This window comes from Lacerta agilis, chromosome 8 (assembly GCF_009819535.1).
Source record: "Lacerta agilis isolate rLacAgi1 chromosome 8, rLacAgi1.pri, whole genome shotgun sequence".
NCBI classification, from domain to species: Eukaryota; Metazoa; Chordata; class Lepidosauria; order Squamata; family Lacertidae; genus Lacerta; species Lacerta agilis.
The window spans coordinates 11,299,117-11,368,461 of NC_046319.1; the positions used below are offsets into that span (position 1 = coordinate 11,299,117).

At 48.2% G+C, this 69,345-nt stretch overlaps 2 protein-coding genes and 1 non-coding gene across 3 annotated transcripts; 1 reads left to right on the top strand and 2 right to left on the bottom strand.

Annotated features, from left to right (window-relative positions):
- Window positions 1-14,810: 14,810 nt before the first annotated feature.
- LOC117052114 (60S ribosomal protein L32-like) lies at window positions 14,811-15,251 on the bottom strand. Its single transcript, XM_033158833.1, has one exon. The coding sequence runs from the start codon at window positions 15,247-15,249 to the stop codon at window positions 14,863-14,865; it is 387 nt and encodes a 128-aa protein (XP_033014724.1). The 5' UTR covers window positions 15,250-15,251; the 3' UTR covers window positions 14,811-14,862.
- A 6,016-nt stretch (window positions 15,252-21,267) lies between these two features.
- Window positions 21,268-21,341, top strand: TRNAI-GAU. Its single transcript has one exon. It is a non-coding gene; the product is annotated as a tRNA-Ile (tRNA).
- Window positions 21,342-43,198: 21,857 nt separating this feature from the next.
- On the bottom strand, window positions 43,199-46,005 carry KLHDC7A (kelch domain containing 7A). The gene has a single exon (XM_033156884.1). It carries the CDS (start codon window positions 45,867-45,869, stop codon window positions 43,275-43,277), a length of 2,595 nt encoding a protein of 864 aa, XP_033012775.1. The 5' UTR covers window positions 45,870-46,005; the 3' UTR covers window positions 43,199-43,274.
- Window positions 46,006-69,345: the final 23,340 nt, after the last annotated feature.

A 69,345-nucleotide genomic window follows, 5' to 3' on the forward strand; every position in this document is an offset into this window, starting at 1 on the left:
GTATGCGTTGGGTACACATGCCATTGGCTCTGGCTCAGCCAGTCATGGCCTCTGGCGCCACCTACTGTCAGGCTCCCCGCCTCCCACCCCACCAGTCCAAAAGGGCACCAGCCGCCACTGTTGTCATTTAAATAAAAGCAGCCCGTTCTTTCCCTAAAATGGAAATTTCAAGAAATGGAGTGGGATTGCTTTCTCTTTTTCAGTTTGAGGGGAGAAAGACAACAAAGAAAAATGAAAGTGTAAAGGCTTAAGAAAACAGCCCCAAGAGTCCATTAAGTCTATAACACTGTGGATGCTGGTTCTTGGGGAACTCACCTTTCTAGCTGCCTCTGGCCTGGAACCGTTGACGAGCAAATCCCAAAATGTTTCCATCATTTTAACCATCTTCTCTGCAAAATAGTGACAGGCGCCACCAATCGGTCCGCTTGCAGCCATCTTCAGCCTGCCTCAGAAAGACAGACTGTTGTCTGAGCGTGCAAAGCTGTTGGCTCCGTTGACAGGGAGAGAGAAAGTGATGGATCTCTTGACTGCTGGGCCTATTTTATTCTTTATTTTTTGCCAGAGTGCAGGAAGGCAAAACATTTCCGCCAGTGCCAGTGACGGAGGCCTCCATGCTAACTTTGGCGGCAGTGTGGGGAGAGCCAGGAGCTCTGAATGCTGTCGCGGTAAGTTGAAGGAAAGTGTATCCTAACCGCTGAACAGGGACAGGCAAATGGGAGTTTCCTGGCCCTCATTGCTGGGAAAGGACTCAAACACAGATCCCTGCTTCTGTCAAACTCTTTAATTAATATTTATTTACTTACATTTATTTCCCACCATTTTCCTCCAAGGAGCCTGATATGGCCTGCACAGTTCTCTTCCTCCCTATTTTACCCTCACAACAATCCTGTGAGGTAGGTTACGCCGAGAGCAGCAAGTGGTCCCCAAAGTTCACACCCTGTGAGCTTCATGGCTGAGTGGGGAGATTTCAAAACCGGTCTCTGCCAGATCCTAGGCCGACACTCTCACCACTATGTCATTATGCCATTATGGTATGGTTTGAAATTAGATTTGCCCCCCCACATGCTGAGATTCCTGCATTGCAGGGGGTTGGACTAGATGACTCTCGGGATCCCTTCCCATTCTACAATTCTATGATTCTATGATTCTCCCTCTCTCACATCGCTATAACCTGTGGGCATCCAAAGACACTGAGTGTTGGATGATTTAGGATAGATAACAGAAAGTCCTTCTTCACGCAGCAGAGTTAAACTGCCGAACTCCCTCCCACAGGAGACCATGATGGCCACCAACCTAGATGACTTTAAAAGAGGCTGAGACCAATTCATGGAGGAAGAGAAGGCCGCTAGCCACAATGGCAATGTTCTTCTGCGTAGCCATCATGACTAGTAGGCACTGAGAGCTGTCTCTTCCTCTTGTGCTTGGGTCCTGCTTGTGGGCTTCCCCTTGGGGCATCTGGTTGGCCATGGTGAGAAGAAAATGCTGGACTAGATGTGGCCCCTTTGACCCGATTCAACAGGCTCTTAGATTCTTAATGTGGCAAACGACAGGAGTTTGTTAGGGCGCCAACAAGTTGGCGTGCTGTAGCGCAGCAGTCAGTCAGATAAGCCAAGGTCGAACAGTCCGGGTCAGAAGCCAGCCGAAGTCAGGTATCAGTATGGGGTCAGGAGAAGCCGAAGTCAGTACAGTCCAAGTCAGGAACCAGCCAAGTCAGTCAGGGAAAAGCCAGGAACCAGGAACAAGCCAAGGGTCAGGAACAAACCGAGGGTCAGGAACAAGCCAGGAGTCAGGAACAGAACGAGCAAGAGCAACCACGCACTCAGCATGTCAGTTGCAGGTGCTAGCAAAGGGAGGAGCTAGCCTTTGTTAAGTAGCTGGCCTGCAACCACGTCTCTTACGAGATGCAGCTGCCTCTAATTGTTCCCTGCGTCTCTCAGCTCTACGCTCTACAGCTGAGAAGGGAGGAGGGGAAGGGCTGTTTCTCTCCTCACAAGGGCCTGATTGTGGCTCGACTTCCTCCTCCTCCTGTTCTGGTCTTTCCCCCTCTCCATCTGACTCTCCCTCTTCCGAGGAGTGCCGCCACCAGTCTTCTCCAGGTATGAACTCCTCCACTTCCCCAGGTTCTTCCGTGGGTGCAGCCTCACCAGGGGGGGCTTGCCACCACTCCTCCTCATCTGGCTCAACCCTGACAGCGTTCCTGCTATGGACAAGCAGAACGTGGGCTGGACCTCTGAGGTTTGTGTGTGCTGGCATCCCTGTGTTCCTGGCAATGGAGGTACTGCCCCTGTATCTGACCTACTCTCAAGCTCCTCCCCAAAAGGAGGCTCCCTAGTGATATAGGTGGCCAATTTTTACCCCTGTGGAAAATAGGCATGTTTTCAAATTCCTCCTGAAAGTTGAAAATGATGGAGGCAGGCACACCTCACCGGGAGAACAGTTTCACAATTGGGGAGCCACTACTGAAAAGGCCCTGTCATGGGGTCTGCGCCAGCCGGGCAGCCCCCAGAGGGGGCACCAGCAACAGTTCAGTGTTCTGGATGATACTAAAGTCCAGGGCGTTGATAGGGCAGGGAAACCAATGAATTATGCGATAGTGGGGGGGAAATGATTTCTATTTTTTGTGTGCAGCAGAACCTAGATCATCAGGAATCCAGGTTCTAATCCTATTTTTTGTGTGCAGCAGAACCTAGATCATCAAGAATCCAGGTTCCAATCCTATTTTTTGTGTGCAGCAGAACCTAGATCATCAGGAATCCAGGTTCTAATCCTATTTTTTGTGTGCAGCAGAACCTAGATCATCAGGAATCCAGGTTCTAATCCTATTTTTTGTGTGCAGCAGAACCTAGATCATCAGGAATCCAGGTTCTAATCCCGGCTGCTATTGCCAGTTTCTTGGCTGAGCTATGAATATGCAGCTGCTGGTTGCATTGTGTATGCTTTGGAACAGAGTGCCTGCCACACTGGACCAGAGCAAATATCCGTCCAGCCGATCAGGTCATGGCAGGGATAGATGTGGAGCAACCAATAGCCCTCAAGCTGTCAAGAGGGTAAGAGGCAGGTCTTGGGGGAAAGCCAATCAGGGTCTGATGGTGGCTCAGGAGAATGTTTCTATTGCCCCCATGAATTTAAGTGAACAACTGCAGAGAGGAGACCAAATCCTCGCCTCTCTGGTGTAGTCTAGAGAAAGTCCACTAATGTATTCCAGGACACATAAGAATTTATTCATGACTGGGCAGGATGCAGAGGGAGGACAGCCAGGCCTTGTTGCCTCGGTGACAGACAAGGGGTGTTTGGCACAGCAGAACGGCAACAGCACTATGGGCCAAGCCAGGATGAAAGAGAGAGGGGGGGACATGCACAAAAAGGAGAGGGGGGTAATATAGGAAGGTGCTGCTTAAGACTGAATGAGACCCATACGTCCATCCAACTCAGCATTGCCTACACTGACTGGCAGCAGCTTCTCCAGGTTTCCAGGCAGGGGATATTCCCAGCCCTACCTGCAGATGCTAGCGGTTGAACCCACAACCTTCTTCATGCAAAGCAGGTGCTCTAACACCAAGTTACAACCCTTTGCTATTCTGAAGCTGGCCACTGCTCCATCTAGCTCAGTACTGTCTACCCTGACCAGCAGTGGCTCTCCAGGATTTTAGGCTGCCGTCCTTCCCAGCCATGCCTGGAGTTGGTGGAGACTGAACCTGGGACATCTGCATGCAAAGCAGGTGCTCTGTCACTGAGCAGCAGCCCTTTCCTTACGACACAGGAGCACAGCAAGCTACCTTCTACTGAATCAGACCATTGGTCCATCTACCCCAGTGTTGTTTACACTGACTGGCAGCAGCTCTTTAGGTTTTCAAGAAGGGGATATTTCCGGTCTTACCTGGGACAAATCTATACTGGTGAGTTATAATGTTATAAATGCATTATAAAAATGTGACACCAGGGGGTGCTGTAAAGCAGTCAATGGAAAATTGCATTGAGAGAAACACAACGTTCTTCCCTTAGTGTTTTTAAAGATCTGTGTAGATCCAGCCCTAGAGATGCTGCCAGGGATTGAATCTGGGACTTTCTGCGTGCAGGGCAGAAGATCCAAACCTGAGCTGTGTCCCTTTCCCCTATAAGTAGTTAAGTTCTCATTGCTCTGAGTAAAGTGTTCATAGAATCATGGAATTGTAGAGTTGGAGGGGATCCTGATGGTCATCTCGCCCAACCACCAACAATGCAGGAAACTTTTGCCCAATGTGGGGCTTGAACCCTCGACCATGAGGTTCAGAGTCTCATGCTGTACTGACTGAGCTATCCCAGAAATCTGAAACACAGGAAGCTGCCTTAGATAGGAACATAGGAAGGGAGCATTGTCTACACAGACTGGCAGCAGCTCTCCAGGTTTTGGACAGGGGGCATTTGTGGTCCTATCTGGAGGTGCTGATGAGGATTGAACCTTGGTCCTTCTGCATGCAATTTTTTTTTAAAAAAAAATACAGAGCAGGTGCTCTACCACTTAACTAAAGTGCTGGTATATGGCCCCTAGAAGGTGACAAAAGCAGAAAGTGACCCATGGGCTTGAAAAAGATCCCAATCACTGCTCTGGTTTTTTTTAAAGCCTTTCCCCAGTGTCTGTGGATTTTGTTTGGGGCAGAAAAAAGGACCGCCGCTTAACACAGCTTCTGAAGTCTGTGCCTGACTCCACAGTTCATCTGCTGCAGGAGTTCCATTCTGCTTACACAAAAAAATTGCAGGGGAGGAAATCCCTCCTGCTTCACCATCATGTTTTCCTCCCCCCTCCCCCCATGTCAATAAAGCAAAAAACAAGGAACATCTTGTAAGGCCGGATGACAAGAGTGCTGAGGCAGCTTTGATTATGCGTTGATGGAGTTTGCTGGGAAAGCTCTAAGTGGAATGGAAGAAGTCGCTAATGGATGTGGACAGAGGGTGCCGAGATGACCTTTCCCGCGCCTTAAAGGATCTTCCAACGAAGCCAGCTGCCAGGTTTTGGACGGCCCTGTCAAAATCCTCGTTATGTGTCCCAGTGGTCTTGAGTCCCTTGGTCTGGCTGCTATCCTGTTCTTAGGGCCTGCAGGGAAAGTGGTGGTGAATATCAGAAGCTCTTCCAGTCCTAGGCAAAGCGAATCAGGACCCAGGCCAGCTCCCAATAGAAAGGCAAGGGAAATCAGCACCTTGGCTAGCTCCCAGTAGCAAGGCAACACCAATCAGGACCAGTGGGACCTGTTAGTTGAGCTTGAAAAAATGTTGTCACAGCAATCGCTCCAGAGTCACCCAAAGCCTTAAAAAGCCTGGCATGGGTTGATCTTCCAGTGGCTCTCCCCTCTCCCCTGAATATTTCATGGGCCCCATGTCTATTCTGCAGATGTATGCAGGACATGGTTGTCCTGGTGGGCACTCAGTACCAAGGTAAGTGAACCACATGTCAGACTGGCCCTGGAGATGTTGTCAATCCCAATGCTGCCCTCCTAATCCTCCTCCTGATTGTTGGAGACACGAGTCATGTTCCTCCAGGGTCCTAGCCTTCTCTGTGTTGGAGGGCTGTGTGATCTATTCTTCCGTGTGTGCCTGGTATTCCATGCTTCTTGTTCTCCCATTGGCCCTTCATTCTCCAGCCTCTCTTGCACCTCTTCATGTTCCATGGGGGTGTTGAGGTCTCCTGAACTGAATCCCAAGAACCTTCAGTAGCCGCTGCTGCCCTCCTCCAGGTCGTCCACATCCTGTCAGCCATGGCACACCTGCCACTCCATGACAATGGTGGTGGAGCAAGCTGTAGTGGAATAATAATAATAATAATAATAATAATAATAATAATAATAATAATTTATCATTTGTACCCCGCCCATCTGGCCAGGTCTCCCCAGCCACTCTGGGCGGCTTCCAACAAATATTAAAATACATTAAAATATCACAGATTAAAAACTGCCCTAAACAGGGCTGCCTTCAGGTATTTTCTAAATGTCAGGTAGTTGTTTATCTCTTTGACCTCTGAAGGGAGGGCGTTCCACAGGGCAGGTGCCACTACCAAGAAGGCCCTCTGCCTGGTTCCCTGTAGCTTTGCTTCTCGCAGTGAGGGAACCGCCAGAAGGCCCTCGGTGCTGGATCTCAGTGTCTGGGCTGAACGATGGGGGTGGAGACGCTCCTTCAGGTATACAGGACCGAGGCCATTTAGGGCTTTAAAAGTCAGTACCAACACTTTGAATTGTGCTCGGAAACGTGCTTCAAAGGTAGCCCTATGTAGAGCATTGCAGTAGTCCAAGCGGGACATAACCAGAGCATGCACCACTCTGGCAAGACAGTCTGTGGGCAGGTAGGGTGTCAGCCTGCGTACCAGATGGAGCTGGTAGACAGCAGCCCTGGACACAGAATTAACCTGTGCCTCCACTGACAGCTGTGAGTCCAAAATGACTCCCAGGCTGCGCACCTGGTCCTTCAGGGACACAGTTACCCCATTCAGGACCAGGGAGTCCCCCACACCCACCCACCCCCTGTCCCCCCAAAACAGTACTTCTGTCTTGTCAGGATTCAACCTCAATCTGTTAGGCACCATCCATCCTCCAACCGCCTCCAGGCACTCACACAGGACCTTCACCGCCTTCACTGGTTCTGATTTGAAAGAGAGGTAGAGCTGGGTATCATCCGCATACTGATGAACACCCAGCCCAAACCCCCTGATGATCTCTCAGAGTGGCTTCATATAGATATTAAAAAGCATGGGGGAGAGGACGGAACCCCGAGGCACCCCACAAGTGAGAGCCCAGGGGTCTGAACACTCACCCCCACCACTTTCTGAACATGGCCCAGGAGGAAGGAGCAGAACCACTGTATAACAGTGCCCCCAGCTCCCAACCATCAAATTCTATTACTGGAAGGGGTTCAGGGGTCATCAAGACTTCCAGTGCAGGAATCACAACTAGAGAATCCCTGAGGGCCATCTAATCTCTGTTTAAAATCATCCAAAAAAGAGTCCTCCATCTTCCAAGGGAATGTATGCAGTCAAAACCTCCTTTCTTATAATTTGAACCCATTGGTTAGGGTCCTACCCTCTGGAGGAGCAGAAAACAAGCTTGTTCCATCTTCCAGGTGACAGCCCTTCCAATATTTGAAGGTGGCTATCCTATAACCTCTCTGTCTTCTCTGCTCCAGGCTAAGCATAACCACCTCCCTCAGCTGCCTGTAATAGGGGTGGCATGGCTAGTGTTCTGAAAGCCAAATAAAGAGGCCTTTATTTGAATTATGTGATGCCAATTGTTGTGTTCTCCTGGGGCCACCTCAACCCAGGCAGGGCAACAGCAACTGAGTTTTCTGCATGCTATGAAGACCCCTCCCAGAATTCCCCGAAGCATCACAGAGCATTATGGAACAGCCTCTCAGCTGTCAGGAACATCCCCCCCCCCAAGTGCAGGGGAAGAGTTAGATTCAGAAACCGAACTAAGTGAACGAGGGACTGACTCTGCAGATGAGAGCTGTTTGATAGAGTCGAGAAAGGGCAGTTTGAACCCCCTTCCTGGGGAAGACTTTGTTAGCTCTCAAGGAGAGGAAGAGTTGAAGGGCAGCCAGAGTTTTGCTAGGCAATCAGCAGATAAGCTGAGGTCTGAGTCTGTGTTCAGTGGCTGTGGGGAGGGAGCAGGCTAACCCCTCAGTCCCCCTTCTAGGTGTCTGGATAAGATCAGATGGCAACGGAAGGACAAGAGGGGAAAGGTGGGAGTTTGGCGTCCTTCCTGCTGTGGGATGGGCAAAAATTCGGACTGACCAAATATCGTAAATGCGAGCAGGTGAGAAGCTGTGCTCTGGATGTGTCTTTTTCTAAATAAAGTAAAGGTAAAGGGGCCCCTGACCATTAGGTCCAGTCGTGTCCGACTCTGGGGTTGCGGCACTCATCTCGCGTTACTGCCCGAGGGAGCCGGCGTACAGCTTCCGGGTCATGTGGCCAGCATGACCAAGCCTCTTCTGGCGAACCAGAGCAGCACATGGAAACGCCGTTTACCTTCCCGCCAGAGCGGTACCTATTTATCTACTTGCACTTTGACATGCTTTCGAACTGCTAGGTTGGCAGGAGCTGGGATCGAGCAACGGGAGCTCTCCCCGTCGCAGGGATTTGAACCGCTGACCTTCTGATCAGCAAGCCCTAGGGTCTGTGGTTTAACCCACAGCGCCACCTGGGTCCCTTATTTTTTAAATAAGCATCCATAAAACTGCCGGAGAGTAATTACTTCTTATCGGGGATTGCTTGTCTGCCAGAGATATTTACATCAGCCTTAACTTCGCTGCTGCATTCAGCAAACCACCTGTCCCTCTCTCTGATTGCCCTACACAGCCACCTTGTTGCTCGGCAGCCCTGTCTCTTCCTTGCCCTCCATGGTGCAAAATCGACTACAGAAGAAGCTTCTGCTTCTGGAGCCCATCTATAGCACCAAAGATCCAGACACACTGAAAATGGAGCCTGTGGGGCACTTTCTTTCCAGTGCATTTGTCAATGGGGGGGGGGGAGAGCTTTTAATCCAATCAGTGAAAAGGTTAACGGAAAGACCATTGACCCGTAGCCTCAAATGATGTCTTTTGAAGCTGCAAAGCCCTCAGTGGCTGCGTGTGTCAAAGTTCTTTCGCTTCTTGTTACAGCTGGAGGGAGGGGATCGGTATTCTTTCATTTTCGCCATAGCTGTGCGCGCGTAGCTCGCAGGTGAGACTTTCCAACAGAAAATGGGTGGGGTGGGGTGGCGGAAATCGGCAGACAGGAACAGGAGAAAAAGCTGGAAAACCTCTCTGTGAATACCAGAGGCGTGCAGTGAAATTTTTCATAGGGGAACAATCAGGGCCAAAGGCAGCAGCTTGCGGGGGCAAGAACGTGACATCGTGCTTCCATCCCTAAGCAGGGCAAAAGCTTCCCATACCCAGGCTTTCATACTTTAATACTCTAATTTACTGGGAACATTTAGGGGGCTGGCCTAGTCTTCCTAGTCCACTGACCTAGTGCCACTGAAATATAGACACAGGATGGTGTGTACCTTCCCAGAAAAGTCAGCTCCTCAGAAACCCCAATTTTCATATGTATTTTGTGTGTGTGTGTGTGTGTGTGTGTGTATGATTTTATCTCTCTCTCTCTCTCTGTGTGTGTATGTATAATTTTTATTAAATGTTCTGTTTTACAATGTAAAATATTCATTTAAACAATCTTAAAATATCAATGACTTCCCTTCTTCTATTTCCATAGTTCATTATGCATAACATAAGTCACTGCGTATTTTATATAAACTAAACCATTCAGTATTCCATTATTACATCAATCAAAACTTATTTACACTGTTGAGTTTATCTTAACGCTGCCAACATTTTCAAATATACACCCCCCATATATTCAATAAACGTTTTCCAATCTTCTTTAAACACATGTTTTTCTTGTTCTCTTATTCTACAAGTTAGGTCCGCACGCTGCGCATATTCCAGTTGCCATTCTTCTATGGTTGGGACCTTGCTCATTTTCCATTTTTGGTCTAATGAAACATGGGCCGCAGTAGTGGCATGCATAACTCCCTAGATGCAATCAAAAAACAATGGGAGGATGGCATAGGATATGAAATCAACCCCACCCAATGGACCAGAATGTGGTCTAAACCCCCTTTAAATCCATATCAACAAAAAGAAGAGAACTCACCCTAAAACTAACCTACAGGTGGTATCTAACGCCAAGAAAATTAGTGCTAATATGCCCAGGAACCTAACCAAAATGCTGGAGTGGGTGCACCTCCACAGACACATAACTCCACATGTGGTGGGAGTGCCCCAAAATCCAACTATTCTGGACAACAACCATACGAGAAATAGGTAAGATAACCAAGCAAGTGCTAGAAATCACCCCAGAATTGGTCTTACTAAACATCTTCCAAGACAATAATGCCCACTTACAACACAAAGAACTCATAACCCACCTACTTTCAGCAGCCAGAAACATCATAACCAGACACTGGAAAGACCTGTCAGGAGTAAGCATGGACCAATGGTACCAAACAGTATGGGAAACAGCCTTACTAGAAAAACTAACCAGTAAGCTGAAACTGACACGGGGACAAACAGAAGAAGACACCTTCACTCCGGTATGGTTCCACTTCATCACACACACAGCCCAACAAGACAATGACAAAAATCTACCGACAGCATGCAAATCAATATGGCTAACCTGACCAAAAACACTCACCCACCCCACTCACACATGAAAACAAAGACCACCGCAGCCAACCACAAATGAACAATCACATCCTACACCAACCCCAACCTCTCTCACCACCAAAGGAACACAAGTGAACAACAGAGAACCTGCACAAACAACGCTGACACCAAACCCCACATATATTAAGTAAAATAGAAACATCGTCACTCCACCCCACCCATCTCCCCACCCCACCCACCTCTTCCCCCCTTTTCTTCCTAATGTCTCAACAAATGAAATTGACTTGTAAAAATGTTACGTGGAAAAAATACGAGTGAGACATTGCACTACCTTTGTAAATCAAGAAAATCTTTAATAAAAAATACTTTTAAAAAGTAGTGGCATACACAAATAACCTTTCTTGACACCTGGGAATTTCAGTCTGAATTATTCCCAACAGAATTTCAGTCTGAATTATTCCCAACAGAAAGGACTCTGGGTTTTTTTTGTTTTTGTTTTTTGTTTTTTGGAAAAGTGCTTTAAAACTCCCCCCCCCAAATCATTATAAATTAGTTCCCAATACTCTTTTGCCCTTTTACAGGTCCACCCACCAGTGGCGGAGGAACTCTCTCTGGCACCCGGGGCAGCCCGCCCCCTTGGCCCCCCATCATACACCCCTGCCACCCACTCATTTCTGGAGTGCAAATTCAGAGTAGAAGGGTTTTGGTTTAGCCATAGGACACCTGCTCTGCCTGCTGAAGGTCCCAGGCTCAATCCCTGACATCTCCAGGTAGGGTTGGGAGAGACTCCAGCCTGAAATTGCCAGGAGGAGGCCGAGCGCTGAGCCCGGTGCAGTGCGACTTCGTCTCTCATGCTCAGGAGGAGCCAGTCACTGAACCGCACCATGCTTGGCCTTCTCTGCCCACTCAAATATTGAGGGGGCTGAAGACCCCTCGATCCCTGAGAGCTGGCACTCCTGGACAGGTGGAAAGTCAGAAACGGATATTCCACATCTGCTTCATGACTTGCTTTCCTTGCAGTGCAAGTCTTTCACTAGCAGCGAAGCCCTGGGCATTGCAAGGACCCAGCAAGACCTTTGAGTTACTTGTACTGATTGGTGAGGATCAAATAGAAGCTGGAGCCTCAGCCTTCGCTCAGGCAGTGGAGAAAGACCCTCCCTGGAAACCCTGTTGCAGACGCCAGCTCTTCCCTCCTAGCACAGTTCCTCGGGCTCCTTCTCTCCCAACCCTCTCGCTTCCCTGTCTTGTTTAATTAGAAAAATAAGCTCCTTGGGTTGGGGGGTATCTTTCACGAGGTGTTTTCACATCGGGCCGCAGCAGGCTTGTCATTAAACAGGAGCCCCAGGTGATTTTTCTTGTTAAATAGGGCTTGTTGACACAGAGTCATGTGCCCCTTCCGAGAAAGTTGAGGCTGGCAGGTGTTGGGGAGCAGGGCAGGGAGAAAAAGACGCCTTCATCCTGCTCTCACGGTGGCCAATCAGATGCCCCAGAGGGAAACCTGCAAGGAGGATCTGTGCACAAAATTTCCCTTCTGGTGGCTTCTAGCAACTGGTCTTTGTGGGGTGTGAAACACAGAGCAGTCAAATACAACATTCCTAGAGTGGACATGTTTAGATGGCTTTAAAAGAGAATTAGGCAAATTCATGGAGGAGAGGGCTATGAACGGCTACTAGCCATGATGCCTGTCCTCTGCCTCTACAGTTGCAGGAGGTAAATACTTCTGAACAGCAGTTGCTAGAAACAGTGGTGTAGCATAGGAGAGGCCACAGGGGTGGTTGCCCCCGGCCACAAAATTGTTAGGGGGTGCAAAATTTCAACACCCGGTGCTGCCTCAATACAGCTGTGCACTTCCATCACTGGGCTACGTTGAAAACGGCTACCAGGAAGTGACCTCTCCAGAGAACTGAATGACTCTTCTTTTCTTATCTCTGCAGCCATGACACCATTAGGCAGTTGAATGTGCATGCGTACTCTGTCCATTTCCATCCCCAACTCTGCGTGACCCTGGGCACTTGCAACCCACGCTATGCCACTGGCTGGAAACCCTGAGAGGGTAGAGAGCTCTGGTGCTCAGGTCCTGTTTGTGGACTAGATGGGCCATTGGCCTGATCCAGCAGGTCTCTTCTTATGCTCTTATGGTGCATCTTTCAAGAGCTGGATTCTGCTGCCAGCCCGCTCCTGATGTATTATTATCCCTCCTACAACCCAAACAACCGGCCATTTCTAAACCCAGATCTGTTTATTGTCCTTGGCATTCCTAGCATCACATTCTTTCATGGTAACTGAGCCAAATGCTGATGCTGCGTCAAAAGGGAAGGTGCCAATTAGCAGGTTTTCGAGCACAGGTGTGAAATCCTTCCACTAAGCTTGCAGGACCGCCAAAGGGGCAGCTGGTGCGATGCCCCTTGCCTGCCTCCCCTCCTCCCACCCTCCAGCAGGCATGATGGATGCAGGGATGGAATTTGGCCTGTCCCACTTGTGACGGCTCTGGCTGTTCACTGGAAACAACTGCCTTTGCTAATTGCTCCGTTCAAAGGAGACCGAGGTGTGCAGCTGGCGTTCCATAAATCAAAACAGCACAAAAACTTAAAATTGCTTGCTGAGGGAAATGTGGGGAATGTGTGCATGAGGAGTGGGGAAGGAGAGGGGGAAGAAAGAGGTGTCCTGCTTAGAAAGTGAAGCTACTCAAGCTGGGATTCGTGGCTGGCACCACTGATCCTGGGCACCAGGTCTCGCCTGCAATTTGTCTCCTTCTCGGAAGACTTTTTGTAGAGGAGATGTTTTCCATGGGTGCATTGGCTGAAGATAAACCTGGAAAGTTTGAAGATTCAGGACAGGTAAAAGAAAGCCCTTTGTCCTGCAGCGCATAGTTAAACTATGGAAATTGCTTCTGCAGGAGGCAGTGGTGGTCATCAATTTGGAAGGCTTTAAAAGAAAACCGGTCAAATTCATGGGGAGGACTATTGATGGATACTAGCCGTGATGGCTATGATCTGCCTCCACCATTGTGTTGTTGTTGTTCAGTCGTTCAGTCGTGTCCGACTCTTCGTGACCCCATGGACCAGAGCACGCCAGGCACGCCTATCCTTCACTGCCTCTCGCAGTTTGGCCAAACTCATGTTAGTAGCTTCGAGAACACTGTCCAACCATCTCATCCTCTGTCGTCCCCTTCTCCTTGTGCCCTCCATCTTTCCCAACATCAGGGTCTTTTCTAGGGAGTCTTCTCTTCTCATGAGGTGGCCAAAGTACTGGAGCCTCAACTTCAGGATCTGTCCTTCTAGTGAGCACTCAGGGCTGATTTCTTTGAGAATGGATAGGTTTGATCTTCTTGCAGTCCATGGGACTCTCAAGAGTCTCCTCCAGCACCATAATTCAAAAGCATCAATTCTTCGGCGATCAGCCTTCTTTATGGTCCAGCTCTCACTTTCGTACATTACTACTGGGAAAACCAGTTTTTCTGAATACCAGTTGCTGGAAGCCACAGGAGGGGAAGGTGTTCTTCTGCCTGAATCCTGCTTGCATGTTTCCCACCGGCCACTGTGAGAACAGGATGCCAGCAGGCTATTCTTAGTTTCCTATAATGGGACCATCCTGGTAGAATCTACTGATGACTCAGGTGCAGGTCAGATATTAATTCACAGCTAAAAGGGGGAGTGGTGGATTTGTAATAAATGTTAAAGGCACTATCATTTAATTGCCTTTGTGGAGATATCTGGGCCTTGAGATTCTCTAACAAGCCATCCAATGGGGACCTCATTTGCGGAGAACAAGCTCTCCTGAATGTTGCTGAGGAAGGCTGACTTCTTTTGGGCTTCTCTGGAGGGAAAAAGGCAGGGTGAGAGACTGGGGTGCCATTTTGATGATCCCAGCAGATAGGAGACCTCGAGACTGCAATAATGCAGCGTGAGCAAGATGAAGGGGATATATCATCTCCTTTCCCTCCCCGGGTCCTGCTATAGAAGAAAGATAATGTGTGATATTTTTAGAATGTTTTAATGCACTTCTTACAGCTGCGGTGGTAGGGAAGGATTAAATGATGGTGTGGGGAGCATCAGCCAGGAGATTGGATTGACTTTGGCCATACTCCTAGAGGAGCAGGAAGTGGTGAGGCCCCTAAGTGTAGCCAAACTTCTACAGAAGCATAGGCATCTAGCTGGGCTCTTTGTCTTTGTGCGATGTGTTCTTAATCAGGAAGTGATGAGAAACTTCCCTCCCCCCCAACACTGTTTTGTTGTTGTTGTTTAGTTGTTTAGTCATGTCTGACTCTTCGTGACCCCATGGACCAGAGCACGCCAGGTACTCCTGTCTTCCACTGCCTCCCACAGTTTGGTCAGACTCATGTTGGTAGCTTCGAGAACACTGTCCAACCATCTCTGTCGTCCCCTTCTCCTTGTGCCCTCCATCTTTCCCAACATCTGGGTCTTTTCCAGGGAGTCTTCTCTTCTCATGAGGTGGCCAAAGTATTGGAGCCTCAGCTTCAGGATCTGTCCTTCCAGTGAGTACTCAGGGCTGATTTCCTTCAGAATGGATAGGTTTGATCTTCTTGCAGTCCATGGGACTCTCAAGAGTCTCCTCTAACACCATAATTGAAAAGCATCAATTCTTCGGTGATCAGCCTTCTTTATGGTCCAGCTCTCACAGCTCTGTTTACTTTTTATTTAATACAGTTGTACAAGAGCAACTATTTATTCATTTTCCTCACTGCACAGTCTGGCATTTGGATTGGTGACTTTGATAGCAAGCTGAGCTGCTCCTTTGCACAATTATCTTCCTATTCTTGGATGAAACGTTGTGAGCAATCTCTGCACAATAGGACTTGATCAGCACCTCCAGCTCTTTGGCATTGTGGACAAGGAACTTTCTGAATCCTGAAGGCAACGTGTGCTTTGTCTTCTTACTGCTACCATACCCAATGGTGGGCATCAAGGTTTGGCCTTCAAACCTTCTGCGGACTTTGCTGTCAATACCTCTGGGCTTCCACCAGTAACACTTAATTTTGACACAGCAATCAGATTGATGGCGGATGAACTTCTTGGTCCTCTTCTTGATGATCTTAGGCTTGATGAGGGGTCTGAGGGCCGGCATAATGTCAGAGAGAAAGCACAGAGAGAAAGTTGAGCTCCAGGAATTTTTTGCCTGGTGCCTAAAGATATGTAATAAAGGTGCCAGGCAGGCCTCACCAGGGAGAGCATTCCACAAGCAGGGAGCCCCCACAGAAAAAAAAAAAACCCGTTCTTGTGTTGCTTGCCACCCTCTGGACCTCTCATGGAAATGGCACACGAAGAAGGGCTTCCGTTGGTGATCACGGATCTGTTCATATGGGGAGAGGTGACACTTGTGGTTCTGAACTGCTTAAGGCTTTATAGGTCAAAACCAGTACTTGGAATTAGGCCCAGAAACTAATTGGCAGCCAGTGCAGTCAGACCAGGATTGGTGTAATGTTCTCAAACAGTCTTGCCCTGTGAGCAACCTGGCCACTGAATTCTGCACCAGCTGAAGTTTCCAAAACGTCTTCAGAGGAAGTCCCACATATAACCTGCCGCAATAATCTAGCTTAGAGGTTAGATTACCCCAATGAGATTACGGCGCTTGCTTTAATTATGTCTAATAATTTCAGTGCACCTACTCTAAGTAGGACTAATATTAGATGCAACCCGTGGTTTCCATCCTTTTTTTAAAAAAAATGGTTATGTGATTATCTCCCTTCATCTTAACATTGTTATTTTAGCTCTGACATAACCGCAGAGTCGTATATTTTGCCCTCCCAGCTCACAACAGCAGGAATTGTTGGCATAGCAAATTCTAGCCGTTACTATTCTATACTCCAGGGGCGAGCAGACTCCAGACTTGACAGATCGACTTTGTTTTATTTGCTAGAACCTCAAGACCCACCAAACCGGAGGACTGGAATTTATTTTTGGAACCAGAACTGACCTCCTTTCGCATATAACCCCACTCCGAGTTTCCCATCCACCCCTCCCAGCCTCCTTCAGTTCAGCAACATAACTCAGAAGCAGAAAAATTCATTTTTCTTTGCCCTTGTTGAACCAGAGATGGGGAACTTCTTTTCCCCCAGGGGACCGGATTCAAATGCCGCCAACCTTCCAGAGTGTGCAAAGGCAGAAGTGGGTGGGTTCAAATTGGGTGTGATCAAAGACAAAGCTAAGTGAAAAAAATGGAAAGCTTATTCACATTTACCTCCCCCACCCTGTTCTTTAGTGCTCAATCAGAGCAAATGGAAATCTGGATTCTCCACAGGCTGCTGTTTGCTCCAATTCAGCTTTAAGAAGCGGCTTTTCTTGGAGAAAGGGTGATCTTGTGCCTGGAAAGAGAAGAGCAACGGATAAATGCGGATAAGCCCTATGTTTCTATTTAAACCATCCTTTTAATCACAACCATGAGGACTAGCATCTTACTCCACCCTTAAATGGACCATATCCCACTGGCAAGGCACCTTCTGTCAGTGTAAAAGGCACCAATTTCAACCCCTGGCATCTCCAGGTATGGCTGGGAATGACCAAGGAATGGTCTAACTCAGGACAGTGCAACTTTCTGTGTTCTCTGTTGTTCCTTCAAAACCCTGTGGAAGTTTTGCCCGTGGAGGGAATGCAAATTGGCTTCCTGTTTTGTTTCAATCTCCCCCAAGGACCTTCATTCAAAGAGTGTAAATGAGAGGCAGTGGTCTGTAGTGGTTAGAGCACTGGGCTGGGACCTTGGCGATCAGGGTTCAAAACCCCTACTCAGCCACAAAGCTCACTGGGTGTGACCTTGGGCCAGTCGCCCACTCTCCACCTCACCTACCTCGCAGGGTCATGGTTGAGGACAAAATGGTGAGGGGGAGAACTGATGAGAGCCGTTGTGGTGCAATGGTGGACTAGGATGGTCCACAAATATTCTACCTGCCATTTGGGTTGGTCGGAAGAGGAGAAAGGGAAGAGGGAAGTAGGAGAAGAAAGAAAGAAAGAAAGAACACATTTAATTGACAAGCCAGGTAATGATTAAAAGTAGCCCAAAGGTGGATGATGGGAGTCGAGTCACACGATCGCCCATCTAATGTGGAATTTGTCTGCTCTGATGGTCAAAGGCTCTCCATGATTTGCAACGAAGACCCCTGATCAGAGACACAATCGGAGAGGTTTTCTCTGTCACACACAGCCTCCTGCTTTGACAGAACAAAGAGTTATTCTTTTCTGCCAAACCGTGCAACGAAGCCATTCATTTAACAGGGCGACAATGAAAAAGAAGGTTTTTTCTCTCTCCACCCCCTCCAGGGGAGGAAACAGGAAAGCAATTATATCACATCCTTTTGACAAGCGAGCACAATGGCGGGTTTAGCGGAAGGCCGCCTGCCACCCAGCTTTCGGCCGCCACTCTTCCCGCGTTTCATTCTTCGTAGCGTGGCAGATGTGCCCTTCTGTGATCTCGGCGACACCTGCGCCGGCAGCCTTAGTCTTTCAACGTGGGATGGCTTGTGATGTGTGCCGGCTGCAGGCCATTAAGCAGGAAGGTCAACCCAGAGTCCCTGGCTGCATTGCAATCCATCCTGGCAAGCCTGTGGTTCCCCAAGCCACAATACCAATATTTTCAATCCATGTAGCAGGAAATGATCCATTTTTTTTGTTGGGTTCTCTTTCCTCCATCTCTTTAGGGGATGAATACAGGGGCTTCTTAGCCGGCCCTTAGGAATCTCCCCATGCCCCATTTTTCCCTGGCCTGCTCTGCACCTGCCTCACATGCTTTCTCCTGACTGGATTGCATCTGGAATATGGAAGAAAGAAAACATGGTTTTCCATTCTTCCCAGTATCCATGGAATAATAAAATTGCATTGCAGGAATCACAGCTACAGAATCCCTGACAAATGGCTATACAATATCCTCTAGGACTGGGCGATCTCTGGTTTTCAGCATTGTGATATATCACCGGCTAAACATCGCAATACACCGATATATCACGATGTCCGAAATAAGGATGGAGCTGCATTGGCTGGCTTCACGGTTTTCCCCACCTTGTCATTTTTGACGCATGATATATTGCCAGGTCAAAAATTATGAAAGCAATATCACAATATGGACTTTGAACTGGTTTTGGACATGATATCAATGTATCGCCCGGCCCCAACATCCACTTAAAAGCCTCCAAGGAAAGGAGAGTACACCGCCTTCCGAGGAAGTCTGTTCGACTGCTGAACAGCTCTTACCACCAGAAAGTTCTTCCTGAGGTTTAATCGGAATCTCCTTTCTTGTGATTTGAATCCATTGCTTTGGGTCCCCTCTCTGGTACAGTGCTGTCAAGTATCCAGTTTTCCTCGGGAATCTCCCTTATTTCAAGCAGTTTCCCGCTGCTATCCCTTATTTTTTATATCCCTTTAATTTCCCGTTATTTCAAAGGAAGCAGCTCCTCTCCCTCCCCCTGCTGGCCAGGGACTGGGAAGACCTCGCCTCCTTGCAGCCTCAAAGCAAGCAGGAGCCATTTCCCATGCATACAGGTGTCGTAGCCCATGGGCAGCGTTTCCAAAATACAGTAAGCCTACTGCGCACGTTCACACCAGTGCCGCCCACTTTTGCTTCTGGCTCCGCCCACCACTGCCATGTGACTGTCCCTGGGATAGGTGAGGCTGCTGATCCCTTATTTTCAAATCTGAAACTTGACAGCTATGTCTCTGGAGCAGGAGAAAACAAGCTTGCCCCGTCTTCCATGGGACAGCCCTTCAGATGTGTGGAGATGTCATCTCTTAGCCGTCTCATCTCCATGCTAAACATCCGTAAACATCTCCCTCATAAGGCTTTGGGTTTCCAGACCCTGTTCCATGTCAGTTGCCCTCCTCACAACACAGCTCCCGATCCATTGCAGGCAGCACCATTTACCGGTAATTCTGTCAAAAACAGCATTTTTTTAGTCTCGCTGTCCATTGTGCTGAAATTACACCGCTTGCATAATATATACAATCACTGCATTACCACAATGCACTCTATGTGGGGGTTCCCTTGTGCTTGATCCGGAAGCTGCAATTAGTGCAAATTTCTGACAGGAGGGAGATCTTGCCAGCGTAAATCACACCTCTGCTCAAGTGACCTGCACTGGTTGCCAATTTGCTACTGGGCTAAGTTCAAGGTGCTAATACAAAACCCTTCGGGACTTGGAACCAGTTTACCTGTGAGATCACCTTACCCAACATGTGCCAGCTCAACTGCTTCTATCTGTAGAACTGGCATTGTTACAGGTGTTAATTCCTCTTTCCACATTTGTAAGAATTCAGTTTTTGTGTGTGTTTTTTTTAGTGTAGCAGCACCTGTACTTTGGAACTCCCTGCCCATTGACATCAGACAGATGCCTTCACTGTACTCTTTTCTGGTGCCTGCTAAAAATGTTTTTGCTTAGACAAATCTGTGAAGGTGTTTAGAATATTGATGCATGTTTCGTTTTTAGTTCATCCCTGATATTGATTTTTTTTGTTCATCCCTGATATTGATTTTTTGGGGGGGAATGTTTCAAATAGTTCATAGAATCATAGAGTTGGAAGGGACCCTGAGGATCATCTAGTCCAACATACTCTCTTTGCAAACTGCTTTGAGGTTGTTGTTTTTTAACAACAGTGCATAAGTTTTATAAATAAAATAAAACAAACGAGTACCTAAATTACGTTATCATTCTGCTATTTGACCGCATTGATTTCAGTGCAAAGGGAACACAACGCAGATGGGGGGGGATGTAATCAATTATGTATCGTTTGTGGTCTGATAGCAACAGCAGCAGCAAATATTGATCACATTTGCTGGATTGATTTCCATTCTGGACGAATAAGCAAACATCATCAATTGGAATTCTCTGGTGTACTTGGCCCTGGAATTGTGATAATGCTGCTCTTGCCTGGAAGGCGAGAGGTGTCTCTGTGTGGAAGCCATCTAGTTTTTGTGTAGCTGGAACACAGTATGCCGTTCCCAGGTAAGAGACACACCCATTGTTCTGCATACATTTGTCTCTGGTCCCATACATTATTGGCATGTTTCCTTTATGCATATAACAGAAGGTCAAACTCAATATATAGCTCAGTTGGCTACAGCGTGGTGCTGATAATGCCAAGGTTGCTGGTTCAATCCCCGTATGGGACAGCTGCATATTCCTGCATTGCAGGGGGTTGGACAAGATGATTCTCAGGGTCTCTTGAAACTCTGCAATTCTATGGTTCTATTTTTAATGAGATCATAAACCACTGAGCTTAAGGCTTGCTGATCGGAAGGTCGGCGGTTCGAATCCCTGCAATGGGGTGAGCTCCCATTGCTTGGTCCCAGCTCCTGCCCACCTAGCAGTTCAAAAGTACATCAAACTGCAAGTAGATAAATTGGTACCGCTCCAGCAGGAAGGTAAACGTCATTTCCGTGCGCTGCTCTGGTTTGCCAGAAGTGGCTTAGTCATGCTGGCCACAAGACCCGGAAGCTGTACGCTGGCTCCCTCAGCCAGTAAAGTGAGATGAGCACCGCAACCCCAGAGTCGTCCGCGACTGGACCTAATGGTCAGGGGTCCCTTTACCTTTTAACTATCAAAAGCATGAAATAAAGCAACTGTCAGGATAATGTCAGACAAAACCCACCGTTTTGTACACAAGGCTTCAGTTTGCATCTATTATCCTTCTTCCTCCCGTCTCTCTTTTATCGAAAATGCTCAAGATGGTAAGTCGGTTGGTTGTCCCATTCCCGGCCAGGAACAGAAGGTGGAACAGCAATCTTGTGCATTGCTCAGCTCAGGGCTCCCTGCCATTGCAACCTGGAGCCAAATCTTTGGCAGTTTCCAGTCACCATTCCTCCCCTCACCCCCCACCCCCCATGTAGTATATGTTCTCATTTACCTCTTCAATGAGCCCCTGCATCTTTCTTGACTGCCTGAGCATGAGGGAGACAACCTGAGTAGTGATGAAGTGCCAAGATGCTAACGCAAACGAATGCTCAAGCTTCTCCAGTGTTTGATCTCACTGCAATGGTTGCAGCACACACTCACACATGCCAAACATTCCATAGGTATTTTTGGTGCCCCCCTGCAGGGGCCAATTTCGCCAACCCCTAGGTATGCCTCTGAGAGTTAATCCCTCCCCTCTGGCAGCCCTAGAAGCCTGGATAGCTCAGTTGGTTAGAGTGTGGTGCTGATAACGCCAAGGTTGCAGGTTCGATCCCTGTGTGGGGCAGCTGTGCATTCCTGCAGGGGGTTGGACTAGATCAGTGGTTCCCGATTAGGGGTCCATGGTCCCATCCCTTGCCTCCCCCCACCTATTTTTTTAAAACCATTTTCGCAAATTTTAGCGCTGTGCGATTTTTCAATATATTGACCAAAACCAGTTTTGAAATCACACCTCGATAATGATTTTGACCTGGCAATATGCAGCAATGTATCGCTCTTTGCACGAGGGAGAGCAGGGCAGCTGATTTCAAGGCACCACCGATATTGCACAATGATCTCAGCCAATAACGCTGCTGATCTGAGCTGCCTCCCCTCACGCTGAGGGAGAACAGGACAGCCGATTGCGAGGCGCTGCGTTCCTCTCATGCTGACAGAGAACAGGGCAGCTGATCGCCCTCACTTGAAGGCACCGTGGCACTCCCTTCCCATGGCACTGAGGTGGAGCAGCTTTTTCAGTCATCAGGAAAGCAGCCACCGCCACAGTGGACATTGATCTTTGCTGGCTGCCAATGCTGGGTGCCCCACTGACTTAGGCTTGATGCACCCCCCATCCCCTCCCACTCAAACCATGTGGTGGTGGTGACTCCACTTCCTCTCCTTCCCCCACCCTTCCAATCTCTGTGACTACTCCTTCCTATGCACTGGATTATGGAGAAAGCTAGAGAGTTCCAGAAAAACACCTACTTCTGCTTCACTGACTACCAGTGCTGTCAAGTATCCCGTTTTCCCCGGGATTCTCCCTTATTTTAAGCAGTTTCCCGCTGCCCTCCCTTATTTTTTTTATTTCCCTTGAATTCCCCGTTTTTAATGGAAGCAGCTCCTCCCCTGCTGGCCAGGGACTGGGTGGGAAGACCTCGCCTATTTGGAGAGAAAAGCCTCAGCCCTCAAAGCAAGTGGGAGCCGTTTCCCGTGCTTACAAGGGGGTGTATTACAGGGAGGTGTATTCCTCCCCCTGCATCAGCCCCTTTCCGTTGCCTCCGATAGGGTTAGCTGGCGGGCGGAGCAGCTGCTGCTTCCTGTCCTGTTTGGATGGGATCAGACAAGAAGACGATGGGGCTCCATGGCGCGGAGCACATGGCTGCCCTCCTCTTTGCTCCACTCCGAGCCCGAGCCCGCTTGGAGTTTACATTGCTGCTCCGCCCACTTTTGCTTCTGGCTCCGCCCACCACTGACATGTGACTGTCCCTGGGATAGGTGAGACTGCTGATCCCTTATTTTCAAATCCGAAACTTGACAGCTATGCTGACTACGCAACAGCATTTGACTGTGTTGACCACATCAAACTATGGCAAGTCTTAAAGAAATGGGAGTGCCTGATCACCTCATCTGTCTCCTGGGAAATCTCTACAAGAAGCTACGATTAGAACTGGATATGGAACAACTGATTGGTTCAAAATTGGGAAAGGAGTACGGCAAGGCTGTATGTTGTCTCCCTGCTTATTTAACTTATATGCAGAATTCATCATGCGAAAGGCTGGACTGGATGAATCCCAAGCCGGAATTAAGATTGCCGGAAGAAATATCAACAACCTCAGATATGCTGATGACACAACCTTAACGGCAGAAAGTGAGGAGGAATTGAACAACCTTTTAATGAGGGTGAAAGAGGAGAGCGCAAAATATGGTCTGAAGCTCAACATCAAAAAAACTAAGATCATGGCCACTGGTCCCATCACCTCCTGGCAAATAGAAGGGGAAGAAATGGAGGCAGTGAAAAACCCTAAATTACATTTGTTATATTTTACACAGTATCCTATTAATATATTATTTTCTTAAATCTTTTTGATAATGAAAAAGAAAAAGGAAAAAGAAAAATTTAATAAAAACATTAAATTTACATATACAATGCAAGACTTATTCAAGATCTGCCAGGAGGTTTTTGCTGTCACAGTAGTTTTTCAGGTACTCCTTGAATATAATCCATTCTTGGATTATACTTGGAATACCCTCTTACCCTCCCCATCATTTTTGCCATTTGTAGATATTCTAACAGTTTAACTTGCCATTCTGATTTTGTAGGTGTAATTTCATTTTTCCAATACGTTGCAATTAAAATTCTGGCTGCTGCTGTCGCATACATAAAGAGTGGTCTTACTTCTCTTTTAGTTTCAGTTGACATTATCCCTAATAAGAAGGCTTCTGGTCGTTTTCTGAATGGGATTTTTAACATCTTTTTGAAATTGTTATATATAACATCCCAAAACTTTATGGTCTTTCCACATTCCCACCACATATGCATAAACGAGTCTGTTTTTTTTTTTTTTTTAAAGTACACCTAAAATCCTTTGTGAAATATATTCGGAGTCAAGTGTGAATTTCATGCTCTTTATTCAGCTCATAGTAGTGAGGAATGCAGTTCCCCCAAAACGTTTGCTTTATATACACTATTTACACAATGAGCCCCACGTGATTGGCTAATTCCGGGATACTCCTGTATGCCAATCGGAGTGCGGATTCACTTCCACCTGGAGCTGGATTGGGTGGCTCCTGCGGACCAATCGGACTGCTGCAATCTCAATCCTATTGTTCTGGGACCAATCAGACTGCTGCAATCTCAATCCTATTGTTCTAGGACCAAACAGACTGCTGCATTTTGGATCCTATTCAACTCAGTACATAACACGTTGCTTACTAGGGGCTACCCCACTCTTTGTTGAAAAAATTGCTTTGTAGAGGTAACTACAATTGAGTTATCTGTGGTAGGGGGTCTGTGGCTTGGCTTTTGAAAAATCTGGGTCCTAAATTATTAGCTAATTGGGAACCACTGGACTAGTTGATCCTTAGGGTTCCTTCCAACTCTACGATTTTATGATTCTATCCAAGAAAGGCTAGTGTGCTGCTGTTCTCTGTTTGCTGGCTGAGAGTCCAGACACAAAGACTGGCACAATCTCTCTGCAGCCTGTCTTCCTTGGGGCCATCAGCCAACGCTGCTGGGCGGGTAATGACTTGTCTGTCCTCTGGAGGTCTACAGGAGTGCCACAGGCTGAGGATGCTGCCAATTCTCTTTCAAGCCACTGGTGCTGATTATCAGTGGATTTGTTTGACCCTCTGGCATGAGGCCGGGGTTTCGAACTGGGGCAGATTCAGCCCCCGCCCCCACCTCCTGGCATCCTTTGCTCAGTTGCTCTGGCTCGTAGCACCGTCTCTAAACCCGTTATCAGCAGCGGCCAGTCTGAGTGCTTTTCTGAACTCTTCCTCTGGCTGGAAGATTTGGCTGCCTTCTCTGTTTTGCTTTCTGATTCCATTGGCTTCCCCCTCCCACCCGCCTTCTCCTGCAGATCATGCAAAAAGGGAATTTAGGGTTTCTCCCCTCTGCATTTCCTCTATATAAGTCCCAGTTTAGTTGGTAGGTGCTGGATGTTGCGGTGTGGCTCAGAAGAAGGGAATCTGCTTTGCATGAAGAAGGTCCCAGGTTCGATCCCTGACGACATCTTCAAGTACTAGGGTTGAGAATGTCCCCCTCCCCACACAATCTAAATTCCAGAAGAGCTTTTGCCAGTCAGTGAGACACTATTCAGCTAAGTGGCCCAGCTGTCAGACTCAGTATGAGGCAGTTTCTTACGTTCCTGAAGATGACCTGGAAACAGCAGAGGCTGGACGTTTTAGTGCCTCCCTATCTCTCAACCCTCCCTCCTAGTTCTAGTGAGGACTAGAACCTTGATCTTTGGTTTTGGAGTGTGCTGCCCTGGACAAATGGATCACCTCCAGTGTTGGCTCCTGGTTTTGGGGGGTCCTTAAGACAAGACAGCTCCTATAGGCCTCCATCCTTCGGTGATGCTGTTCTTCTTTCCCATCTTCACCATCATCTTCCTCACTGCTCCCACCTGCTTGCTTGTGGCGCAGAGAACCCTTGAACAAACAGCAGTGATGGCCGCCATCCAATTGGGGACTAGTGGGGTGGTAGGCAGGCAGCCACTCAGTAGATGACGCCAGAGCCATGAGAGCTCATTCTAGTTTTGTTCTCAGCCTCTTGAGTTCCACAAGGGGTGGCACTGGGACTACAGTAGAGTTGGCCACAGGGCTGTCTTAAGCATATGCGGTGTTGGGGTGCATAGATCCGCCCGGCGCCTCCCCCCAAGTTGCCCAGTCCCAGGCATGCAGGAGGGCGGAGCCAGCCAGCCGCCTCAGCATCTTGCTGGCTCGGTCGCCCCTGAACTCGTGGCGCAGAGCCGCCCGCAGCAGAAGAGCCCGCCACAGCGCTCCAACCGATGGCCGTGCTCCTCCCCGGACTTAACTCTCGGGCCCCGGACTCTTGGCCTGCTGCCCCTGAGAGCCAGGTGCCTGGGTGCCCCGCACCCCTAGCACCTAAGGGTAAGATGACCCTGGTTGGCCAGCCGGGCTACAAACCTGGACTGGTTGTAAAGCAGTCGGGTGGCTGAAGTCATAGAACATAGAACACAGAATTGCAGTGTTGGAATCATATAGTCCAACCCCCTGCAATGCAGGGATATCTCACCCAGCGCAGGGCTCGAACCCATGACCCCGAGATTAACAGCCTCATGCTTTACTGACTGAGCCTATCCCTCAGCTTGCAAGTCAGATTGTGGCTGGTGGGGCAGCTCCTCTATAATCAAGAAAGCTCTGCTGCTGAAGAGGCTAGCTTAGGGGTTGATGGTCAAACCTTCGCGTGGCAGGAACTGCTTTGTCCTCCACAATCTCATTACCAATTTAATAAAACAAGCAAACAAATAAATAAATAGTACCGCTCCCCAGCATTTGCCACCTGAAGCAGCTTCCTCAGTCTGCCTAATGAGAGGGCCAGCTTGGTAATTTGCGTGATACATCAAATGGGGGAAACATCTCCCCGTGTGGGAATCGGACAATGTGTGCGGGGGGAGGAAGCTGGCAGCCACTGCCACAAATTTGGATGTGGTTGTAAGTTTAAGAAGGCAGGCAGGATTCTGCAGAGATGGAAAAGGTTCAGAAAAGGGCCACCAAGGGAGGGAATGGAGTGACTCCACTGTGAGGAAAGGTTACACTGTTTGGGACTTTTTAGTTTAGACCTGGTTTTCCCAAACCTGGGTCTCCAGCTGTTTTTGGACTACAGTTCCCATCATCCCTGAACACTGGTCCTGCTAGCCAGGGATGGTGGGAGTTGTAGTCCAAAAATAGCTGAAGACCCAAGTTTGGGAAACCCTGGTTTAGAGGAAAGGTGAGCAAAAGGAGAGACATGATAGAAGTTCACATAGATATGCATGGCATGGAGAAAGGTTTTTCTCTCGTAACATTTGACCTCAGGGGAGTCCGATGAAACTGCATGTTGACAGATTCACGACAGAGAACCTCATCCAGTGCTGTTAAACCAAGGAACTCAGTCCCACAGAAAGCAGTGATGGCCACCAACTTGGAGGGCTTCAACAGATGAATGGACAGATTAATGGAGGAGAAGTCTATTGATGGCTACTAGCCCCAATGACTGCACTCTGCCTCCATGGTTGGAGGCAGAAATGCTTCTGAATAACACTTGATGGAAAGCACAGGAGGGGAGAGTTCTCTTGTGTGCAAATCCTCCTTGCAGGTTTCCCACAGAAATCTGGCTGAACAAGGTGAGACCATCATGCTGGACTAGTATGCGACTGGAGCTGTGGTCTAAACCACTGAGCCTCTTGGGCTTGCCGATCAGAAGGTCTGTGGTTCGAATCCCCGTGTGAGCTCCCATTGCCCTGTCCCAGCTCCTGCCAACTTAGCAGTTTGAAAGCACACCAGTGCAAGTAGATAAATAGGTACCTCTGTGGCGGTAAGGTAAACAGTGTTTCTGTGCGCTCCGGCACTCGTCACGATGTTTCCATTGTGCCAGAAGCGGTTTAGTCATGCTGGCCACATGACCTGGAAAGCTGTCTGTGGACAAATGCCGGCTCCCTCGGCCTGAAAGCGAGATGAGCGCCGCAACCCCATAGTCGCCTTTGACTGGACTTAACCGCCCGGGGGGTCCTTTACCTTTTACATTTACCCGAGATCATCTTCTGAGGCTCTCCTTCGTGTGCCTCCTCCTCGAGAGGTCTGGAGGGTGGCAACACGAGAATGGGGCCTTCTCTGCAGTGGCTCTCCATCTGTGGAATGCTCTTCCCAGGGAAGTTTGCCTGGCGACTTCATTATACTCCTTCAGGGGCCAGGCAAAAACGTTCCTTTTTAACCAGGCCTTTGATCTTATTGACATACAACAACTTTTTAGTATGTGGCATTTTTTGGGGGGGGGGCAGTTATTGGGTTACTGCTTTTGGTTTGATTTTGTATGTTAGGTCTTGTGAACCGCCCTGAGACCTCCGGGTATAGGGCGGTGTATAAGTTGAATAAATAAATAAATTTATAATAATTATAATAATAATACTAGATGGGCCATGGGCTGGATCCAGCAGGCTCTTCTCACATTCTCAGGTGGAGGGCAAGCCAATGGAGGTGCTGCAATGCTCACTTGCCCTGTTGAACCAGCCTTTGCTGTCCAGTGGGCAATGTGGAATCCATATTCCCAACACCACCACTGCCTGGGGCAAGAGCGAGAGGCGGGTGAAGGAGGAGGTGACCACGATGCTGAAAAAGAAGAGCATGGGGCCCTTGCCAGTGGTCCCCCAGCACGTGTCCATGCAAGCTGAGCCTTGGTGCTGCCCCCCCCCCCAACCATCACTTTCCCTGTCGCTTCAAAAGCCCTGGGGCTCACCGAAAGCTGTAGCAAAGATTCATGTCTGCGGAAAGGGAGGTAATCACCCGTGAAGCTGCTTGGCCTGGCGCGGGGTCTGCCACTCAGGTAAATGTCCACCCAGAGGCCAGTTCCTGGAAGCCTTGCCCTTTTGGCAAGGCGGCTAATGAGCTTGTAATGGAAAATAACAACCCCCGAGCTCTCGAGGTGATGCCTTTAATCTTCCACGGCCCGGTTTCCAGCCTGACTCAGACTGAGCACTGGAGGTTGACAGCGTCGTCGGCTGGGCCTGGAGAAATATTCAGGGGCTGTCAAGCACACTCTCCCTCCCACTCATAGAGGCTCTTTCAGGTCTTTCTCAGAACGATTCAGCTACAAGAGCCCCAGCTGATGAAGTGTTCTAGAATTGTAGTGCTTGAAGGGTCACCAGTGGTCATCTAGTCCAGCCCCCTGCAATGTCAAGGTGCAAAGCAGAGTTAGACAGGAGAAGGCTTCCACCAGCTCATGGAAGGTCTACAAGTGTTTTTTTTTGCGGGGGGAGGGGGTTGTATCTGGACAACCCCCTCCCAGATAGAAAAGGTTCCTTGGGGCAAATGTCTGGGTCCTTGAGAAAATCAGAGAGGTGTTGGATGAGGCCAGTGGCTCTCCTAGTCCAACATCCTGTTCTCAGAGTGGCTAAGCAGTGGCTTGTGGAAAACCCACAAGCAGGGCCCAAGCACAACAGCCTTCTCCCCACCTCCAGCAACTGGTGTTCAGAAACTTTGTTGCTTCTGAACATGAAGGCAGAGCATAACCATCTATGGTTTTATTAAGGTAAAGGTAAAGGACCCCTGGATGGTTAAGCCCTGTCAAAGGTGACTATAGGGTTGAGGCGCTCACCTCGCTTTCAGGCTAAGGGAGCCAGCGTTTGTCCACAGACAGCTTTCTGGGTCATGTGGCCAGCAGGACTAAACCGCTTCTGGCACAACGGGACACCGTGACAGAAACCAGAGCACATGGAAATGCAATTTACCTTCCGGCCATAGCGGTACCTATTTATCTACTTGCACTGGCATGCTTTCGAACTGCTAGGTAGGCAGGAGCTGGGACAGAGCAACAGGAGCTCACCCTGCTGTGCGGATTTGAACAGCCAACCTTCTGATCGGCAAGCCCAAGAGGCTCAGTGGTTTAGACCACAGCGCCGCCCGCATCCCTATGGTTTAACTATGAGCTCCAGCTCACCAAGCGTCAAGGTGATCTAAACAGGAAAACACAGTTCTTCTCTGTTTTTATCATCACAACAACCCTGGGTGGTAGGTTGGGCTAAGAGACAGTGACTGTCCTGACATACTAACCCAGTGAGCATCAGAGTCAAGTGGGTGGATTTGAACTCTGGTCCTAGTCTGGTGCTCCAACTCTGGCTGTCAGTTCAGGAGGGGAAAGGGTCTCTGAAGGGAGGAGCATCTGGACAAGGGCAAACGCAGGCCATGCGCCACAAACAACTTAGACACATCTTTGCTCTAGAAGCTTTTCCTTCAATATCCACACATCCTTTCCTATTCTTTCCTTAATGATTGCTGAGTCAGCACGCCAGTGTCAGAAATGCTTCAAGGGGGCCCAGGCACTCGAGTGGCTGCCTTTTTATAGAATCAGAAATGTCAAGTCGGAAGGGATCCCCAAGGGTCATCCAGTCCAACCCCCATCAAGGCAGGGACCACAGCTCAAGATATCCCTGATAGCTGGTCATCCAATTTCTGCTTAAATACCTCCAACGAAAGGGAGTCCGCCCCATTTAAAGGTAGTTCTTCCTCTCCATTCCACCCCCCCCCTCCAGCATTGTGGGCGGCCTATATTTCCCTTGGTCTGACGGCTCCCTCCTAACTTCCGCCAGCCACAAGGAGCAGCCCCTTCTTGCCCTCTGCTATTTCTGCTGGGGAGTGGAGCCGGGAAATCCAAACGCCTTCCACCTGTCTCCCGGGAGCTCATTTAAGCGGCTGATGGCTGCTGTAGCTCTCATTCCTAAATGATAATTCAGGGGTTCCTGCAGTTGCAAGGGGGAGGAGAAGGAAGAGGGCTGCTTTGTCCCACCAGATGGATGATGAAGGAGGCCCCATTTAGGCGACAAACCGCTTCAATTAGCTTGGTTGTGGTTGCCTCTGCGGCTCCCTTCTCCCTGTTCATCTATATTTCAGCGCAGCGGGCTGAGGGGATCACCTAGGCTTAAAGAAAAGGATCAGCCAAGGGTGATCAGAAACGTCAACAGGCTCCAAGAACTACAGCAGGGCTATTGACCAGGGCTGGTTATAGGGAGCTGGTGATTCTCTCAGACCCTCCAAGTGTCCGTATTTTCCATGGACAGCCCCAGATTTACAGAAGCTGTCCTGGTTTCTGATTTGATCCCGGAATGCCTTGCTTTTCCTTAGGATGTCCCTATTTCCATCGGAGTGTGTGGAGTTGTGTGCCCCCCCCCCCCAAGCCAAGGGGATAAGTAACTACAACCTTTAGAAGACATTTTAAGGCAGCCCTGTATGGGGAAGTTTTTAAAAGTTCAATTATGTTTTATATATGTTGGAAGCTGCCCAGAATGGCTGGGGCGACCCAGTCAGATGGGTGAGGTATAATAATAATAATAATAATAATAATAATAATAATAATAATAATAATAATTTTCCTCGGAGAAATGTTGGAGGGTATGTTTCCTTGCTAGAACATCTTCACTGGCTACCAACCTGTTTCTGGGATATATATATATATGTATATATATATATATATATATATATATATATATATATATATAATGAATTTATTGGTATTTAAACAAAATACAAGAAAAAAAATACATACACAAAAAATACATACACACAAAAAAATACATACACAATACAGACTACAAAATACAAAACAAAAAAATACTAATACAATACATAAAAACACCCCCCCCAAAAACCACATACCTTACATTCAAACACCTATTTTACTATTTTAATCTTATTTATAATCTTACTTGGGGGACTTCCAACATATATAAAGGGGGCGGAGCATGGTAGCACCTTAGAGACCAACTAAGTTTGTTCTTGGTATGAGCTTTCGTGTGCATGCAGAAAGTATCTGAAGAAAGTATTTTCAGAAAGTATCTGAAGAAGTCTGCATGCACACGAAAGCTCATACCAAGAACAAACTTAGTTGGTCTCTAAGGTGCTACTGGAAGGAATTTTTTTTATTTTATTTTGTTTTTTCTCATCCAGGAAGTTGTCTCATTCTCTTTAAAAGCCACCCAAGTTGCTGGGCATCTCTGCCTCCTGCAGGAGTGAGCTCCACAGTTCAGCCATGTGCGCTACATAGTTCATTGACTATTCATTGACAGAGAATGTTTAAAATAAAAGTACAGGGGACCTTTTTGGCGCCAACTATGGAGGAAGAGCATTCCCATCATAGCTAGTAGCCGTTAAATAAATTTAATGATGCATAATAATAATAATAATAATAATAATAATAATAATAATAATACAGTTGTACCTTGGTTTTTGAACAGCTTAGTTCTCAAACAATTTGGCTCCTGAATGCCGCAAACCCGGAAGTGACCGTTCCAGTTTGCGAACTATTTTTGGAAGCCGAACGTCCAACGGGGCTCCAGAGTTCCTGGAGACACCCTGCCTCCCCAGGAAGAACATTTCCCGCCTCAGTTTCAACTGTCACCTCTGTCTTCCTCCATCTCTGTCTCCCTCCCTCTCCCTCTCTTCCCTCTCCATCTCTCTCTCTCTCTCTCTCTCTCTCTCTCTCTCTCTCTCTCTCTGTATTTTAAATATAGCTGGGTGTGTCGGGCCAACACACACCATTGTTTCAGGGAGTCCTACAGACACTCGCACAATCTCCACCATTATATTCCACTCACCCACAACAGAGGGTGGAGGGAGAGCCTGAGACGAGATGAGAGGGGGAATGGATTTCAGCCAGGCCCCTTTGTGACAGCAAGAAAGATGACAAGATTATTCATCTAAGCAGCCAGGAGAAGATTGAACTGTAAAAATCTGGGAGCTTCTGCTGAGGCGGCGAATTCTGTCGCCGTTCTCGGGGATCTCGGAGGATTGCTGCTGGCACTGGGAGGCAAGACGGGAACAATGCTGAGATTTCTCTCCAGCTCCTGAGGCTGAGGGCCGAGTCTGCTCCAAACGAACCCAGCATCTAATTTTGTGCGCTTGAAACATTTGCATAACGCTATCTAGCTCGAACAGCTCTAAAAGGAGCTTATGTAATTCTAATAATTATTACGGTCGATAAAATAGCTCTCAGTCTTACGATCTCGAAAGACATGGCACAAAAGGAAAATGGGAAGAGGAGGGAAGAGGAAAACAAGCTCAGGCATTCAGTTCTTAATTTTGCAAGGCCCTTCTTCTTCTCCTTCTCCCTAAGGTCACTAATAACCAGCTTGAAAGGAAATGGGCTGCTTACAGTCTTTACAGCGTTGGACCTGGGAGACCAGGGTTCAAATGCCTCACTGGGTGACCTTGGGAGCCAGTCACTGCCTCTGTCAACCTGACCTACCTCACAGGGTTGTTGAGGAGGGAGACAGCCATTTATACCACCTTGAGCTCCTTGGAGGAAAAGGTGGGATATGAATGCTATTCATGATGATGATGATGATGATGATGATGATAGCACCACTAATAATGATGATGATAATGGTTTGCATAGGTGGTGCAGATGTAGCCCAAGTTGTTGCTAAGGGCACAGGAGCAGGCCGGGCCCTTCATTATTGTCAGTTGGTGACCCTATGTATACAGCATGGTTCATTTTTGGGGGGGAATGGCAGTGTCAAAACACAAGGAATCTTCAGACTGGCTGGAGGCCTAAACAGCACCGTTTTCAGTTGCTGGAGATGCCATGCAACATTTTGCTGCAGACTCCAGCTTGCATTCCTAATACTAAAATTAAAAAAAAATTCAAGAACTCTGGCCAGGCGGGAGATCAGTTTTAAAGTCTTCAAACAGTTTTATTATCAAGGTATTGGAACAAATTCCAGTTGAAATAAATTCCAGGACAAGGCCCTGTTTTGATAATCCTTCATCAGCTAGATTTAATAATACCTTAATAATAAAACTGTTTGAAGACTTTAAAACTGGTCTCCCGCCTGGCCAGAGTTCTTGGATTTTTTTATTTTTGACCTCTGGGTATCACCAAGAACTCCAATTTCTACCGCATTCCTAATACTAGCGTTTGCACTGCCCCTCAAAAAAGAGAACCAAAAGAAGGATAAAATGTACAGACAAGCAGATGCACAGCACCAATCCGTGATCTGCAGGGCTCTTGGACTGCGCCCCTTAAAACTTTGAATTAAAACCCAACCTTTTCCATTCAAAAAGAACACATCTTTTCTTTCTACCGACCTTCTGAGGTATTTTTTTTTTAAATGACCTTGATTCCAAAGCTAGGATAGAGCAAGGCAGGGTGGGGGAATAATGCAAAATTCAGGATAAAAAATGACCTCTCTTGGTCTAGAGTCTTTGGACCAAACGATAAATAAACGCTGGGCCCAGGCTGGGTTTTAATGGCCTGGCTGATTGTGTTCCTGACATTGGCAAGCCTTAAAGTACGGCATTGCTATAAACCTTGTGGGGAAAGAGAGGTGAAATAGGATCGAGGAGAGAAAGCGCAAACAGTCTCCCTCGCGCACACATGCATTCTCTGTAATGATAGCTGGTGAATCATGTGCCGTCTCTCTCTCTCTCTCTCTCTCTCTCTCTCTCTCTCTCTCTCTCTCTCCCCCCCCCCCCCCGAGCTGGCAGGCCAGGAGCCATTGCATAAAAAGCAATGCGTGGCCCGCCAGACCCTGTGCATATTTTCACCCCCACGCTTATTCGCTCCCTGTTCCGACGCCGGGCAGATTTTTAATTAAATAGTCATTCGCTGGGATGTTACTCCGCCTTGGACGCCGTCCAAATACCAGGACTTGTTCCAAAGGCATCGCAAGGGGGACATGTTCCCTCCCCGCTCCGCTGTCTCCCCCCATTTCTCCCTCCAAGGGTCGTCGTCTGCAAATACCGCTAATTATGTTTGGCTGGCGGCGGGCCAGCCTCCCCGATAGCATCTTTTCATTAGCGCTGACCTCATCACGCACACAAGGTGCTGGCTGGCACCTTCCATGACGGAAGGATCTGGCTGTACGTTCTCTAGGGCAGTGGCGTAGCATGGGATGCCAGCGTCCCGGGACAAGGCAATTATTGAGCCCCCTGTCGTGGCCGGGCGGCAGCGGCAGTGGTGGTGGGGGAGGGTCTTCTCAGGAGAGGGAAGCTGGGGAGGGGACAGTGGCAGCCGCTGTATTATTATTACTACTACTACTACTACTACTACTACTACTTTTATTATTATTATTATCATGAAATTTTCACGCCACTTGCTTGTTTAAAAACAACAACCTCAAAGTGGTTCATTTTTCTTTTGAAATTTTGCACCACTCCCAATTTTTGCTGCCGGGGCAGCAGCCCCTCTCTCCCCCTGCTATGCCACTGCTGTAGGGGGTGGCATTCAAACCATGGGAGCCTTGAGCAAGGAGGGTACCTGGGGCCACCAAGCCAGCTGGGTGCCTGTAGAGGGCAGGACTACAATCGAGAATGCACCAAATCCTGGATTTTTCCTTCTCTGGATGCTGTAGGGAAAAATGGGCCTCAGTGGGAGTTCCTCAAAACCCTACACACCTAGCCAATGCTACATTGCTGTTGCTGAGAGGTGTGAAGGTTTGCGACCCAGAAAAGTGGGGCACGTTTCTGTGGGTTTCAATTGTGCATTAGATGCATGTAGCAGGATTTCATCCCTGCTCATCTCAGCGAGGGGCTGTTTAAAAGCCCTTTTGCAAACAGCTCCGCCATACTCTTTGCCCATCTGGTTGTGTGGAGGTTCCAAGACCAGCGTGGGGCTGTGTGCAAAGGGGGTTTTACCCTCACCGTGCCAGCAGAGTCTCGGGCTCCAAAGCGCAGAGTCAGCTGCCATTGTCAGGTAATTGACAGCTTTACTTAGTACAGTTCTGGTCGCCTCACCAGAAAAAGGATATTGTCGAGCTGGACAACCAGAATGATCAAAAGGAGGGAGCAACTTCCCTATGAAGAGTGGTTGCAACATTTGGGACTTTTTAGTTCAGAGAAAAAGTGAGCAAGAAGCGACATAACGTAAGTTTATAAAATTATCCATGGCACGGAGAAAGTGGGCAGAGAATTTTTTTCCTGTGGACAGCCAATGAATCTGATTGTTGGATGATTCAGGACCGATAAAAGCACCTACTTATTCACATTTCATATAATGAAACTGTGGAAGTTGCTCCAAAAGGAGGACTTGATGGTCTAGATCAGGCATGTCCAACAGGTAGATCGTGATCTACTGGCCGATCACTGGATGTCTGCAGTAGATCACTGGTAGATCATTGGCTCTCCCCAAAGAAGCTGAACAACTGTGGCTCCCCTAAAAAAAAGCTCTTCCCTGAAAAAAACTCAAAAACTTTGACGCGCCTGAACCCCCCCCCCCCCCGAAATGGGCCCTTTTCCTTCCTGTCCCGAGCAACAAAGACGCTAGGTTGGCCTCAACTAGGGCCAGGGCCTTCTCAATATTGGCCCGACGTGGTGGAACAGTCTATCACAAGAGACCAGGGCCCTGCGGGATTTGGCATCTTTCCGCAGGGCCTGCAAGACGGAGCTGTTCCACCTGGCCTTTGGGTTGATTTCTGTTTAATATTTATGCTTTATGGGTTATTTTGAAATTGAGACCTGCAGTTTTAATTGAATTTTTAAATTTGTATTTTAATCTGTTATTTTAAATTGATCGTTTTTATTTTATTTTTGCTGTGATTTTAATTGATGTTAGCCGCCCTGAGCCCGGTTTTCTGGCTGGGAAGGGCGGGGTATAAATAAAATTTATTATTATTATTATTATTATTATTATTACTAAAAAAAAAGCTCAACATTTTTGCCCTGAACCCCCCAGAACAGGGGGTAGATCACTGCCAGTTTTTAACTCTGTGAGTAGATCGCAGTCTCTTGGGAGTTGGCCACCCCTGGTCTAGATCACTGCTCCCCAAGCTTGGGTCTCCAACTGTTTTTGAACTATAATATACATCATCCCTGATAGCTAGGGATAATGGGACTTGTAGTCCAAAACCAACTGGAGACCCATGTTTGGGAAAGACTGGTCTAGGTGGCTTTAAAAGAGGATTAGATAAATTGATGGCTGAGGGGGGTATTGATCCTTACTAGCCACAAAGCCATGCTCTGCTCTGCCTCTACAGTCAGAGGCGACAAAGCTTCTGAATGCCAGTTCCTGGAAGCCACAGGAAGGGAGAGTGAAATTGTGCTCAAATACTGCTGGTGGCTTTCCCACCGGGGCTTCTGGTTTTCAATGTGAGACCAAGATGCTGGACTAAAATAGGTCCAGTGGCCTAATCCAGCAGGGTCTTCTTATGTTCTCTTGTCAGATTCAGCACTCCAGCGGTTGGGAGAAAAGGATCTGCCCCTCCCACCAGAAAAGGTCCCCTATCCACCCTAGCTTGACACCAGTGCTGTCAAGTATCCCGTTTTCCCCGGGATTCTCCCTTATTTCAAGCAGTTTCCCGCTGCTCTCCCTTATTTTTTATTTCCCTTAAATTTCCCGTTTTTAATGGAAGCAGCTCCTCCCCTGCTGGCCAGGGACTGGGTGGGAAGACCTCGCCTACTTGGGAGAGCAAAGCCTCAGCCCTCAAAGCAAGTGGGAGCCGTTTCCCGTGCTTACAGGGGGGTGTATTCCTCCCCCTGCATCAGCCCCTATCCGTTGCCGCCGAGCCGGCCAATAGGGTTAGCTGGCGGGCGGAGCCTGGCTGCCTTTGAGCAGCTGCTGCTTCCTGTCCTGTTTTGATGGGATCAGACAAGAAGACGATGGGGCTCCATCGCGCGGAGCACATGGCTGCCCTCCTCTTTGCTGGCTGCCCTCCTCTTTGCTCCGCTCCGAGCCCAAGCCCACTTGGAGTTTACATTGCTGCTCCGCCCACGTTTGCTTCTGGCTCCGCCCACCACTGACATGTGACTGTCCCCGGGATAGGTGAGACTGCTGATCCCTTATTTTCAAATCCGAAACTTGACAGCTATGCTTGACACTTAAAGATGGCCAACCTGCAGTAAGACTTTTTGTAGGTTCTGGGTTCCAGGAATCCTCTGCAGGACTCGTAACATGCCTTGCTACCTTTGGCAAATGACGGCAAAAAACGGGACGTGGGAATCAATCCCATCTTGGGCCTGCCTTTACCGCAACAAATTGGCCCGGTCTTTGACAGGCAGGCTGCCTGTGAATTACAATTATTTGCATTATTGAAGTGGAAATCTCTCCCCAAACGCGACGCGTTCATCTGGGCACTGCAGGGGCCGTTTTGATGTTCCTGCCGTAATTGGCTTGACATTTTAATGGGAGCAACTCACTTAGCTTGGCGGTGCTCATTGTATGATTTCGCTATTTATTCTTGTTTAAACTTGTTTGAGCATGTTTGCCTCTCTCTCTCACACACACACTTTATCTATATATAGCTATAAGATTCAAGCGATGGGGGATTTCATTAGGATGCTATCTAGCCCTTGCGTGATCGCGGTGAGTGGAGTCACTCACAGCCTCCTGCAATTGACTCTCTTTTAGGTTCCTGGTTCTTCAACCTGGGCTCCCCACACATTGTTGGACTGCGACACCCATCATCCACAGGAGGTGTAGCCAATGGCAGTAGATGATGGGAATCATAGTCCAGCATCTGCAGAGCCAAGCTTAAAGAGCCCTGCTTAAAATATTGCAGCCTTGAAGGTAAATCAGGGGCAGGGGTGGGGGCGATGTCAGATCAGACACCTGGAATCTTATCTTTTCTTATCTTTCGTTGTTTACTAGTACGATGGGATTCACCAAATGGATCCATGTGCAAAAATCAGGATCCAGACTTATTTGCAGGGAGAGGCTTTGGCTTCCTTGAACCCAGGGGAGTTGAGTGGGAGAGAATCCTTCACCACATCTGAGGGCAGCAGAGTAGATTTGGGATTGCCTTAGCTATGAGCCCTGCCCTGCCGGGGGTTGGACTAGATGACCGCTGGGGGCAATTCCAACTCTGCAATTCTAAGATTCCATCTTACTAAGATAAACCATCCTGGAAACAGCTAACAGTGACCATCCTGGAGCCATCTATGGCATTTTTCTAAAAATTAAAAAATGTGCCTATACTGGGGGAATGAAACCGCAGCCATTTGGAATCTGCACTCCAGATGAGTAATTGGTGGCACTTTGACGAAAATGCATTCTGAGACACCGAGATGTAAAGCGCATTAATGATTATGGCAGGTTATGTATCTTAATTATCCAATTTCAGTCACTTACAGTAATGGAACAACCAAGGGCAAGTATGAGGATGCGGCAGAAACCTAGATGAAAGCATGTGGCAGAGATCTCAAAGGCTACTTTGTTGTTACTGCTGTTTATTTTATTTTATCTGCATATTCAAGCCCCGGAGAAAATATATAGGCCCATTTAATTATACACAGACATTTAAAAAGGCTGCAACGTTTACTGTCCCTCCCCATTTGAGGTCCACACAGCTTCTACTGCCATTGGCTGAGTTTCTGTGATGTCATGGAATGCTCATAAAAACACACACACACATTCCTGCCTGCTAAAGAGGGGAAACTGTCAGCGATGGAATGTGGTCAAACACTGCAGGGCTGTGAAGTGTGTGTGAGTGTGAGTGTGTGTGTGTGTGTTTCATGAGATGGAGCAAATCCTCGCTTGGTGCTGAGGCATAAGCTGATCTGTGAACAAGCAGGGAAGGCTTTGGGGAGCTGGGAGCAACTCTCAAAGATGTGGAGTTGAGACCGCTTTGGTCCCTCATCAAGTTTGCATCTTGTCCTACTTACGAGGAAAAGAGAGCTTTAGGTTAAAAGAATGTTCCAGGCCTTTATGAGATAATTTTTGATTGATTCAGTGAGCATTGATTAATTGAGCCCAGCATCCGAGTCACCAGAAAGCTCTTTTAATCTGTACGGGAAAGTGCAGCTGAGAATAGTTGCGTGGATGCCATCTACTCTGACCCAGATGCCCTAACCTACCTAGTATTATGAGATGAGAGGCAGTGCGGCGTAATGGCTAGAGTGTTGGACTATGACCTGTTAAGACCAGGGTTCGAATTCCCACTCAGCCGTGATGAAGGTCACTGGGTATGACCTTGGGCCGGTCGCGATCTCTCAGCCTTAACCTACCTCACAGGGTTGTTGTGAGGATGAAACGAGGGAAGGGAGAACTTGGGTATCCACCTTCAGCTCCTCGGAGGAGGAAAAAAGTGGTGCATAGATGTAATAAATGAATATTAAATAAAACCACTCTGCACATGGGCAGAGAACCTCTGGTCTTCAGTTCATCCTAGTGGTGTGATCATGGCAGTTTTGGACTCTGGACTTAATGGTCTTATGGAGAGACCCCTCCATAGTCAGTTAAGTGAATGAGTTGGCTTACTTGGCTTCCCCCACCCCCTGGTGCATTTGGGAGTCCTCTTGCTTATCCTGCTGGTTGGAGCCCTGGGTTTCGGCCTCCCACAGGTATAATGTTCCATCTGTCAGAGGCTCTTTGCATTGCAGGGGGTTGGACTAGATGACCACCTGGGGTCCCTTCCAACTCTACATTTCCCCCTTTCTTTCCAGTCTTAAGTTCAGTTCTATACATTTGCACATCAATTTGTTGTTGTTGTTGTGACTATTACTATTATAATAATTATTTAAGTCCTCCAGAAAATTCAATAGCATTTTACTGTGAATTTCTATTAATACATGTTTGCATGCAATTTTGCCTAACATTCCCATTCGGGCAAAGCCCTGATACAGTGCATTTCCGCATGTTATTTTCACAAATAGATGCATTTTGATGCATGATTGAAACAGCCCCCCCTCCCCGGCCCCCAGTATATGCACTTCCACACACATGACTTGGCTGGAGAACGGCCTTCCAAATTTGGAGAGCTGTTAATTTTCAAGGGGTGATAGTGTTTTCAGTCCTTGTACCGTTTTGGAAAGTGTGAAATAGATGGGTTTGCATCAAAAGGTGAAACTGGAATCGCATTTCTCCCTGCACGAGACATGAGGACAGGTGCTGCCTTAAAGGTAAAGGTAAAGATAAAAGGACCCCTGACGACTCTGGGGTTGCGGCCCTCATCTCGCTTTACTGGCCGAGGGAGCCGGCGTACAGCTTCTGGGTCATGTGGCCAACATGACTAAGCTGCTTCTGGCGAACCAGAGTAGTGCACGGAAACGCCGTTTACCTTCCCGCCGGAGCGGTACCTATTTATCTACTTGCACTTTTGGCGTGCTTTCGAACTGCTAGGTTGGCAGGAGCTGGGACCCAGCAATGGGAGCTCACCCTGTCTCGGGGATTCGAACTGCCGGCCTTCTGATCGGCAAGCCCTAGGCTCCGGGGTTTAGACCACAGCGCCACCCGTGTCCCAGCTGCTGCCTTAGATGCCTTTAAATGGAATTAGATCAGTTCATGGAAGAGGAGGAGGCTAGTAAAAGAACATAAGAAGAGTCTCCTGGACCTGGCCAAAAATCAGTGGCGTGCGGTGAAATTTCTAATAGGGGAACAGTTAGGGCCACAGGAACCAGCTTGTGAGTGTAATTGGGTGGGTGGGACGTCCGGACTTTGCATGTGTGCATCGTGCTTCCTTCCCTAAGCTGGGTGTCACAAAATCCCAGTGCCTCCCCTTCTCTCCGCCAAGCGGTAGCCAGAGCACATGGGCTTTGGGAAGGAGGCACCAGGACTCTGACAAGATGCTGGAGACCTCCTGCCTCCTTCCCAAAGCCAGGCAGGCTTTGGGGGAGGTGGCAGCAGCGGCGGAGCATATGCCCGGTCTGCCCAGGGTGGGCGCTCTCCCGAGGGGGGAGTGGCGCAGAGGGTACCCTCCCAGGTGCGGGACAGCCGGTCGGGTGCCTGGAGCTGTGCACGTGCCCTGCAGCTGGGGGCAGAGCGAGCTGCCCATGGCGGACATTCAGCGTGCTGCCCGCCCGCGACTCCCACGCCTCCCCCAAGCTGTCAAAACGAAGAGGGAAGGGGGGAATGCTGCCGGCAAAGCGGTATGGGAGTCGTGGGCAGACAGAGTGCCGAATGTCACCCTCCTCAGTGAGGGCACCTGGGGTGATCGGCCCCTTGCCCCCCCCTTCCTATGCCCTTGGGTGGCAGGAGGGTTCTGTCGGAGCAGATTCCAGGGCTTTGGGAAGGAGGCACCACGGGGAACATTTAGGGGACTAGCCTAGCCCTCACCCAGTCCACTGACTGCTTGCCACTGCGGCCCATGACCCATACTGCAACCTGTTCTTACCACGGCCAGCCAGATGCTGCAATGGGGATGATAATAATAATAATAATAATAATAATAATAATAATAATAATAATAATAATAATGGGTCACCCATCTATCTGGGTTGCCCTCCTGGAAGTGCCACAAAAACCCTGCATTCCACCCATGGAGAATTCCACCAAATCCACCCCCCATACCCTTTTGCTAGTTTTCCATTGCAGCTCCCTTTTTTCATTAAGAGCATAAGGAGACTCTGCCGAATCAGGCTAATGTAGCCCAGCAACCCGTTCTCACAGTGGCGTGTTCTTGTAGTTGCCTGTGGGAAACCAGCAGGCAGGATCCGAGCGCAACAGCCCTCTCACCTCTTGTGGTTTCTATAACCACGGGAGCTGGAAAGATCAGGCATGCATGGAATTGTTTGGCAGATCCTTTTGGAGTCGGAATTGCCTTTAAGAACACAACACAGTGGTACCTCGGTTCTCAAACGCCTTGGTTCTCAAACTCCGGAAACCTGGAAATACGTGTTCCGGTTTTCGAATGTTTTCCGGAAGCCGAACGTCCAACGCAGCATTCGGCTATTGTTTCCAGGGCGCCTGCGCCAATCAGAAGCTGCGCCTTGGTTTTCGAACATTTCGGAAGTCAAACGGACTTCCGGATCGGATTAAGTTTGGCTCTTTGTTTTTGCTATTTGTTTTGTAGTTTTGTTTTTGAAGCCTTTTTGGTTAATTTGTTTTTGTGTCTGTGTGGGACCCAGTTCAGCTACTGATTGATTGATTGACTGTGTGACTGTGGAAATGGATAAAAGCCAAACAATGACTACCATCAGTGCAGGTAAGAAAAAAATAATAATTTTAATTTTTATCATCCGCAATACTGTCTTATTTATTTTGTAGTATAGCACATTAATTATTGCTTTCTTTTTATGGATCAATGGTCTTGTTAGATAGTAAAATTCATGTTAAATTGCTGTTTTAGCAGTTGTTTTTAAAAGTCTGGAACGGATTAATCCGTTTTTCATTCCTTTCTATGGGAAAGCGCGCCTTGGTTTTGGAACGCTTTGGTTTTGGAAGGGACTCCCGGAACAGATTAACTTTGAGAACCAAGGTACCACTGCAGTGTATTATGAGACTGCTGGATCAGGCCAATGCCCATTCCAGTTCAGTATCCTGCGGACAACCAGATGCCTGTGGAAAACCCGCAAGCAGGATTCGAGCAGAACAGTGCCATCCCCTCCTGCGGTCCCAGCATCCGCAATCCAGAAGCATTGCTGCCTTGAACTGCAGAGGCAGAGCTGAGGCTCATGGCTAGCAGCCATCGAGAGCCCTCTCCTCTTCCATGAATTTGTCTAATCCTTTTTTTAAAGCCACCCAGGTTGGAGGCCACCCCTGCCTCCTGCGGGAGCGCGTTCCACAGTTCAACGATGTGCCGCGTGGTTAATTGATGATTGACAGAGGACGGTTAAAATCAGAGCACAGAAGACCCTTTTGGCACAGCGCCCTGAAAAACATCAATATGGGTGGGATGGACCTTTGGTCTTATCCCGCAGGGCTCTCCTTATATCCTTGCATCTCTCTCTCTCTCTCCCCTCACTCGCTCCCCCCCCCCAGATTGCTATACATTCATAAACAAAATCAGAAGATGACTTTGAGAGCTGAGAGCAGGGGAGAAAGGAGTTGAGTTAGCCAAAGGGTTAAGCCTCCCTTGTATCACAGATAATGATGGCGTGCAGCAGGATAGCGGCGCCCCAGCTACGCGGCATTTGCCTACATTCCCACTAACTAGGCCTGTATTGGCGACCGTCCAAGACCCCAAAGGCTGCGTTTAATTTGCATGCAAATTTACAAGGATTTAAGTGCCTTAAAATAAACAGATCCTGCCAACCCGCTTGTAGCTCCATCTCCCTTGACAGATTTGTGGAAATTGGCTAGTGGTGTGTGTGTGTGTGTGCAGCGGCAAGGCCTGTAGAATCAAGCAGTTTCACCTCCTCGTGGTTCCCGCCATCGGTGCCCTCAAACCCTCGTCTGTACCACTTCCCTGTCCGGCAACACGAGAGTCACAGGTGAAAGGGTCCCTCTCGGGGAAGGGAAAGTTTGTAACTCCTTGGTCCCGAACCGCGGCGAGACATAATCGGCCAGGAAGCGGATGTTGAACTGCCGGCCGATGCAATAGACCAGGTTCTCGACGACGGCACACTGGAAGCTGGCCGGGAAGGGCATGGGGTGAGTGGCACACTCGTACCAAAGCTTGGCCCTGGCGCCGCAGCGGTAGACGCTGATGCCCATACTCCGGTTCAAGTCAAAGCGGTAGATGAAGCCATTGACGGTCACCATCTCGGTTGTCCGGTCTTTGCTTCCACCGGTGAGGCTGAACTTCCACGTATCCGTCTGCCCAACGTATCTCAGCAGCATGTAGCGCAGAGTGCCCCCCGTGACGTAGATCTCCCCATCGCACGCCGTGGCAGTGTGGGCCACGGCGAAGGTATCGTTGGGCAGCGGGGCGGCGAAGGTCCAGCGGTCCAGGCGCGGGTCATAGCGCTCGACGGTGTAGAGGCACTCCCCGCCAATGGCGTACAGGTAGCCGTCCAAGGCAACCAGCTTGCAGTGCGGCCTGGCTTGGTTCAGCGGGCAGATCTCGCGCCAGATGTTGGTCAAAGGGTTGTAGCAGAAAACCCGGTTGGACGGCTTCTGGCGCCTCCCCCGTCCTTCGCAGCCGGCCGCCACAAAGAGGTAATTGAACATGCTACACATGGCACAACCCTTGGATACGACTTCCAGAGGTACGTGAGTCAATAGGTGCCAGGTATCCTTTTGGTCGTCGTAGTAGCAGAGCCTGCTCGCATGCTGGCTCTCATCCTGAGAGCTGACATCCGCCACAGTCACGTACTTCTGGCCCCGCATCCTCCGCTGCAGGATCAGGTCCCTCTCCATGCCGTTGAGGCGGCTGTAGATTGCGTGGGTCCTGAGCACCTGGAGGTAGTTGTCGCTCATGACCTTGTAGGCTGCTTCCCGGAGCCTCTCCAGCTTCTGCTTCTTGGCCGTACACAAGACTTCGTAGCAGTTCCCCAGGTCCAGGTGGATGTCGATGGAGGACTCTGAGCTGAGTGGGATGTGGAAGAACTTGGCGCCAGCCACCAGCTCCACTGTGGGTTCCTCACTTGTGTCGCTTTGGAGACTCTGCATGGACCCGACCAGTGAAGAAACGGAGCTGGAGCGGAGGGAGCTGAGAGGTGGTGTGTCCAATCCTGACAACCCAGAAGCCAGACAGCCAAACCCTTCCATAGGGACCTGAAGCTCTGGGTTGTCTATGATTCGATGGAGGCTGTCTTTCCGGCTGATGCTGCCAGCTCCAGGTCCTGGAGGTTTCTTGGACCTCTTTTCTTGGACAGCAGCCTCATCCTGGCTCCCAGGTTGCTGTGGCTTTGTCTCATCCTGGATAAGATGAGGAAGAGCAGGGTCATCTTCTGCTGCTGAGGTTTGGGCTGATTCCTGACCCAACCGCTCCTCAGAGGCATCAGGGATGTTGATCACAGGTAGCTGAGAAAATGGTTGGGTGCCCAGGCTGGCGCAGGAAGGCATTTCCTTCAAGACTGACTGGGAGATGGACTGAACGTAGTAGTCATAGACTTTGCCTCTCAGGCTGGGTCCAGGGACCGCTGGTTGCCCGTTGCTGTTCTCCTGGAGCTTCCGCTCTTTAACAAGGCTCTCCTCCACCTGAACTTGGGCCACGGAGGAGAACATGTATGTGGTGTGTGACCCAGCATGGCTGTGGTTCATCTTCAGGCCCATGTCAGAAGTGGCATGGAACGACGGGTGGGTCCTCTCCTGCTCCCCTTGGGTCGGGGCTAGATGCTGCCTCTCCTCTTCTCCAGGCGGATCACTTCTCCCTCCTCCTAAGGTGGAGCCATTCTCATCTGCAGGGTGAGGTGCTGCATGCCCAGATCCCTTCTCCTGAGCAGCCAGGCAAAGTCCATCTTCTGCAGAGCTGACATCCTTGTGGCTGCCATTCAAGCTGCAGACGCCGCCTCCTGGGGAGAGCAAACCCAGAGAAGGCAACCTGCCCTCTGACTCCCTTGCAGCCTCTGTGACTCCGGCACTGTTTCCGTTGCTGAGGACAGCACTATAAATCTCCCCTCCCTTCTCCGCTTCTGCCACCGAGAGTTTTCGGTCTGGTGGCAGCCCGCTTCCCAGGTGATTCATCCTCTCCTTCTCCTGTTTCTTCACCTCTCTTTCCCCATCTGGCTCTCTGCAGGCAGGTTTATCTTGCCTTCCAGATTCCCCAAAGACTGCAGGCCCAGGTGTCTGAAGCGGAGGGCTACCCCCTGCCCTGTGGTTCGGCTTCTCACCCTTGCTGTTGACCCACCGGTGCCTCAGTCCAGGAGGCAGTTCTTCCTCCCTGGGGCAGACCATGCTCTCCGTCCCCTCTGCGTCTTTGCTGCCCTTGTCTCTCTCCCCGCCGGCTCCCTGCTGGCTGCCGCAGGGCACTCGAGACTTGTAATATCTGTACGCCAAAGTCAGTAGGAGGAAGGCGGCGGCCGAGAGGGCCACCCTCGCAGCCAGCTGCATTTCTGAGGTCTGCTCTCCGCTTACCTGGACGCCGGGGGTCATTCTTCCATACCACGCTGGGTGCTCAGGAATGCGAGAAATCTGAGGTTAATTATTTCCTGAGCGGGGCTGGCTCCAAGCGGCCAAGGCCTGACTCCCAGGAAGGTGACTTTTACCTGTCGGACAGGTAGAGAACACCGCAGGCTCCTCAGCTGGTCTCTCTCCCTCCCTCCCTCCCTCTCTGTATGCCAGGTGTCTGCTTACCATAGGAGGTTTGCATATTTGAACAAGGTGGGCCGGGCCGGACACAGGTGACACGGGATGTGTGTGTGTGTGTTTGTGTGTATTAAGTGGAAAACAAAGCAAGCAGACAAGACAGAGTCTCCCAAATGGGGGTTTAGTTTACCAAGCTTCTGTAAACAAGAGAGGAAGCTTTGGAAAGCTAAGAGGAAGTAGGAAGAGAAAAGGAACAGGTGCCTGTAAAAAAATAGACTTCCCCAAGCTGATAGGAGCTGGTCACTGATTATGGATTTCTCCTTCAGTGCTCACTTTTCGGACTCGGCTAATAAACATTTTTTTCAGGCAATGTATTGTTAAACTATGGAACTCACTCCAGCAGGAAAAAAGGATGGCTTGCTTTAAAAGAGTATTGGATCAAATCACGGATGCTGATGCTATTGATGGCTGCTTAGCACAATGGCTATGCTCTGCCTCCAGACCCTCCCAAGTGTCTCTATTTTTCGGGGACAGTCCTAGATTTGCAGAAACCGTCCTGGTTTCTGATTTCATGGAATCATAGAATTGTAGAGTTGGAAGGGACCCTAAGGATCATCTAGTTCAACCCCCTTCATTGCAGGAAGAGGCAGCCGCCCCATACAGGGATCAAACCTGCAGCCTTGGCGTTATCAGCACTGTGCACTAACCAACTGAGCTATCGCGGAATGTGATACAGGGCTGCCTTGAGATGTCATCTAAAGGTTGTATAGCTTCTTATCTCCTTGGCTCGGGTGGGTCACATAACTCCATACCCTCCGGTATTTCTCTGATGAAAATAGGGGTGACCTAAGGAAAAACTGGACATTTCAGGATCAAGTCAGAAACTGGGACGGCTTCTGCAAATCCGGGACTGTCGTGGGAAAATAGGGACACACTGTTGCACACGGCTCAAGAGCTTTTGCCTGGCTAGGATGAGGCCCTGAATTGGGATAATGCCTCTTGATTGCCTAGAGATGGAGAGACACATGTGCATTTGTAGAAAACTCTGGGCATATTTCCTGGCTGGATTGTATCCTACTGTACCAAGACAATATCAGTTGCTCCACTTAGAATTGTTTCTGCTGGAAGCTTGACCAAGTAGGGGGAGGGGCTGAGTCCACCTCCCAGGCTGAAAATGTTTCCCCACCCCTGTTCAAAGGCTTTTAGGTCATTGAACTGGGACTCTTCTTTCACTTTCTCCTCACAAGCCTTGAGATCCACTGGCAACGCCATCTGAAACACAGGAAGTTTAATAGGCCCTGCTATTCCTGAACTCTGTCAAAGAGGTCAAAGTCCCTGGAAAGCTGCAGTTCTTGAAAGCTGCTGCTCACACCAGACTGTGCTCTTTTTTATCATAATCATTTGCATGCTTTACAGGGATTTTATATATGTATATTAGCGCTGCCATATGTCCCGAATTTCCCGGACATATCCGGGATTTATCAGGGGGACGGGATTTCCGAAGATGGGTAGAAATGTCTGGGGAAACCCGGGCATATGGCAACCCATGTTGGAAGTGTTGATTTTCTTGGCGAATTTCCTAAAAAAATAGCTCAAAAACCTTCATTTTTTTGTTTGTTTGAGATTTTGCAAAAGCTCAACAACTTTTGTGTCCAGATTTTCACTTTTAATAATATGGCAACCCTAATTTATATGGTTTTAATTCCATTAATGCTTAATTGTGTTTTTTTTTTTAATGATTGCCCTTTCTATGTTTTTAGCAGTTCTTGTTTCTATCTGTAAGCTGCCATGAGCCTATATATTGAGAGAGAATCTAAAGCAAATAAGCAATGTGAAAACAACATGTGGAGAGAAGCAAGAGATGGTCTTTAAATGGGATTCGCTTCTCACTGATAGTTCGGAGGCTGTTTCATCCTCTCTTGCTTGGTTCCTGGAAAACACCCTTAACTAGCAACTGAGAGAAGCGAAGAGGAAACGTTTTGGGCCAGGGAGGAGTTTGTAGGTGAGATACTGTAATCTGAGGCAAAAGGGTCTGGAGGAAAGGGCCATCGAGTGAGTTTTGGAATGTGTGCCTGGCATGAGGATGCCGTGGTAGCTGCAGGAGGCATTGATAGTGGCGGAGCTTCATGCTCTGGCACCGGGGGCGGGAAGCAGGCGGGGGTGGGGCTGGTGCGTGTTCTGGGGCGGGGCGTGCCTCTCGCAGGGGCGTGGCACAGGTTCTGGGGGCGGGACGTGTGTTCTGGGGGTGGAGTGCGCGGCACGGGTGGGTGGGGGCAGCCGAGATGGAACCCTACCAGGATCGCGCTGCCCGGGGTGCCCCGCCCCCTACGCCCCGCCCTTCCTATGCCAGCGGGCGTCGATTTGGTGAGGAGGCATGCAGGTGGAGTGACTTGCGATGCACTGCACTGACAAAGGGAGGGTCGCCTTCGTCACTGGTTCCTTGGGGCAAGTGGGGCACATTGCAGGGGGTTGGACTAGATGACCCTTGGGGGTCCCTTCCAACTCTGCAATTCTATGGTTCTAAGCTCATTTGTCTTCAGCCACACACACACCACCTGCCTACCCGCTTCTTACAACCAGTCTAGGGGTGTTGGTGGTCAGTGACTGTCATCTTCATAACAACATGAGAAGAGGCCTGCTGGATGACCTGGTGGGTCTAGCATCCTGTTCTCACAGTGGCTAAGCAGATACCCTCACAAAGCAGGATTCGAGGTCTGCCCACTTGTGATTCCCAGCAACTGGCATCCAGAAGCAGGACCAGATTTAGGTTTGATGAGGCCCTAAACTACTGAAGGTCATGGGTCCCTTTATATGCCAGCTGTCCTTTGTCAACAACAAATTGTCACTGTTTTTTGTGTGTTGAATATATGCTATATGCTAATTTATGTACCTAATAGGTATCTAAAGCCATTTGCACATAACAAAATATGTATTTTATCAAAGTAATTGTTGCACTGAAATACAATTAAGAAGTGTCTTTGGGGGGGGGGCACTAGAGAGACGTGGGTGGCGCTGTGGTCTAAACCACTGAGCCTTGGGCTTGCCGATCAAAAGGTTGATCAAAAGGTTCTATCCTGCCCATCTGGCTGGGTCTCCCCAGCCACTCTGGGCGGTTCCCAACAGAATATTAAAAGCACAATAAAACATCAGCCTTTAAAAACTTCATTGGACAGGGCTGCCTTCAGATGTCTTCTAAAAGTCAGATAGTTGTTTATTTCCTTGACATCTGATGGGAAGGCGTTCCACAGGGCGGGCGCCACTACCGAGAAGTCCTTCTGCTGGTTTCCTGTAACTTCGCTTCTCCCAGTGAGGGAACTGCTAGAAGGCCCTCAGAGCTGGATGTCAGTGTCTGGGCTAAACGATGGGGGTGGAGACGCTCCTTCAGGTATACTGGACCGAGGCCGTTTAGGGCTTTAAAGGTCAACACCAACACTTTGGATTGTGCTTGGAGTCAACGTACTGGGAGTCAATGTAGGACTTTCAGGACTGTTGTTACATGGTCTCGGTGGCCACTCCCAGTCACCAGCCTAGCTACCGCACTCTGGATTAATTGCAGTTTCCGGGTCCCGTTCAAAGGTAGCCCCACGTAGAGCGCATTGCAGTAGTCCAAGCGGGAGATTACCACAGCATGCACCGCTCTGGTGAGACAGTCTGTGGGCAGGTAGGGTCTCAACCTGTGTACCAGATGGAGCTGGTAGACTGCCGCTCTGGACACAGAATTGACCTGTGCCTCCATGGACAGCTGTGAGTCCAAAAAGACTCCCAGGCTGTGCACCTGCCCCCTCAGGGGCACAGTTGCCCCATTCAGGACCAGGGAGTCTCCCACACTCGCCCGCCCCCTGTCCCCCCATAACAGTACTTCTGTCTTGTCAGGATTTAACCTCAATCTGAAACAAAACTCCTGCTCACCACGGGGCATGCACAATTGAGTGTGTGCATGTGGCGGCTGGGAGCTGGCAGAAGTGTTTGCTGTAATCTTACACTCTGCACGGTAGCTAGGCAAACGGGTTTTGATAAACCGCAAGCAAACATGCACATTCCCTTTCAGATTTCCCCATAGGATCCTGAGCGCAAAAGCACTGGAGGTGGATGTATTTATTTTAATCCTGCCCCGCAAAGAATTGTGAGGAGGGGGATGTGCGTACTCTGTATCTTGTAGCTGCAGCCTCCGAGGAGATTCCGTGCGCAACTAAGGTCAAAGCGGTCGGCGCTCGAGTCAGACAAAGTTCCGAGTTGGAAAAAGAAACTTCCTTCAACTCTGGGATCACTTCAGGGACTGGGAATTCTGTTCAGCAAAGCTCTCAAGGTGCTCGGCTCGTTCTGGAATGGCATCCCCATGGTCTGGCTCGTTCATTGCTGGGGTCTACCTGGCAGGGCTGTTGGGAGGATAAAGTGTGGAGGAGGGAAGAGCCCTGTGGGATCAGCCCAATGGCCCATCTAGTTCAGCAACCTGTTCTCACAGTGGTCAACCGGATGTCTATCACAGGAAACCCTCAGCCAGGACCTGAAGACAACAGTGATTCCCAGCGACTCTGGAGGTAGACTGCCTTTGCTCATGGAGGGTCCATGTAAACCTAAAAAGAGCCCTGCAGCTGGATCAGGCCAGGGGCCATAGGTGCAACCGGAAGGAGCTTTCTCCTCCCTAAACCAAGTAAATAAAGAGAAATACTTAACTAAAAGTAGAAATTGTGGAAAGATTTTGACAGATTTTTCTGAGTGCTTGGGGGTGAAAGGAAAGGAATTTAAAGCAACTGTTGTTGAGACATTTCATTCCGAATCTGCCGGACAGAGCCAGACAGAGGATGATGACAGGGGTGGGGCCTTCCCCCACTAACATATATCCTGGCTACGTCCATGTCCGTGGCCCATCTAATTCAGCATCCTGTTCTCACAGTGGCCAACCAGCTGCCTCAAAGGGAAACCCACAAGCATTTGCACCCCACCTGTTTTCTCCATGGCACTCCGGGTAGCATGCATGTTTTCCCTTCCTCCTCATTTAATCCCCGCAACAACCTTGTGAGGTTGAGAGGCAGTGACTGTGAGTGTCATGGCCGAGTGGGGGAATTGAACCCTTGTCTCTCCCAGGTGCTAGCCTGACACTCTAACCCCTACGCAACACTGCCTCTCCAGAGCTAACTGGCTCGTGCTGTTTTCCACCCACATGCAACCCCTCAAACAAACCTGTTTTTGTATTTATTTATTTTTGCTGCATCGGGGAAAAAAAGCAAAACCAGCACCTTAACAGCTCCTTTTTGTGCCTCCAACCCTCTTTTTTGTTTTCTGAGCAGCAAAACGCCTTTGATGTCTCTCGCTTGCTCGCTTCATCCCCCAAAATCCCCATGCAAAAAAAAAAAAAGTCAGCAATATTTTCACTTCTTGCCGCCTGAACTCCAGGAGAAGATTTCTGCCATTTTCTCCCTTAAGGGATAAGATAGGCCTTTGATGGGGTCTGCAAACAAGGCACTTCTCGTTTGCTGGCAGGGTACCGCTTTGCTGTTCCTCCTGCTCATTTCACCCCCACCCCTACCCCCAAAATACGTGAAAACAAAGTCAAGATCCAAAGGGGAGCATCTTAGTTTCCGCCATCAGCAATTCAGATTAGGAACTCCCGCATTGTAACTGAGAATCAGGTTGCCTTCAAAGTAGCAAGCAAAGGTTTCATCTTCTACTCAGGGCATTAAACCTGGAGAGGACCTGGGAACATTTAGTGCATTTGCCAATGAGAAAGGCTTGCTTTCCCCCCAACTTTTCTCTAATAAGGGAGCTTTGGAATGATCCAGCTAGGGCAAGGAATATGGGGACATGGAACTGTGGGCCAAATCTGGTTGGCCTGTGGGGCTGCCCACCAGTCGATATCACAATAAGAACATAAGACAGGCCTGCTGGATCAGGCCAATGGCTCATCTAGCCCAGGTGCCCCAGTGGGAAGACCACAAGCAGGATTTGAGCACAGCAGCAAACTCCTCTCTTGAGATTTCCAGACACAGGTATTTGGAAGCATTGGAGGCAGAGCTTTTTCTTCTTCTTTTCTTCTGTATAACTGAAGGAGCGTCTCCACCCCCCATCGTTCAGCCCGGACACTGAGGTCCAGCTCCGAGGGCCTTCTGTCGGTTCCCTCACTGCGAGAAGCAAAGCTACAGGGAAGAAGAAGAAGAAGAAGAGTTTGGATTTGATACCCTGCTTTTCACTACCCGAAGGAGTCTCAAAGCAGCTAACATTCTCCTTTCCCTTCCTCCCCCACAACAAACACTCTGTGAGGTGAGTGGGGCTGAGAGACTTCAGAGAAGTGTGACTAGCCCAAGGTCACCCAGCAGCTGCATGTGGAGGAGTGGAGACGCGAACCCGGTTCCCCAGATTACGAGTCTACTGCTCTTAACCACTACACCACAGCTCCACTTCCTGCCCTGTGGAACTCCGTCCCTTCAGATGTCAAAGAGATAGACAACTACCAGACATTTAGAGGACATCTGAAGGCAGCCCTGTTTAGGGAAGCTTTTAATGTGTGATATTTTAATGTATTTGATTTTTGTTGGAAGCCGCCCAGAGTGGCTGGGGAGATCCAGCCAGATGGGCGGGGTACAAATAATAAAAATTATTATTATTATTATTATTATTATTATTATTATTATTATTATTATTTGGTGCTCATTCGTAGCCAAGTAAGATTGTCATGAACACGGTTTTAACAGTGAGTCTGTGAGTGACTGTGGAGGCCAATTCTGGATCCTCAACAGCTTTCCACAGTGGGAACATAGGTTTCCAGTAGGGAGTTGATCACGGTGAGGGTTTGCCAAGCATGCCTTCCACTTAGCACGTTTCTCCCTTTCGTCCTGAGTTCGAGTGTCTTCAAAACCCACGGCACCTTTGGTAAAGGCTCTTCTCCATTTGGAGCACTCGCAGGCCTGTGTTTCCCAGTTTATACTACTTTTCCTTTTTTTAGATTTGCCTTTAAAGTGTCTTTAAACTGCTTTTGTTGTCCACTGGCATTACGCTTTCCATTCTTAAGTTGGGAATAGAGTAGTTGCTTTGGAAGACAATAATCGGGCATCCGAACAGCATGACCAGTCAAACGGAGTTGATGTCAAAGAATCATTGCTTCAACACTGGTGATCTTTGCTTCTTCCACTACATTGACATTAGTTTGCTGCTGTCTTCCCAAGTGATGTGTAAAAATTTTCAGAGACACCATTGGTAGAATCTTTCAAGGAGTTGGGGGTGGCGTTTATCAGTGGTCCTTGTTTCACAAGCGTACAGTAAAGTTGGTATTAGCCACTAATAGCAATCTCGTCCGCATATTTGCTGCCTCCTGGAGCTATTTACAACAATTATATAAAAGAACCAAACAATAAAAACCACATGCAGTTTTAAAAGCAGAAATTTTAAACTCGCCATTACAGAAGGATCTTTTATTAACTGCTTGCACAGGCCTGGTGGCATATAAACATTTTCAGCAAAGGTTTAAAGGTCAATAGAGAGGATGTCGGCTGAATCTCTTCTGGAAGAGGATTCCACACGGCTGGGCTGGTGACGCTCAAAGCTTGATTTTGTGTCGATGTTAAATGAGCCTCACTAATTCAGAGGGTGACTCGTGACGCTCCTGCAGATGATCTCAGTGACTGAGCTGCAATATCGGGGTTCAGGTGGCACCTGATGGTTCCATGGGCCTAAGTTGTTCAGGGCTTTGTGAGTTAACACCAGGACTTTGAGCCTGGCTCGGTAGGAGATAGGCAGGCAGTGGAGCTGTTTGCACCCAGTGTACCAGCAGTGTGGCTGTTGCACTCTACACCGTCTGAAGTCCCAGGGCAGTCCCACAAAAAGCACACTGCAGTAGTCTAATGCAGAGGTTCCTCACTGCTGAGCTAGGCTTAATAATGAGGGGCAGGCAGGCAGGCTGGGGTATAGGTGGTATTAAAGAGTGGTATTTAACACCAGTCAGATGAAATCAAATAAACAAGGAATATTCGGTGTTCTTTTGGAGAGGATGTCAGGAAACCAGGAATTATGTTCACATGTAAAGGTAAAGGGACCCCTGACCATTAGGTCCAGTCGTGGACGACTCTGGGGTTGCGGCTTTATTGGCCAAGGGAACGGCGTACAGCTTCCGGGTCATGTGGCCAGCATGAAAAAGCCACTTCTGGCGAACGAGAGCAGCGCACGGAAATGCCGTTTACCTTCCCGCCAGAGTGGTACCTATTTATCTACTTGCACTTTGACGTGCTTTCTGTGGGAATGATTAGGAACGTGGATGAGGATATATTGTCAGATATATCCTATCCCAGCTTGTGTTAGCAAGCTCCAAACTTAGCAGAGTTTCATTCCCTTTTAAAACACACACACACACACAGTAGATGCGCTTGCACAGGCTTGCTAAAGCCTAAAATAATATACTGTATATATTCCTGGTCTGATTCCCCTATATCCCTCTTAAAAGACTGCACACGACACAATGTATCTTAAATGAATAAAAAGAGTTTACTCACATTCTTCCTGAGTTACACAGTGTTTCTCAGAAGGCAGGCTTGCTTAGTAAAAAGTATTTACATGTGGTTGCTACTTCCATAGGGATAAGTAGCTCCCTTTGTTCTCTTGGCTGAGAGCCAGGAGAACATGCTTGTTGCTCCTTGAAGAGACGAGGAGAAAATGGTGACTGGTCTAGGGATCTTGTTCCCAGGTGAGACCACACCCACTTCTGGTCACAGAGGAAGTTTACTCAGTCCAGGTAGGAATGAGTTACCTTCATGTCCACTCTAGCAATGTTGTGTTTTGACTGCTCTGTATTTACATCCCACACTTTCGAACTGCTAGGTTGGCAGGAGCAGGGACCAAGCAACGGGAGCTCACCCCGTTGCGGGGATTCGAACCGCCAACCTTCTGATTGGCAAGCCCTAGGCTCTGTCTTTTTCTGGAAGACACCCATGCGTGAATTTGTTTTATGTGTGTGGATCAATGCACGCTGACCAACGCACAGTCTTTGCAGTAAGGCTCTGTTCCGATGGCATGGGTATCATGACAACCAGTAGATTCTTATCTGCTGCAGCCTTTATCTGCCTTCACAGCCATTGTAACATATTGCTTGTTATCTTCCGCCTGTTCTGCCATTGAGGGCTTCTTGGATCAGTCTTTGTCTAGCTCCTTCCCTTTGACCTTACCACCTTGGGTGACCCTGCTGGGAGTATGAAACTCCCAATGGCTTCGCTCACAAGGGTCACAGGAACGTGCAAGCCCACTCACCATGACACGGTGATGATCCGGTGAGTGACACAGCGCTATAGGTAGGAGAACAAAAGCAGAGTTGTGTGTGTATGAGCTGAGCTGGAAACAGGCTGGAAGCTGGAGACCCAGAGACCTGCTTGCTCTGTGCTGGATCCATAGCCAAAGCTAACGGAGAAGCAAGATCTGTTGTGCGTGTCAATGTTGTGAGTCCTTCCACCCTAGGCTCGGGTTGAGTAAATGTGTGAACACAACCAGATACCCTAAAGATGCCACAGCCTCTGGGAGTCTCCCACTGCACAGAGATCAGGGCGGCAGGCAGCAATATTGAAGCCGAAGGCGGCCAAAGTTCACCCAGGAGAGTTTAGAAGGCAGAGCAGAGAGAGAAGCTGATCTGAAACAAATCTCTCTCCCATTTCAAAAAGTCAAGGCTTTGCAGCCAGAATTTGAAAGGGGACTTGACATCAAAGGAGAGGCGCCTGCTTTTCATTGGTGTCTCCTGAAGGAGGGGGCGGGGTGACAGTGTGTGTGTGTGAGGGGGGGGCTGGACAGCTTTGAAGAGTTAGGAAAAGGATTAGCCCAGCTTTTGCTGACAAGTGTTCCTCTCCAAGTGAAGGAGAAACGGAAAGAATTCCTGCCAGTTTCTTTGCAGGTTTTGGGGGGTGACATGGTTTTGTCAGGCTGGGGATGAGTAAAACTGGCAGTGCTTTGAAGGAGGAGGGTGGCGTGACAGAGATGGAGGGTTGGGAAGGAGGAGGATTTCAGTAATTAACTTCTAAACCAGGATAAAGGCAGTACAGTACTATTTTCTGGGGGGATGCAGGGGTACCTACTCGTACCCCTAAACATTTTGTACTTTTGTCCATTTACTGTCTTTATTTTCCCTGATTTGAACTATAAAGTGGTGGTTTTCTTGAGCCAAAATGAGAGTAAAGGTAAAGGTAAAGGGACCCCTGACCGTTAGGTCCAGTCGCGGACGACTCTGGGGTTGCGGCGTTCATCTCGCTTTATTGGCCGAGGGAGCCGGCGTACAGCTTCCATGTCATGTGGCCAGCATGACTAAGCCGTTTCTGGCAAACCAGAGCAGCGCATGGAAACGCTGTTTACCTTCCCGCTGGAGTGGTACCTATTTATCTACTTGCACTTTGACGTGCTTTCGAACTGCTAGGTGGGCAGGAGCTGGGACCGAGCAACGGGAGCTCACCCCGTCACGGGGATTCGAACCGCTGACCTTCTGATCAGCAAGCCCTAGGCTCTATGGTTTAACCCACAGCGCCACCCGCATCCACCAGAGCTCTCTCTTAGGAGCCCCCAAAAAATTTAAAGGAAAAAAACCTGGATGTACATTTCCAAAATATAAGATAAAAAACAAAATAAAACCTGCATACAGCAACAGTGTTTTGTGTTGTGTAGGCTCCTATTCGTTATGTGCAAATGGCTTTAGATACCTATTAGGTCCATAATAAATAATATAGAATATACAGGCGAAACTCGAAAAATTAGAATATTGTTGAAAAGTCCATTTACGTAAGCAATTGTTTTCATTAGCTACTGGAGTTTAATATATGAGATAGACTCATGAAATGCAAAGCGAGATATGTCAAGCCTTTATTTGTTATAATTGTGATGATTATGGCATACAGCTGATGAAAACCCCAAAATTGAAATTGTTAATTTGGGGTTCTCATCAGCTGTATGCCATAATCATCACAATTATAACAAATAAAGGCTTGACATATCTCGCTTTGCATGTCAAGAGTCTATCTCGTATATTAGTTTCACCTTTTAAGTTGAATTACTAAAAGAAATGAACCTTTCCACGATATTCTATTTTTTTGAGTTTTACCTGTATATATAACATATATTAGAATTACTTTGATAAAATACATATTTTGTTATGTGCAAATGGCTTTAGATACCTATTAGGTCCATAAATTAGCATATAGCATATATTCAACACACACAAAACAGCGACAATTTGTTGTTGACAAAGGACAGCTGGATATATAAAGGGCCCCATGACCTTCAGTAGCTTAGGGCCTCATCAAACCTAAATCCGGCCCTGGACACATCGCCAAGTTGAGATTCTCAAGTCGACGTTTCAGAGTCGAATGCTGAAATCTGACTTAAGGGGGGCAAAACAAAACTCTACGCCAAACCCTACGCCAAAGGATAAATGGACATAAATCTGATATCAGGATTCACAAGACAGAGAAACCAGTAGGAGAACACTTCAATCTCCCAGGACATTCTATAAAAGATCTCAAAGTAGCTGTCTTAATACAAAGAAATTTCAGAAATAGACTGGAAAGAGAAGTGGCTGAATTGCAACTAATCACCAAACTTAAAACCATGGAGAAACCTGGTCTGAACAAAGACATTGGATTCTTATCTCATTATACATAACAAAGCTATCTTTAGCCATATCACCCCTTGCCTTTCCCTGCAAGACTAATTGCAGCCGTTAAGAGTCGTCAACAGGTTTTCCACACCTATCAGCTGATCACCCATTCCCACCAACCTTCTGAGTAATACCCCTCCCCACTCCCTCACTATATTTAAGGATCTGGTGACTTCCGTTTCAGTGTATCTGAAGAAGTGTGCATGCACACGAAAGCTCATACCAAGAACAAACTTAGTTGGTCTCTAAGGTGCTACTGGAAAGAATTTTTTATTTTGTTTTTCATATGTGTTTGTTTCAGATGAAGGCAATTCTCCCTAAGCCAACCACGGGTGTTGGCTGGGGTCCTCCTTGTGCAAGTGTCAAGCCCTGGTGCTTTCCGGGACTCTGCTAATTGGCCAGGCTTGGCTGAGAAAGTTGGACCATTAAGGGAGGAAAAAGAAGAAACATATCCCAAACAGTTTTTTTTCCCCTGCGGCTCTTATTATGATGATCATTTTTCAAAAGGAATCAGCATGCAGACCTGGATGGGAAGCATCTTGTTCTTGGAGAACAATGAATAATGCATCCAATTGCCGGTGGCCCCCTGAACCTCACCCGACACTCGCTACTTCTCATAATTACATGAAGGAGCTGGGGAGGATGAGCCAGTGAGCCGAATGCATCCCTTCCTTGCAAATTCAAATGGATTTTGAAAACAAAAATCTTCATGCAGGAGCCCGGGCAGTTGCGTCTTTCCAGATCAGAGTTAGGAAGGAGTGCTAAGAATGACGTTTCTCAGCCCCTTTTGGCGAGAGGAAAATACGCGAGCCTAAATCAACCCACACAGTGCTTTCAAGATCCGCAGCAACACCCGCCAAGCTGTTAGGGCCGGCGCAAGACGCTTTGCTGCCTGAGGCAAAGAACAAGATGGCCCCTTTCCACGTACAAAATTCAAACAGACAGGTGGTTGACTCTTATTTCAACACTGCTGATGGAACAATGTCCACAGTGTCTGAGAATAGCAGTTTGGGTCTAATTATTATTATTATTATTATTATTATTATTATTATTATTATTATTATTATTACCATTACTACACACACACACACACAATTTTATTTTGACAAAGTAACAATCATAAATAAATAATAATAAAAATGTGCACCCCACCACTGAGACCATTCCATTCTAACTATCCAACCTCCCCAAATTTCTTTTTCTTTTTAAAAAAAATTAATTTATTGGATTTTCCAAATTAAGCCAATTACAAATACCCACCTCCCCTTGACAACACAATACACCCAACACAAAAAAAAACAACAATTATTTAAAAATCCTTCACATCTTTCAATTCTTACTTGGGACCTCCTCTCGCCCTCTCTTGTGCGTTCATTTCAAATCTTCTTTAGTAACTTTATAACATTGTAAAATCTAAATCTTTACATCTAATCTTAATCTTTCAATTATAGTCTACCAATCTTATATCATAAAACTTATTCTTATGAAATACAAAATCATCTTCCAAATCATAGCTTCTTATATCAACCTCCCAAAATTTCAACACCTCTTGCGACGGTTTGACCCCTTTCTGTTTTAACAGTGCAAATTCTACAAACACCTTCCACATCTCCTCGAAATCATTTCTCCTGCATATTCCTCGTCTTACCTTAAATGGCACATGTCAACCATTACTACTATTGGTTGGCATCCATCTGTCTTGAGAGACAATGGAGTCAAACCACTGGGTTAGCAGCACCGAAGCGACCTCCCTGGGGTGCAAGGCCAGGAAGCGGGTCTGGGGGTCCTTTTTCTGCCCACATGACAAGACCCTCCCCTCAGCCTCGCTGATGTGGTCCAAAGGAAAGCAGAGCAATATATTTGGCAACAGCTTGGCTGCAGGAGTTGCCGGAAGGAGGAGTACGAGGTGCCATCCAACCGCCTTAGGGACTCCATTCCGGACCTGTGTAGGGTTTACTCCTTAGCCTTTTCTTCTCCCAAACGTATCCCCAAAGGTAGCAGAGGTTTAGGATCAGAGTTTTCTCCTAGGTAGGCTACCTTTCTACTATTTTAATTTATTATCTGCACTTTGCCAATATATACTATTCAAAACTTCCCCACTTTGTTACACCTGTGGAACTTGCTCCCGAACATGACTGTGATGGCCACCAACCTCGAAGGCTTTAAAAGAAGATTGGAGAAATTCATGGGAGAATGTTATCAGTGGCTACAAGTCATGATGTGCCTTCACGGCCAAAGGCTTCTACACTCTATTTGCTGGAAATCACAGCAGGGGACGGTATCCTGCTTGGGGGATCACTGGCCTGATCCAGAAGAACACTTCTTATGTTCTTATTTTAAAAACTTACCTTTACAGAAAAATGTGATCATAAGAAATAACTAACTTAGGTCCATTCCTTTCAATGGGTCTACTCTGTGTAGGACTTAGCTGAAGATGACCAAGGCAGTGTGTCGCATGATATAACAGGGCATGGCTCACTTGTGGCCTTTTAGATCAGGAACCATTTCCAACCCATTGATCAGTCTAGTTCCATATTGTCTACATCAGAGCTTTCCAAACTTTGCGTCATGACACTTTAGTGTGTCGGCTGCAGTGTGTAGCTGTGTTGCGCCAACACCCCCCCCCCCACGCTCCTCCTGGGGCTGGAAAGGGGTTAGTTTAACCTCTAGTTTGCTAGTAAAACTGAATTGCTGTGTTGCGAAATGGTGCATGCCTAAAAAGTGTGTCGCCAACATGAAAGGTTTGGGAAGCTCTGGTCTACATCTCGGCTGTGAGTCCTGTCCTGGAAGACCTGATCCCTGCCTTGCAGGTTTTCCCCCTCCTGGCCTGGAAGGGCGGAGGCCCGACTGACTCCAGCTACAAAAGCTGAGATTGCTGAACAGACTTTATGGTTTTCCGTTGCTGTTGTTGATACTAATTATTTGCATCTTTATTTTTAGACCTTACGATTTACGTGGAAACGGCTCAGTTTGGTTGTGCCCTTTCTGATGTGTTTTATTTATCGTTGATGACGACTTTGCTTATGTTTGCTTATCTTTACCTCGCAAGCTGCCTCAAGCATAGTTTTAACTATGTAAAGGCAGCACACAAATAACACGATGGGGTTGATGGCTGGCTGGCCGTAGCTCTCCAGGATTTCAGGCCTTCCTGGTCCTACCTGGAGATGCCATTGAAGGTTGAACTTGCGACCTTCTGCATTCAAAGCAGGTGCTCTACATTGAGTTACAGTCCTCCCACCATGCATAAGGGCTGGAAGGATTCCTGTATTTTGCTGCCTTTGCTGGGCTGCTTATAACTTCATCAGCAGGACTGATGTGACAACCTCCTGCAGTTCTGGAAAGTGTCCTTGAGCGGAGGTCTTCTTTCCATACTTTGCGATCACCTTCCCACGGTCGTGGGTGAAGACAGCCAAGCCTGTCTTCAAAAGATCTGGCAACCTCCTCTCTGTGTCACTTTATGAATTATTAGTTGGCTCCATTCCAAGCAGGAGAGTGCAAACCTGTCTCTTCCCCCCCCTTCCTGCTTACCAGCAGGAGGAAAGTAGGCTCAGAGTTGAAAGGCAACTGCGATCATTGGCAAAATCCTAGACCCTCGCCTCCCGCATGGAGGTGATTCAGGTCCCAGTGGCATTGTGGTGACTTGAAAAGAGAAATGGCCCTACGCCACCGGAGACAGGAAGAGGGAGGGGGGAGAGAAACTGTCTTCTTCTCCCACCCTGCCAACGCGTAGCAGATTCAAGGCTTCAGGGAGGGCGTGAGTTTATAGAGCAATATCAAAAGGATATTGCTGAACGGGAGGAATTCTAAGCGCAGGCACAGCCAGGTCCTTGCGGAAATGAGCTCTCACTGCAAGTCAGAACCCCAGCGTCTCACAGAATCGTAGCGCTGTCGAGTCGGAAAGTCATCTAGTCCAATCCACTGCAATGAAGATGACCTGTCCAAGTTCAAACAATGACAGAGGGGTAAAAGGGTCCACCATGAAAGTTATCCATCCTGTTAGAGCAATGTTGGGGGAGATTTTCAGCCAGAGGATCACATAGAATCATAGAGTTGGAAGAGACCACAAGGGCCATCCAGTCCAACCCCCTGCCAAGCAGGAAACACCATCAAAGCATTCCTGACAGATGGCTGTCTAGCCTCTGCTTCAAGACCTCCAAAGAAGGAGACTCCACCACACTCCTTTGTAGCAAATTCCACTGCCGAACAGCTCTCACTGTCAGGAAGTTCTTCCTAATGTTTAGGTGGAATCTTCTTTCTTGTAGTTTGAATCCATTGCCCCGTGTCCGCTTCTCTGGAGCAGCAGAAAACAACCTTTCACCCTCCTCTATATGACATCCTTTTATATATTTGAACATGGCTATCATATCACCCCTTAACCTTCTCTTCTCCAGGCTAAACATACCCAGCTCCCTAAGCCGTTCCTCATGAGGCATTGTTTCCAGGCCTTTGACCATTTTGGTTGCCCTCTTCTGGACACGTTCCAGCTTGTCAGTATCCTTCTTGAACTGTGGTGCCCAGAACTGGACACAGTATTCCAGGTGAGATCTGACCAGAGCAGAATATAGTGGTACTATTACCTCTCTTGATCTAGACGCTATACTCCTATTGATGCAGCCCAGAATTGCATTGGCTTTTTTAGCTGCTGCATCACACTGTTGACTCATGTCAAGTTTGTGGTCTACCAAGACTCCTAGATCCTTTTCACATGTACTGCTCTCAAGCCAGGTGTCACCCATCCTGTATTTGTGCCTTTCATTTTTTTTGCCCAAGTGTAGTACTTTACATTTCTCCTTGTTAAAATTCATCTTGTTTGCTTTGGCCCAGTTGTCTAATCTGTTAATGTCATTTTGAAGTGTGATCCTGTCCTCTGGGGTATTAGCCACCCCTACCAATTTGGTGTCATCTGCAAACTTGATCAGGATGCCCTCAAGCCCATCATCCAAGTCATTGATGAAGATGTTGAATAAGACTGGGCCCAAGACAGAACCCTGTGGCACCCCACTAGTCACTTCTCTCCAGGATGAAGAGGAGCCATTGATGAGCACCCTTTGGGTTCGGTCAGTCAGCCAGTTACAAATCCACTGAATGGTAGCATACAGAACAAAAAAAACATTCTCTTTTGTGGGCCACATGCCACTGGTGGGAAGGGCCAGAGACAGAAGCCGGTTGATTTTAGCCTTCTCTGTCAGTCTACATAAACTAACAATGCTTCTCTCTTTCCAGCAAATTTATACTCAGGGTAGACCCACTGAAAGGAATGGACCTTGCTTATTCATGTGCAGAGAAGTGTGACCGTGATGACCAAGGGTCTGGACACCAAGCCATATGAGGAACGTTTGAGGGAGTTGGGTGTGCTTAGCCTGGAGGAGAGAAGACTGAGAGGATGTTCACCCAAAGACAGAGCCAGCTTGTTTTCTGTTCCTCTGGAGGGTAAGATCTGAACCAATGGCTTCAAGTGACATGTCAGAAGATTCTTACTAAACATCAGGAAGAACTTTCTGATGGTAAGAGAGATACATTTTTACAGCGCTTTCTTCTGGGGGGATGCAGGGGTACGCATACCCCTAAACATATTGTGAATCTAATGGGAGAAGAAACTAAAATTTTCAAAATAAAAAATTTGTTTCTTCTCTAGCATGGTGAATTGTCAGTTCCGTTGCTACCACTGATGGCAGCCTCATTTCCTGTCACGGTGTTTCCTGAGTTTCAGACAGAAGCGAGCGTTTAATGTGTGAAGTAGGAGTTGGAATCTAGCATGGTGATTAGTCAATTTCATTGCATTTGCTATTTTTATTTCCCCCGATTTGAATCACAAAATGGTGATTTTCTTGAGTCAAAATGAGAGTACCCCTAAACATATTTTTTTTAGAAGAAAAGCACTGCATTTATACCTTGAAATGCAGACCTACACAAATAAGTTTCTATATTACATTGCCAAGCGGACTTTACAGCCCACCATATTTTCTTTGATTAACGTTCTTCTCAATCGCAATCATGAACCTTGCAACGTTGTCTGTCATGAACTTGTCAGAGTCAGAGAGCAAGTATGGGATCTTCGCTGGGTCTTCTACATCAAGCATCTTACACAATCGTTCACAAAGGTGCTTAGCTCTCGGTTCAAAATATATGTGTCAGGGGTGCCTTAGCTGTGATTCCTGCATTGCCAGGGGGTTGGACTAGATGACCCTCAGAGTCCCACACAACTTTACAGATCTATGATTTAAGGCGGAATGAGTCTACAGCAAGTAGGACTAGCACAGGATACAATTCTGTGTGCGAAAGGCAGGAGAAGCAGGGTCTCCTTCAGATTGCTTTGGGCCACAGAATGATGGATGAATAGGTCTGCCCTGCCTTGTTTTTTTATTACAGGAATGGCTAAACTCTTTCAAGCCAAGGGCCACATTGACCTAGAGCCAACCCTCCAGGGGCCGCATGCCTTATTCACACTTCTCCAAGCAATATGTGAATTGAAAGAGCACCTATCCTTTGAAACCCGTGCTTCTTTGACTTTTGCAATGCAGCTCATCAGCAACAGCAGGTTTTTTTAAAAAGAACGTATTAGGCAAAAACATGCAAAAGGTGCACATAATTGAAAACAGCATTTTATTTGGCGGGTGGGGGGGGAGAGAAAAAAAACACACCTTTGTTTAAAAAAATGTGCACGCTAGGTAAAATTGGGTAGAAAAGTGTGCTTGTTCCGTGTTTTGTGGAACAGCATCCCTGTTGAGCTGTGACAGGTGCCTGCGATCTGTAATTTCTGGAAACGACCGGAGACGTTTTTGTTTCGGCAAGCTTTTCCAGCTGGATGAAAAAGCGGCGTGTACAAAGACAGGAACCCAGGAAGCTGCCTTATTCCTGGGAACTGAAACCTGGGACCTTCTGCATGCAAAGCAGTTGCTCTGCCACTGACCTTCGCCTTGAAATAAAATAAGATTCCAGTCCTCAAGGTTCTAATTATAGGGTTGGTTTACACAGGAAGACAGGAAGTTGCTTTCAGTAAAGTCAAACCATTGTCTACTCCGACTGGTAGTAGTTCCCCAGGTTTTCAGTCAGGAGTCCCTACAGGAGATGCTGCCTGGGACCAGACATTCTGCATGCAAAGCACATGCTCTAACCACTGATCCTTAACCCCCCTCTGCTTTAGCGTTCAGTTTGCGTTGCTTTTAAAACCTATCTTTAGTTGTGTTCTACAGTATTTCTAAAACTGTTTTCAGCAGTTTTTATGGTATGTTTGCAAGTGAGACTCAAGTAAAAGGAGATCGATAAAATTATTATTAGTTGTGATACCTTCATTGCTGTGGGTCGGGTCGGGTGACCCCTTGGGTCACTTTCACCTCCAGCGTTCTACGATTCTGTGATTAATATTAATACTAATAATATACTGTTAGAAGACTTTTCATGAAAATATGTACAAATTTTCATGCTGACTTGTTGGTTTGTTTTTTTAAATAAATTTCCAACCTCCTGTGGAAAACAGGGCAAACTGTACTAAAGACTGACCCCCCACCCCCCAAAATTGAATACATCCATTCTATTTTCCAGACAAAGATCCATTTCCCAGAAACACCCATGAGGATTATATACGTCAATATATCTTCTGACCACTTTGGACCAGGGCCAGCACCTCTCGGAATACCCTTTTCAACGCATCCCTGCCTTCCATTCTCCTGGTGACATTTTGCTGCTTGTGATCCTAATTGAATGTAATTGGCTCCTTGGCGTTCCACCGAAACCTTTGGGAAGTCCCTTGAAATAAGCAAAGCATCAATATCGCTGGTCTTTGGGGTCACACGTGCACGTGTGTGCGTGTCCTCTCCCCCCCCACCTCATCCACGTCTATCCAAAGAGCGACAATTAATTTTTTACAAGCTAATCATCTCCCTTAGGCAGATTGTCAGCGGAGGACCTGTCATCTCTCATCAATAATGAAACAATCGCTGTGATCCCTTTCCCCCCCCTTCCCTCCCCAGCGTCTCTGCATTATTCAATTCCAGAGCTTCAAATGCAGGGCCAGGCAGGAGCACTTTAATTGATGTCCTTTGTAATTACCTGGTGAGAGTCATATGGGCTGAAAGCAAGCGAAGGCAATTGGCTACCTGATTTATGATCTACGTCTCACACGTCTGTCTCCGTTGTCAGATCTCTCTGTGTGCGGCAGAACGCAGCGATAGCCACCTGAGCTGATAGGATGGGCTTTATGACGATCCCCCCACGCTTTCTGGATGCCTTTTTAAAATGTCCCCCAATTGACCGATTTCAAAGTATTTACATCCTGCTCTTCAGCCAGAAAGGCTCCCAGAGCAGCTGATAGATCTTCAAAAAACAAAACAAAAACAAAACAAAACAAAACAAAACAAAACAAAACACCAAGACAGGCCCTGCCTGCAGGCCTACGATGGAAACAGACACAGCACAAAAGGAGAATGTGGAGGGGAGGGCAGAGGAAAACCAAGCAGCCTCAAGTACCTCACCTCAAAAAGGATATTGTAGCACTGGAAAAGGCTCAGAAAAGAGCAATCCGAATGATCAAGGGGATGGAGCAACTGAATTTGTCTAATCCTCTCTTGAAGCCATCGAAGTTGGCGGCCATCACTGCAGACCCTCTGGGTGTCCCTGTTTTCCAGGGACGATCCCTGAGTTAGAGAAGGCGTCCCGGTTTCTGATTTGATCCTGGAATGTCCCGCTTCTCCTTAGGATGTCCCTATTTTCATTGGAGAAATGTTGGAGGCAGGGCCGTTTTAAGGAGATCGGCCGCCGTGGCGCAGCGATCCCTCCGGCGCCCCCGGCATACCGCCTCTTTCGCTTTCCCTGAGCCTCTTTGGAACGCATCCTGAGCTTGACTTCTGATGGGAGGGTGTTCCACAGGGCAGGCGCCACTACCAAGAAGGCCCTCTGCCTGCTTCCCTGTAACCTCACTTCTTGCAGTAAGGGAACTGCCAGGAGGCCCTCAGAGCTGGACCTCGGCGAACGAGGCGGGGGGGGGGGGAGATGCTTCATCAGGTATACAGGAGCACCAACACTTTGAATTGTGCTCAGAATCATACTAGGAGCCAGTGTAGTTCTTTTAGGACCAGTGTTATATATATATGCATATACAGAGTCAGACCATTGGACCCTTTTGCTCAGTGTTGTCTACTCTGACTGTAATTTAGCTGTCTCTCCCAGGTCTACTTGGCGATGCCACGGAGATTCGAACCTGGTACCTTCTGTATGCAAAGCAGACACTACAGGGCCGAGCCACAGCCCTTAAGCAACCTCCGCCTCCAGAGGAAAGGGGGGGGGCAGATCAGTGAGGATGTTTTGGACCCCTCCCTGCCACCACCGTTTGCATTGCTGTGTAACCTGGTTGACAAAGATTAAGCCCTGTCTCCCAGGGCAATGCGGGAGATAGCTCCTCCGATGGCATCACCACCACTGCTGCCTTAATGCTCCTCATTTCCATGGTTCCAGGCTAATACTGCCACATTTGCATTTAAATGGAGGCCTGGGAGTCCGTAAATCTCCATTTTCTCAGCAAGTGGGCATAATGGCGGTTTAATCACGTTCGGATGAGACCCCCTCAGAGCATCAATCCAGGAAAAGATGAGAGGGGAGCCAACCAGTTTGGTCAGCGTAGCAGCGAGAGAGCGCTCTTCTCGTAACAGCCTCATCTCCCCAAGGCCTGATCGAAGTGAGCGGTGAGGAATGGGTGGGGGGGAAAGATCCCACGTTTTGGCTCCGGGGAAGCTCTGGGGAACGTGGGCTTTGAATATCAACTTCGAGAGGAGCAAGCTTCCGGGGAAGATGGATGGCTGTTGCCAGAAACACACGCCCCACATTGCTTTCTCTCGCCGCGACAGCGAGTAAGTAAAAGAAAAAGAAAAAGAAAAGAAAAGCTCGCAGGAGCTGGGAAACGTAAAGCAACACCCATAGCAGAGTGCTCATAGAATAAGGTCACCAGACGTCCCCGTACATCAGTCCCCATACAAAATCCATTGAAGTCAAAAAGTGTCCCCGGATTCATTGAAAAAAAATCTGATAACCTTATCATAGAATCACCCAGTCCAAGTGTCTGCAGTGCAGGAAAATGCAGCTGTCCCGCATGGGGATCGAATCTGCAACCTTTGCATTAGTAGCACCGCCAACTGAGCTATCCAGGTTACATTAGGACGTGGGAGAGACCATAGTTTGAACCCCCCCCCCCGCCCATTGGACATGAAGCTCACTAGGTGACCTCGGGGGCTAGTCCCTGCCTCTCTGCACAACTGTCAGGGAATTCAAGGAATTCTATCCCTCCCGTGGTGGGATGCCAAGAAGCAGATAAACAAGAAGAGCTCTTACCAGTAGTTTATTCAATATTCACAGAGAGAGAGACACAGGAATGCTCTCTCTCTTAGATAATGGCGTTGCTCCAACTAAAGTCCCAGCCCCTCAGTCCCTCCTATTCTACGTCACTCCTGTGCTGGCTGATCTGTGCTTTCTGCCTCTGAGCTTTCTGTTCTCCTACTCTGAGGGCACGCCTGGTCCTTGGAGGGGGGCCCCAGGAATGCTTTCTGGAGACACTGAGCCTGTTAGCTATCTCTCCCCTGGTGCTTTTTCTCCCTCCTGCTCCTCTCCCAATATTTCCCAGCTTCTCCCCTCTTCAACCTCTGAACTGTGACAGTCCCTACTACTTCTCCTTAGTCCAGCCCCTGACAACAGCCTACCTCACAGGATTGTTGTGGGGCTTAAATGAGGGGGGGACAGCCACCTATGCCACCTCAAGCTCATTGGAGGGGAAAAGGTGGCATATAAATGCATTGAAGAAATATAATCTCAAAACAAAGCTGCAGCAAGTTTTGGGCACCGTGGGGTTACTAGCTATTGCGGCTATGTAAGGCCTCTGCTGTCAGGGCAGTATGCCTTGGAATCTGAATTGCCAGGAATCCCAAAGCAGGGAGATGGCACTTATAACTCTGCAGTTCCCTTTGCCCTCACACTCTCCAGGAATTCCAGTTTGGCTAGGTGGATTTCTACAATCAAATTCCAGAATTGGGACATGCACAGCTTGCAACAGCGGACTGCAGAACTTCTCCAAAATCCTTACCTGGCTTGTAGAATCATAGAATCATTGAGTTGGAAGAGACCACAAGGGCCATCCAGTCCAACCCCCTGCCAAGCAGGAAACACCATCAAAGCATTGCTGACAGATGTCTGTCAAGCCTCTGCTTAAAGACCTCCAAAGAAGGAGACTCCACCACACTCCTTGGTAGCAAATTCCACTGTCGAACAGCTCTCACTGTCAGGAAGTTCTTCCTAATGTTTAGGTGGAATCTTCTTTCTTGTAGTTTGAATCCATTGCTCTGTGTCCGCTTCTCTGGAGCAGCAGAAATCAACCTTTCTCCTTCCTCTATAAGACATCCTTTTATATATTTGAACATGGCTATCATATCACCCCTTAACCTTCTCTTCTCCAGGCTAAACATACCCAGCTCCCTAACCCGTTCCTCATAAGGCATCGTTTCCAGGCCTTTGACCATTTTGGTTGCCCTCTTCTGGACACGTTCCAGCTTGTCAGTATCCTTCTTGAACTGTGGTGCCCAGAAATGGACACAGTACTCCAGGTGAGGTCTGACCAGAGCGGAATACAGTGGTACTATTACTTCCCTTGATCTAGATGCTATACTCCTATTGATGCAGCCCAGAATTGCATTGGCTTTTTTTTAGCTGCTGAATCACACTGTTGACTCAAGT

Bases quoted from the DNA above. Each gene is read 5' to 3' on its own strand.
- KLHDC7A (XM_033156884.1), bottom strand. From the start codon at position 45,869: ATGACCCCCGGCGTCCAGGTAAGCGGAGAGCAGACCTCAGAAATGCAG.
- LOC117052114 (XM_033158833.1), bottom strand. From the start codon at position 15,249: ATGCCGGCCCTCAGACCCCTCATCAAGCCTAAGATCATCAAGAAGAGG.